The 72,089-nt window shown below is 35.7% G+C and overlaps 4 protein-coding genes across 6 annotated transcripts in view; 2 read left to right on the plus strand and 2 right to left on the minus strand.

Annotated features, from left to right (window-relative positions):
- The first annotated feature begins 11,737 nt into the window (after positions 1 to 11,737).
- On the plus strand, positions 11,738 to 14,233 carry LOC130590746 (uncharacterized). The gene is made up of 2 exons (XM_057393285.1): positions 11,738 to 12,138; positions 12,868 to 14,233. Exon 2 carries the CDS (start codon positions 12,868 to 12,870, stop codon positions 13,975 to 13,977), a length of 1,110 nt encoding a protein of 369 aa, XP_057249268.1. The 5' UTR covers positions 11,738 to 12,138; the 3' UTR covers positions 13,978 to 14,233.
- Positions 14,234 to 14,344: 111 nt separating this feature from the next.
- On the plus strand, positions 14,345 to 15,824 carry LOC125495775 (uncharacterized). The gene is made up of 2 exons (XM_048640596.2): positions 14,345 to 14,671; positions 14,759 to 15,824. Exons 1-2 carry the CDS (start codon positions 14,345 to 14,347, stop codon positions 14,909 to 14,911), a joined length of 480 nt encoding a protein of 159 aa, XP_048496553.2. The 3' UTR covers positions 14,912 to 15,824.
- Positions 15,825 to 25,495: 9,671 nt separating this feature from the next.
- Positions 25,496 to 58,571, minus strand: LOC104889481 (ferredoxin-dependent glutamate synthase, chloroplastic). The gene is made up of 33 exons (XM_010674706.4): positions 58,095 to 58,571; positions 56,492 to 56,804; positions 53,691 to 54,133; positions 53,476 to 53,607; positions 52,248 to 52,346; positions 51,979 to 52,049; positions 48,584 to 48,680; positions 45,686 to 45,778; positions 45,311 to 45,456; positions 43,541 to 43,700; positions 42,712 to 42,822; positions 42,348 to 42,563; positions 41,510 to 41,667; positions 39,278 to 39,407; positions 38,060 to 38,118; positions 37,793 to 37,898; positions 36,800 to 36,896; positions 34,301 to 34,416; positions 32,942 to 33,139; positions 32,722 to 32,832; positions 32,283 to 32,522; positions 32,105 to 32,203; positions 31,117 to 31,212; positions 30,842 to 31,039; positions 30,673 to 30,747; positions 30,380 to 30,508; positions 30,171 to 30,269; positions 29,574 to 29,716; positions 29,367 to 29,460; positions 27,441 to 27,679; positions 27,283 to 27,361; positions 26,897 to 26,980; positions 25,496 to 26,145 (listed from the first exon to the last, which is right to left on the minus strand). Exons 1-33 carry the CDS (start codon positions 58,347 to 58,349, stop codon positions 25,984 to 25,986), a joined length of 4,848 nt encoding a protein of 1,615 aa, XP_010673008.2. The 5' UTR covers positions 58,350 to 58,571; the 3' UTR covers positions 25,496 to 25,983.
- Positions 58,572 to 64,048: 5,477 nt separating this feature from the next.
- Positions 64,049 to 72,089, minus strand: part of LOC104889482 (DNA polymerase I A, chloroplastic/mitochondrial) — an 18,771-nt gene continuing 10,730 nt past the window's right edge. For all 3 annotated transcript variants that reach the window (XM_010674709.4, XM_010674708.4, XM_048639951.2), the window contains exons 7-14: positions 70,483 to 70,909; positions 68,796 to 68,891; positions 68,191 to 68,283; positions 67,897 to 68,091; positions 67,364 to 67,456; positions 66,977 to 67,189; positions 66,749 to 66,838; positions 64,049 to 64,825 (exon numbers count right to left, since the gene is read on the minus strand). In XM_010674709.4, coding sequence (XP_010673011.2) covers positions 64,664 to 64,825; positions 66,749 to 66,838; positions 66,977 to 67,189; positions 67,364 to 67,456; positions 67,897 to 68,091; positions 68,191 to 68,283; positions 68,796 to 68,891; positions 70,483 to 70,909 — 1,369 coding nt within the window. In that variant the 3' untranslated portion in view covers positions 64,049 to 64,663. The remainder of the gene's footprint in view (positions 64,826 to 66,748; positions 66,839 to 66,976; positions 67,190 to 67,363; positions 67,457 to 67,896; positions 68,092 to 68,190; positions 68,284 to 68,795; positions 68,892 to 70,482; positions 70,910 to 72,089) is intronic.

Raw genomic sequence — 72,089 nt, forward strand, 5'->3', positions numbered from 1 at the left:
ATCAGAAAATTTCAGGTGACACTACAAAAATGGGGCCATTTTAGCAACAGTCAAAATCCGTTGCTATTTGCAGAAAATTCGTTGCTAACTAGATTTAGCAACAAATTAGAAACAAAAAATCATAGTTTCTAAAAGGCTTGTTTCCATATGAGTTTAGCTACTAAATTCAAAATAATTTCGTTGCTATCTTGCATCAATGCTAATATGGTAGCTATATTCGTTGATATGTTGTGGGCATCTGTTGCCAACTCTAACAACAAATGATCGAGGTTTGCTGAAAGTGGCAACGAATTATAAATTTGGTTTCTAAAATTAAGAACAGATTATTTACAATGGTTGCTATAATAGCAACAACGTATTAGTATGGCTATTGGAAATAGCAACAAATTATTCACAATAGTTGCTAACAATAGCAACAAAATATCCACAATAGTTGCTTACAATAAGCAACATGTTTACTGAAAATGGCAACAAAATATTTATTTTGTTTCTAATATTGGTAACAAATTATATACTTCGGTTGCAAAAAGTGGCAACAAATTATGATTTTAGTTCCTACGTCCGCTACTAAAATTTGCAACAAATACCTTTTTTGTTGCCATATTTAGCAACGAATTTTGAAATTGTTTCTTTTTAAATTTAATCTGCCTTTTTTTGGTCAATTTTCGATTCTCAAACAAAAATCTAAAACTAAAAGTAAAACTTCTAGTACAACAATCATAACAAATAATGAAAACTTTAATCAAAAGTCGATTCATAGCCTAAAAATAGAGTTTACAAAATAACCAAACATCAAAACAATGTAATTTCTAATAATTATAGTTAAAAGATGAAAATGGAGATGATCCAAGGCTCAACGAAAAACTGCATTTTGAGTTAGGAAAAGAACTTGATCTTCTATAGTCTTCATAGCACTTGTTGTTTCATTAAGCTTTTTTGTTGTTTCTTCGAGCTTTGCCTTTGTCTCTTCAAGCTCCTTTGTTTGCTCTAAATTTTTGGAAGTGAGTTCTTCAACATGATTTTGCAAGTTAGTCACTAGCTCATTTCGCTCCTTTCGTGAACTTGGCTCATTATGTGGTTTCACATAGTAGTTGTCAACGGCACTCCCAAGACCATATACCCTTCCATTTTTCCATCCACCTAAAGCTTCCAAAAGTAACTCTTCATCTGTTTTAGGATTCTCATCCTCTAAGTTAGCAGATTTCTTTTTCTGAAACTCATCCTGTCAAAGGGTGAAGATATATAAATAAGGCTTAACGCTCTTATGTTCTAAAAACAATCAGAACTACATTATCTTACTAAAGTAGGTACTCACCCAAACTTTTTGTGATGTCTCGTCCACAAACTCTTTATTCTTATTAACATGACATTTTCTATATAACTCAGCTGCAGTAGGCACACGCTTCAATTCTTTCTCCTAATCAAGTCCATAAATCATATAAAAATGTATTAGTATTTTTATCACGATATACAAAAATCTGCAAAAGTGTCTCCAAATTCTGCAATTTTTTATACTTATCTTCAAATATAGAAGTAGTATTTTTCTTCCATATAAATTGAACTTATTCTTCTACTAGATAACAAATAAATAAAGGAATATCCAATGTGTAATATCCCTCCCCAAAAAAAATATAGGAAAAAGATGTGCATATATAGATTATTGAGGATAAACATGCCCATATTCATGTAGTGACTATATTCGTGTTGGATAGTGCTCTAGTTTGCCAAACTTATTTAGTGCAAGTGGAAACTCTAAGTCAAGAATAATTGTAGCTATTGAAATAGCAATTCAAGTTTCATATTTCTAGTAAGTTAACTCTTATGGAACTATGAGCTTTTTTGCAGTTCCACTACAACCCCCTTGGAACAAACATATGGTGAAGCCAAAGGTAAAGTAGAGTGGTCATTGGTTCAAAAAATTCAATGCGGTGGATCCCAACATTGTGCAACTAACAAGTCTAATTACTACAACATATGATGATACTTAATGCAATAGAGAAGATAAAACAAGTAAATAAAAAGTAGGAAAAATTGTTAGAAACTACCTATTAAAGACACTTTTTTAAAAAAAACTACCTTATATCATGTTTATTTTACAAAACCACCTTATAAGTGGAAAAACTTTAAAAAGCACTACCAAATTCAGGATTTACTAACTATGGTTAACTACTCTATCCAATTATCCCTCTAATATAAGATTATGAAAATACCCCCTAAATTCAGTACGTTACAATATGATATCATCACTTTCTTGATCACTTGATGCTCTATCTCTCAAATATACATGTGGCAAGTACAAGCACACCTTCTCTCCCTCAAAAGTCAATCCCAAAAACAAACCAGCAGTAAAAGTGTCTAGTAGAGTAAGCTTTGCACCATCATCAAACCATATTCTTCATCATCATCAACGACATCAATTCATGACCAAAAACCCAATTTGTATCTGCTTTTGTTACTCATAAAATTAATTGGTGAAGCAAAAGGTTGGGAGAAGAAATTACGCAAACGATTTAAGGGGTATTCAATAGTTAAACGCTGTTGTGAGGGAAATTAACAAAGAGGGGTTGGGGTAAATTAAGGGGGTATTTTAGTAATATTATATTAGAGTGATAATTGGAGGAAATAGTTAACCATGATTAGTAAATTCTGAATTTGGTAGTGCTTTTTAAAGTTTTTTCACTTATAAGGTAGTTTTGTAAAATAAACATGATATAAGGTAGTTTTTTTTAAAAAAAGTGTCTTTAATAGGTAGTTTCTAACAATTTTTCCTAAAAAGTATATCGTTTTCCCTCCTTAAACAATGGTAGCAAACTTAATTATCTCGTTATGTTAATAGTCTATTAAAAAAATATATTTCAATTATGATAATGGTATATTAAACAAATATTATGATAATGGTATGGAGAATACTATTAATTGAATATCACAAGAAAACATCAGATTTAAGTTAGTCTAAAAATAAAATAATGTGTTCGGAAGCCATGAAATAATAATTGTACTTATCGATCTTTTTGTTGGAAGGAGAGAAATTGATTTTTACTTGTTTTTATTTTCTTATTTGTATTTAAACACAAACTAAATAAACGAAAAGTAACGGAAGTTACTTTTCGAGTCCTTAATAATAACTTTTGAAAGTTCACCTCCTTCACGATAATGTATGGCAAAGTTGAGGGCCTTATTATATACTTAACTCAAGAATCTATAAACAATTGAGCTAAGCTACTTAATTTACTTAAAACAACAATTTTCTAAACACAATAAATTCAAGGGAGTAAAGTGATAGAAGACAAACCAGTTCAATCCTAATTTGCTCAGTTGATTTGGATCCTTGACAGTGAATAGGAATTTTTGTCCAGGCTTCTTTCTATTGAGAGAGTATTGGGTAGACTTCTTTTTGAAGACATCAGTTGCTCTAATAGCTGCAATTCGTTTCTTAATGCTTGGATGACACCATTTTGCACGATAGCCTTTTACTTTAAACATCTTACACACTACTCCTGTTAGTCGCCTAGAACACTTCTGTTGCCATTCTTTCTTTACCATCTTCGCCATTGAAGGATTCTAGGAGAACTTAGTCTTTGATTGAGCATGAAAAGACAAATTATTAGTGAAAGTTTAAGAGGAAGAACAAAAAACTTATGGCGTGAAATTATAATTATAGAAAAAATTATTAAGTATCAAAATAAAAGTCACCTTGAAGGCTTTCCACCATACTCCCTTTGCATGTTTGGGAACATTGGACCAATTGTTCCATGGTCCCACAAAATAAGTCATATATGAAGTTTGAACAACTGCATCAACAACTTCACGAGAGTGGAACCTGTTTCAGAAACACTTAGAACCGACAAATAAAATAGATATAATAAATAAGATCATTTACAAGTACTCACCATAGTCCCTCGGTTTGTGCAAAATTTGAGTAGCCTCGGGATTACCCGTTTCATCTGGGAATTCAGCTTCCTCTTCATTTTCACTAGTGTCTACGTCTAGATCGGCATCCCTCCCCTCCTCATGATGATTAGATTATGCTCAATGGATTGTTCTCATTCTGAGAGCTATTATGGACTTCCAAGGCAAAATCGGGGTTTTCATCTTGAGATGATTGTGAGATTGGCTGAGAAGGATTAGCGGTTCGAGGCCTAATGATAATTCTCCCATTGAGTCCACCTCGGCTTCTAACCATTCTCTCAATCAGCCTGCACATCAAAAAATCATAAAAGGAAAGGTAAAAAAGGCACTATAACAACAATAAGTTTCTAACTAAAGATGTAGAAGGCTATATAACATAGGCTTTGGATTTAAACAGTTAACTAATAGTCAAACTTGAAATAAAGAATCACACAATATTTATTTAAATAGTTCCTAATAAAAATAACATGACAAATCTAAAATAAACTATTTTCATCTTCTTCTTTATCCTCGTCATCTTCCTCTGACTCGTCATCATCCTCTAACTCATCATCATCATCTTCTTCCTCCTCTTCTTGGTCCTCTTCCTCCTCTTCTGGGTCCTCTTCCTCCTCTTCTTGTTCATCTTCCACTTCCTCATATTCATGAGAGGAAAGCACTTGAGCTTCTTCCTCACTCACTAGAACTTCTTGATCATTTCCTTGAAACTCGGATAGCAATGGAGGATTTTCATTTTCATGTACTTGGAATGCCGTAGGCTCAGGTGCATCAATAGTTCCCCTTGACTTGATGTTAAAAACACACCACCATTGATTTCCTTCATTACTACTACTTGGACAAGGAGCATAATAAACTTGCTCAGCTTGATGTGCTAATACAAATGGGTCATACTTTGGATATCTCCTTAAATGATTTACCTCAACAAGATTGTACTTTTCATGTATCCTAGTACCATGTCCAATATCAAACCAATCACACTTAAACAACACTGTTGTATAACGCTTTCTTGCTCCAACATAAGTCAATTCTATCACTTCTTGCAGAATGCCATAAAAATCTTTTCCTTGGGAATTTTTCACACAAATACCATATTTCATAGTTGACTTATTCTTTCCATACTCAAACGTATGAAAGTGAAATCCATTAATGTGATATTGCTTGAATTTTCGAACTCTTGTCAGCGGTCCAAATGATAATGAACGAATAATATCATTATTGATGCCCTTTCCCAATACCTATAATAATAAGAGCAATATATCACTATGGACATTGACTCGCATGATAAAAATAGTATAATATATATTCATATAATCACATCTACTAATTAACTTACATATTCTTTGAACCAATTAGGATATTCATCTTCAGATTTGATCCAAACTTCTTCTAGACTTTGATAACCATGTTCTCTCATCATTTGTTCTTCAAATAAACTGTTAATTATTTTAGTATCTTAATCTATCTAAGACTTTACTTATATCATGAAATAAAAGAAATTTACCTTTCATATTGTTGTAGAATTTCGCAATTGATTAAAACATAACGGTGAGCAACTTTGTAATCTTTTTCATCAAGGTAACAAAGTTGGCCTTGTGATGAACTATGCCCAATAGTAGAAGAAAATATCTCAGGTAAATCAGAGTTAAGGTCTAGTTCATTATTAGCACATGTTGTCAATCCTAACTCTTTCACCTTGGAATCAACATCTTCTCAAAATAAAGGCAGCAAAAATTTGTTATCTCCTCAAGTAGGTACGCATTGCAAATTGAGCCTTCCACTTGAGCTTTATTGCCCACCTTCTTTTTTAAATGATAGAGAAACCTAATTAAGGGTCAAATGATTATTATGAATGACGTACTTTAATTTTTTAAAAAAGTTAAAAAATAATTCAATAATATTACCTCTCAAAAGGGTACATCCACCTATACTGAACCGGTCCACCAACTTTTGCCTCATAAGGTAAATGAACAGGGAGATGCTCCATAGAATTGAAAAGACCAGGTGGAAATATCCTCTCTAACTTGCAAATAATTTCAGGAATATTCTCCTCTAAGCGCACCACATGATTAACTTTCAAGGTGGTCGAACAAAGATCTCTAAAGAATTGGCTCAATTCAGTGATAACATTCCACACATTAAGAGGCAACAAGTCTTTAAAGACAAATGGAAGCAATCGTTGCATAAAAACATGACAATCATGACTTTTCATACCGAATAACTTACACTCCTTCATATCGACGCATCTACCTAAATTTGAAGCATATCCATCAGGAAACTTTAGTTTCTTCACCCATTCACAAATAAGTTTCCTTTTCTGCTTAGGCAACATAAAAGGAGCATTCGGCTTTAGGATCTTCTTCCCCCCTTTACTATCAAGGACAACTCGAGTCTCCAATTTTCTTCGTTTACAATACACTTTTATGTCTTTTCTTGCCTTCAAATCGTCTTTAGTTTTCCCCTTAACATCCATTATAGTGTGAAAAACATTATCAAACACATTTTTCTCAATGTTCAATAAGTGATGTAACTATAATGAAAAAGTGATATAACTCCAAAAAAAGAATATTAGAGATAGAAAAAAACTCAAAAAATATAAAAATTTATGGGCTCAAAATTTTTTAGGGGGAGTATAACTCTAATGAACAAGTGTTGTAACTCTAATCCAATCATGTGGTTGAGATTCATTCTCATTTCTCATGTAAGAAGCATTCTCATGTGATCTTGCCCCTATATATATATATATCTTAAAAAGTGTTACCTTAATGTATTACTTAAGGTTAATTATGTAGTAGTGAATTAAAATTTTAAAAGTAAATACAACTCTTTTTTGCCTCAATTTGCTTTGTCAACCTTATTAAAACCAAGTTCTCTTCACCTTTAGAAACTATTATTTTAATCATTATAGTGATAACCAGTTTGCAATCACTAAAATTATTTTGAGAGAAAATAGATTTCATGTAACTAATAAGGAATACGCAAGTTGAAATATACCTAAAACAAATTTCATCTCTCGCTAACTTATAATGAATTCGAAAGATATATGATTTCAAATTTTACCAATAATATCGTTTCCAATTCCATGTTCGGAATATATGGATTTCATTAGTTAAGATCGCTTGATTTGTAAGAAAGAGTCATGTCCTCTGAACCTTGAACTATAATAGTATCTTACAAAGATTTTTATTATAATTTATGTAGGTCATGTCATTTTCCACTTGAAAAATAAATACACGTGAAATTAGGATAAGTAGTTGTACTTTTAGAGAAGTTTCTAATATAAAATCATAATGGTGCATTAATTCTATGATCACTTGAACTTCACTTAGTGAAATTATTTGAATTTAATTAAAATTAAGGACCTGTCATTTTAGCTTAGCCTTATTGAATGAACTTATTATCTTAGTACATCGTTATTTATCTGAACTCAGTTAACCATAATTAGAACTTATATGAAATTATTAAATTTTATTGACATTAAATTTCTTACGTACTATGATGACTTATTAGAACTAATTTACTTGAACTTATTAAAAATTATTTAAACTAATATGAACTTGTCGTATTTTAAAAAGAAAATTTAATTTAAACAAAACAAAGCCTTATTAATTAAAATTTATAATAAATTATTAATCTTGTATGTATACTTGGTGAACACTTTTCTTTGGAGAACTCATGTGAACTTAATTGTACTTATTTAAATAAGTGAAAATAAGTTGAAAAGAATAGGAACAATGGCAACAAACTATAATTTGTTTTTGTTTCTAAAAAGCAACTAATAGAAAATTTGATGTTATCTAGAAACATATAGTAAAGTGACTTGTTTCCAGTGTAAACAAATAAAATATGAATTGCTATATGTTGCTAAATACAAATCCAACAATTTTATTTAATTTTTCAAACTTTCGATAATACAATATATTCATATTGTTCAGCAACAAATTAAAATAACTTGTTTACAAAAGCAACAAACAAAAAATTGAATGCCAATTTCGCAACAACTAAAAAGACTACTTGTTGCAAAAAGAAACACGTTACTAATTAGTTGTCAGAGTTGTTGCTAAAAATGATTGGAGGATCTATTAATTTATAATTCTTAAAAATAATAAAAGAGTTGTTCCTATTCTAACAACAAATAATCAAAATTACTTGTTTCTAATGGCAACAAATTAAATATTTGTTGCCAATATTTGTTTCCAAAAAGGAACAAATCAAAAATATGATGCCTTCTAGCAACAAGTAGTAAATTGACTTGTTTTCAGTGTCAACAATACAAATATTCGTTGCAATAAAATGGTAACAGATTGAAAATTTGATGCCATCTAACAACAAATAGTGATACAATTGGTCTCCAATAGAAACAAATCAAAACTTTGTTTCTATCATTTGTTGAAAAAGACAATACGTTGGTGACAAGCAACAAAATTTTTTTTATTCATTGCTAGAAATCAACAAATGAAAAATATGTTGCCAACCTACGTTTCTAAAATGCCCCCATTTTTGTAGTGTGAACTAAACATAGCCTTAGTCAACCATAAGTTTAGGATTTAGTGGCTTTACTTCAGCATTGTTTGTTTTGTTTCTAGCGTATATATATGGTTGCAGTATTTCGTGAAGTGGTATCCAAAAATATTATTTAGTTTATTTATCTTACTTGCTTCATGTTTCTCTATTATTCTTATTTTTCTCCTTCACTATTAGTTTCAACAATTGACACATGTTCTTATTATATTCCTGTATATGTGTAGGATGTGCAGCAGGGTTCTCAAAATATCAGGGTTCAATTGATTAATTACCCGCTTAAAGTAAAAATAAATAAATTATAAGTGTCTTTTCCAATTCATTGAGTGTAATGTTGGATGAAGATTTAAAGGGGTTAATTTTTATCTTGTGTTTTGTTTTATCTTTTCCTATTTTTAAAAAAAATTCATTAATGACTCTTTCGTCTCTTCTTATGCATCAAAAGTTTTCGATCTTTATAATTTAATTTAGCACAAGCTTCATAGATTATACGAGACACCCTACGTGCAATACTTTATTTTGGTAGTTAAATTGCACTAAATTAACCATTTTTCAAAAATAATGTCTAAATAAAACTATTGTCATATGCATGTGGTATTTTATTGGAATTGTTTGATTTGTGCTTTCATGATGTCCCTTCGTTTCTTTTTGGGAACATTTGTTTAATTTTCACCTTGACTTAAAAACAAGTAAAAAAAAAAAAGAAAATATAAAAAATTAAGTGTTGCCAAGTGACTACATCCACCGGGACCACCACATGCATGAGGCTCATCGACAGACCACTATATTATAAGGACCTAACCTCATGTCATCCTCTTACATTAAGAAAAAGGAACTATTTGTCTTCAATGAGACTTGAACCCACACTACTACATTAGGTATATAATGTTCTTTCCGATGAATCAACTTCTTGATGATGCTCACATAGTAACAGAGAAACTGATACTTCCTCCATTCTGATGAGAGTTTTAGATGTTTTTCCTAAGAAGGTGTTTAGAAGAGATACAAATTGGTGTATAATCTGCCATAAAAGTCTTTGTGTTTTGTTTGTTTTTGATGTTTGATGTTTTTTATAGTTTGGGTAGCTCTCGATTAGGGGTGAAAATTTTTCAGATAAAAATCGAAATTCAATCCAATCCAAATCGAACCAGTAATTTCGGAATGGACTCAAACTATATTTGTATGGATTCGCATTGAATTTTTGGGAAAATCGAATTGAATTTTCGAATCAGATTAAATTGAGGGTGCTTGGATCCGAAATCCAAAATAACTGAATAGCTAATAGATCCTATATTGTTCATTTATGATTAGGCCTAACTGAATTTTTAAAAGCCCAAATGATCGACAACACTTTCTTTTTCCTAAATATTAAAACCCTAATATGCTACTACTTGTAGGGGTGTGCACAAACCGGTCCGGTTCGGAATTTGGACCGGACCGGATCAGAGATTCCTGTCCGGTCCCCGCTCCGCCGAATATCAGGATAACGGTCCACCGATCCGGTCAGTCCAAACTCGGAAAATTCCGGTCCAGACTAGTTGGACCGGAATTTCTATTATTTTAGTAAAAAAAAAAAGTTTATATGTTAAAAAAAATTAAAAGGTAGAAAGTTAGAAACTTAAAACCCAGGATTATTGTTATTAAAATTATTAATATTTAGTGTATGTAATTTATAAATATATTAAATTAAATAAAAAAGATTTTTTTTTGGAAAAAACATTCCGGTCCAAGAGGTCCAGGAGCGGGCCGTACCGGAAAAATTCCGGTCCCGGTCCAGGTCCAAGAAAATCCGGATTCCAGTCCACCGGTCTAGCCGGTTACGGTCCGAGCCAGTCCGATATCCAGGACCGATGCACAACCATAACTACTTGTTGTGCAGTTGAACATGTTGTTTTTCTGTTGTTGAACTTGTTGAACCTTCGGTTGTCACAAATTATGTTTTTTAGGGGTGATGAATTATGAATTTGTAATGAATTGTTAGTTGTTATTAATGAATTTTTACGGTATTATTGGCTCTTCCCTCTCTACAAATCATTCTATCCCAATATGGGATCCTCCGGAGCAGAATTGTATCAAGTGGAACATTGACGCACCAGTTTTGTCTCGTGAATCTTATTCCGCTATTGGTGGAGTATTGAGAAATCACTCAGACAATTTCATGTGCCTCTTCTCCTCACCAATTATGTTCATGGAAATAAATTGTGCTGAGATTCTCGCAATCTATCTTGCAATCAAGATCTCCGTCCATATCTTGTGACTTCTCAAAATATGAAAAAGTGATCTTTAAATCTGACTCATCTAATGTAGTAATGTGGAGCAACAGTGACATCGAAGGGACATGCATGGAACATGTACTTTCACTTAAACTTCATAAGGAGTGTGCGCAAAAAGAACCCAAGCATATTAATTGTCCATAAAACTAGAAGCACAAATTTTGTTGCGGATTCGTTGGCAAAGCAAGGACTCCATCATCAATTTGAGTTCATAGCATGGATATAAGCTTCGGTATACAGAAAGCCCTTTGTACTGCTACCCAGAATTTATATGCTTCTATCTAGTGAATCTGTGAAAATTTGGAGTGAGTCAGCCCATTAGAAGTGTTTTTTTTTAGTATGTATGTGCCCTTTGCAATCATGTAATGACTGAACTTCTATATTGTTACGTTTTTTTGAAGGGTGTTGGATCACCTCCTCAATTCAAGGTGTGCCAAACACTATAAAAGTTTCCTTCTTATGGAGGAATACCTTGCTTGAGTTGAGGTTTTCCTACCCCTTATATGATTAATGAAAAGGACTGATTAACTATAAAAAAAAAGGTATGTGGAAGGTTTGGGTGCGTCGGTTGGAGCGGTGATTAGGGGGATAGATGGCAAGACGTTGTTGACCACAACATGGAAGGTGAAGAACTGCTAAGAGCCGTTACTTGATGAGGCAAAGGCTATGTTGTTCGGCATTCAATTGATTATGGAGTTGAATTTTCGGAACGTGGTTGTGGAAAGTGATTGTCTTCACCTTGTTAACACAATTTCTTCAAAAGTAGCTTCCATCTTATTCTAGATGACGTTGTTCATGCTAGTAGCATGTTGGATAATGTGTCTTGGAGTTATGTTCGTAGCAATGGCAATGGCATCGCTCACGAGCTAGCCCATTGTTCGCCTTGTGTTCTAGGTAGAAAAGTTTAGGTAGTTAATTTCCTTTTTATATTAATTGTCTCTTTATTGGCTTTCGTTCTTTGAATGACATTTTGTTACCTTCTTTGGGCTTTACTTAAAAAAAAACACATGAGTTAATTAAAAATGAACAAATGCGTAAGAGAGAGAATAACAATACTCATTTGCTAAACACCGCCCTAAATTTTCATATTTACGCCCTGTATAAAAAAAAATGTATGTATTTGAGTATTTTTATACTCCCACTCTCCCACTCTCCCACTCTCATCACCTTCTCACTCTCTTGACCCTCCCTCACTTCTCACTCTCTCTCCACTCTCTTACTCCATCTCTCTCATCAACACCAAGAAGAAAACATCCGGGCAGTATCTCCGGCGAGTTTTTCCGGCGAGAAGAGAAATCTGGCGAGGACTATTGCGGGGCGGCGAGCAGATTTCCGGCTAGGCGAGCAAATTTCCGGCTAGGCGAGCAGACTTCCGGCGAGGTTGCGGCGGCGACAAGATCCTCCGGCAACAAAACTTCGAATTTCCGGCGACATAAAGGTTAGTTAATTTGAAATTTTAATTTTTTAAAAAAAATCGTATTTGTAGAATTTGATATATCGCATGTGTTTGAAACCCTTTAAAATTGAAAGTATGGTAGTTTAGAGGATTAAAATTTCTTGGTGTTTGATTAAAATCTTCCTGTATTTGATAATTTCTTGGTAGTTTAGAATATTTAGAGGCTTGAAATCATCGAAAATGTATGAAATCTAGTAAAATTGAGGCTGGCGCCTTGAATAGGCGCCTGAACCACTGGACAGGCGCCTAATTAAGGCGCTTGCACCTTTGGTGGGGCGCCTAATTTAGGCGTCTAACCAATGGAGGAAGCGCCTTTGTTGGGCGCCTGATCAGTGGTACAGGCGCCTTATTTAGGCGCCCCACCATTGGTGCAGGCGCCTTAATTAGGCGCCCCACCATTGGTACAGGCGCCTAATTTAGGCGCCCCACCAATGGCGCAGGCGCCTAATTTAGGCGCCTGTACCACTGGTTGGGAGTTTAATTTAGGGGCCCGAATTGCTATTAATTTTAATTTTTTTTAAAGAAAATAATTACAAAATTATATTAATTATGGTGTATTAAAATTGGAAAATGTATTATTGCGAAAAATGAATTAAATAATAGAAAATATAGTTAATGAAGCGTAGAAATATATTTATATGAGAACAATTTTAATTATTGAATGTAATTGATTATTCATATTTTAATTAAATTTTATACGTTTAATCAAAGATGAGTGGGCGAGACAAAGGCAAAGCAAAGTGTTTGCCTACAGATTCGGGTCATCGTCATCCTCATGATAGAGGGGTGACAATCTCATCGAGGAAGGCTAGAGAGTTGCTTTTCAGGAGCACTCAGTCTTCATCAGGTGCAGAAACGGAGGAAGTACCAGAGATTCTTCCTTTGTCTGTTGCATTGCCTACTACTATTATGGACATTGAGTCGTGGAGACCTCACTCACCATGGAGAGGCAACCCAATGGCGGGGGACGATCAGGAGGCGGGTGCTTATTACGATAGTCAGCCGGAGCATCCATCAACGGACGCAGAGGAAGGTCGTCTGTCTCGGGGATGCAAACCACGTACCTCTCGTGGTCGTTTTGCACGTTCTTCAAATGGAGCATCGTGCAATGCTCCGGGATCCGGGAGTAGTAGGCCGAGCAAGAGGAAGGGGGCGGAGGAGGACACTTCATGGCTAGTACGTGACGCTAGGCCAGGTGGGCCGTTGGACGGTAGTGTCATACCTAGTTTTGGAGGCCACATAGCGGCACACGTTTGGGCTGGGGAGGATGAGAGGACTATGTTGAAGTGTCATAACCGGGAGAGGACGTGCAGTAAGCTTCAGGCGTGGTACGCTAGCATGACACCCGAGGTTCAGGGGATGGTAGATGCTACTGGATTGAGGCACTTGCCTGAGATCATGTTTGAGCATTTGGATCAGCCGTTGATCTGTGCGTTTGTCGAGAGGTGGCAGCCCGATACGAACTCTTTCCACCTCCCTTTTGGAGAGATTAGTATCTTGCTACACGATGTCAGTTCTATCCTCCATATCCCATCAGATGGATGGATTACAGGTGACTTTGGTTCATGGGATGACGTGAAGAGTTCATGTGCAGAGCTATTTGGGATGGAGAGAAGCGCCTTTTTGAAGGCGCATTGGTCCGGTGGTGGTGTATTCATTGATTCTTTGATAGAGAGATGTTCTGCTCCGGATCGGAGTCCGACCCACCAGTTTCGAGGATATATGCTGACCCTCCTTGGTGCCACTCTATTCGTTGATAAGAGTGGTAACCGAGTCCGTCCTTGGCCACTGTCGTTTTTGTCTTGTAGCCCCAGGATGTGAGCCGGTATTCTTGGGGTGCGGCTACACTAGCCTATTTATACAGGCAGCTTGGCATAGCTAGTCGTGCTGATTCAGCCCAGATTTGTGGTTGCCTCACGCTATTGCAGGCATGGATTTACGAGTATTTTCCCATGTTTCGGCCTAACCGCACTAGGAGGATGAGACCTATAGGATCTGCTTCGGCACTGAGTTGGGAGGTTCGGCATGAGAACAGGGGGATTGACCGACTACTGAGTATTCGACAGGCATTGGATCAGACGAACGACGTGCAGCCTGATTGGTTACCTTATGGTATATGTCCGGTATCTGCTTATCCTCGTAGCACGTACTACGGGTGGCTGCGATACTTGGATATCGTTGAGCCGTTATGCCAGATCGTACTTTACGCCAGCTTGGATTCATTCAGGAGGTTCCCCATCATATTTTGGAGCCGGAGTCTTGCTATAGGCCTTCTGCTGGGGATAGGTACAGGGTAGACTTCTCATTTATAGCACAGCGACAGACATGGGATTTATTTCCACGTGCTTCACAGCTTATGTTGGGTGGTCTGCATAAGGCCCCACTTCCTTCGATGGCGACAGATGCTTACATGCAGTGGTATGATGCGTACTCCCATCGTTTCATCATTAACCCGACTGAGTTGCCAGATGGTGGAGCCGGATCAAATTATGTTGAGGGTTTGGTTCCAGATCAGGTATCTTTTAATGTATTACTTATTAAAATTAAGTGTTAATAAAATTATATTTTGAATACTAACTTTGTTATATACTACTATATGCAGGTATTAGCTTCGATGTTCGGTATGATGGACCCGTTTATTGAACGGGACACCAGTGATCTGCCCGATGATTTTCGAGCATTATTTGATGGACTGTTTGGGTGGTATGAGGCATGGAACCTTACCCGTGGTGTGGATCGACGTCGGAGAACGTAGTCATATTTTGTATTTTTATTTGAACTAATTATCGATTTAATGAGATTTGTATTTTTATTTGAACTTATTGTTTTTCGGCTATAGTGTAACGATTTTATATGAGTGTTTATTGTTTTTCTGCGAGTTAATTGAAAACATATTTGAGTATTTTTTGTTATAATTAACTGTCCTTTCATTTAATAGTACTAGCTTTATATGCACGCTATGCGTGCGAAATCACATAAAATATATAACTATACCTAGTTCTAAGTACAGTTTTTAAAGCTTAATAACTTTATTCTAATCAATTGAACTATTAACAATCATTAGTAACCTTATTGGATTTTATATCAATATGATTACCATGTATGAATATTTTTTTATATTTCTATCTAATACTAACTATAAATTTTAAGTGATTATTTTTTTATATGTATTTTAACAATGATTAGTAATCTTATTGTATGAGGTTGACGTCTTTTATTCTAAATCTATTTTGACCTCTAGTGTATATATATTTTTTTATATATTGTTTCTATCCATTTGAATGTAATTTCATGACTTTATGATATTTCATGTAACTACTTAGTGCTTCATTTGCATCTTATATCAATATAATTATCTATTATTTGTACAATTTTTATATACTAACATGACTTTTAAAATAATATTGTTTAATTATAACTGTGTATAATTTGTTTATGATTAAAATCTATTTACTTCTACGCAAAATAATCTCAAACATGATTTTTTAAAATTAAAGGTCATGAATAATGAAGAATAATGCAGCTAATGATAAACATGTTATACCAAAAAAGCATGTATATCATGATATATCAAAGAAATTCAAAGTGTAAATGACAAAATGCTTAGTTCTAGCTATATCAACAGATAACTTTAATTAATTAAAAATGCAATCCTTTTCATTTAGAATGTGTATAATATATCAATGTCAATTTAAATCGCCTGCACAACTATTGGAGCGCCTAATTAAGGCGCTTGCACCACTAGAGGAGCGCCTAATTAAGGCGCTTGCACCATTGGTTAGGCGCCTAATTTAGGCGCCTAACCAATGGAGCAAGCGCCTTATTTGGGCGCCTGGTATATGGTAGAGGCGCCTAATTTAGGCGCCTAACCATTGGAGCAAGCGCCTTATTTGGGCGCCTGGTATATGGTAGAGGCGCCTAATTTAGGCGCCTATCCAATGGAGCAAGCGCCTGATTTGGGCGCCTGGTAAATGGTAGAGGCGCCTAAGTTAGGCACCCCTCTAATGGTGCAGGCGCCTTGATTAGTCGATCCACCAGTGGAACAGGCGCTTAAATTAGGTATGTACAATGTTAATTTTAATGAACTGTCCTTTCATTTAATAGTAGGTATGTACAATGTTAATTACAATAATATGAGGCTCTTCAACTCCCTCGTCCTCTGGGTGTAACTGCCGACGAATAAGGGCTGCTATACCCCTCCTAATCGCAGGATCACACTCAGAAAGTTCATCAAGTAATCCCTGAAGATATTCAACATCCTGATCACATTGAGTAGCGTAATCCGATGCATTTACACCATCTCCGATCACCAAACTCTTGAAGAAAAGATGAATATCATCAAGATACAATCCCCCGTTTTCGTTAATAGCAAGTTGTATGGCACATGCACATGGGATACCAAAAGAAGACACAACCACAATAATCAAACACTTCCCTACCCATGGTTAGGCGTTTAGTGTTTTCCATTTTCAGCATATTGAGACAGTAATGAGAGACATGACCAACCAAATGACGAAAAGGATCTATCATATGTTGTCTTCCAATTCTGCACCTAGATTTCTCTAAGCTATCCCTGATCTTGATCATCTGGCTATCTATGAACAAATTAACACGTGCGAAGAGCGTATCCAAGGCACAAGTGGAAGTTTGCAGCCACGCTTTCAGAGCTGCATGTGCACTCTCCACCCTACATGTGGTTGTGTTCCCAAAATGAAGCACGTTGTTGGTCCATGCTTTAGCAAACTTGGTCTTATGTGGATTCAACCACGTTGTCTCAACATAATTAATAACGGAGGGCTTCCATGCCCAAGCAGACTTCAAATTTCCCAATGCAACCTCATAATTATGTTCTGTGTTTGCATTTACTACACTCCACCAATGACCAACACGAAATCGCTCTCCAAATTCCGCCCCCCCACATAATCTACTAACTCGTGCCTCCACATCTTTGTTAATATGCCATGTACAAAGAAGATGAGTAGCAGCTGGAAAAACTTCCCTAATAGGTCTAATCAAACCCAATTCTCGATCTGTAAATATGACACTCGGGCTCACATCATCGCCAATTAGAATACGCAGACACTGCAACACCCACTGGTAACTGTATGCACTCTCATCCCTCACTATGGCATAGGCGATAAGGAAGTTCATATTTGTCGGTGCCACCCCTATCATCTCAATGCAAGGCATACCATAGCGATTCGTTTTATATGTTGAATCGATGCCAACTACCCATGGATAGGTACGAAATGCGTTCGTACCACCAGGATGAGACATGAATGCATGAGTGATCACTCCATCATCATCCGTAATGACCAATACACATAGTTTTTCGAACGAGCAAGGTACAGAAAATTTTCAGCTGAAGTCCGTTCTTCACGCCCTTCCATCTTGTAAAAATACCTCTCGTTGTATATATGCTTTATCGTTTGGTGAAGATGGGGGAATGCCTCATTTACAGCAGCTTGAATGTTTCTGGGTGCGGTCTCGGCATCAGTCATCTGTCGAACCATCCGCCTAGCATCATCATTGAGCCCACTAGTCCGTCTGTGACCCTCCGCATATACTATGAATGCGTGGTTGTGGAAACCATAATCACTATTCGGAATAGACACATGCCATTTGTCCCCCAAAACCAACCTAATCATAAAATTACATCCACAAAACTTTGTCGATGTATTAGGTCGCACCATAATATTCGGATCTACCTTATTTCCCGAGTATCTCGCCCCCCTAAAACATTTCAAATAGCAACGCAGTGGACCAGTCGGATTCTGCTTATACGTATCAATAACCAATTCGAACCCTATGGAAATTGCAATTTCATTAAGATGGTTAACCGCATCATTAACCGTTGAGAATGCATCAGTTATCTGAAATCTACCGTGATAATTAACCCCGTCCCCATCATTGCTCGAATATGGAACCTATTAAATACCATAGAAGTAATAGAAACTATTTAATAAATTATATATCTAAATCACATAGTTAAATTACATATCTAAATACAAGTCAGCAGTGGTGATTAGGCGCCTGAACCAGATGTAGGCGTCCAATCAAGCCGCTGGACCATGAGAGGCGTCCAATAAAGGCGTCTGCACCAATGGTGAGGCGTCTAATCAAGGCGCCTGTACCAAAGGTGAGTCGTCTAATCAAGGCGCCTGCACCAAAAGTTAGGCGTCTAAACGAGGCGTCTGACCAATGGTGCAGGCGCCTCGATTAGACGCCTCACCATTGGTGCAGGCGCCTAGAGTAGACGCTTGACCTTTGGTGCAGGCGCCTTGATTAGACGCCTAACCAATGATGCAGGCGCCTAATTAGGACGCCTGTAAGCAATTCATAGCCAAAAAAAATACTGCTTCATATTTCATGTTTTTTATAATTTAGGATGAACTTATAACCTAGTATAATATGCAAAATATTATAATTTAAATAATTTATGTCTACTATATTATAACTACTCTAACATGTTAAAAATAAAAATATAACTATTATAATATTATTTAATTCTACATATATCACTTTATGTAAATTCTACATCTAATATGTTAAAAATTATATATAACTATTATTATAGGTATAAATCTAAATGTAATTGAACATTTATTATGTTAAAAATTTAAATATAACTACTCTAATATATGCTAAAAATCTACATATAAGACATCTACATGTGATACATGTGAAAATATAAGTATAAGTATTATAATATGCTAAAAATCTACATATATTCATGTAAATTCTACATTTAAGCTCAAAAACATAGTAAATTTTTACAAATATTCTACCATGTAAAGATATTATTGTTTTACATATTCTAAACGGATATTTTAAGCATATGTAAATTCTACATCATGCTTTGACTTAACTCTAAAACAAGTTAGGCGCCTAAAATTGTCAACCCATATGGACTGGTGAAGCGCCTAATTTAGGCGTCTAACCATAAGGTCAGGCGTCTAAATTTGGCGCCTCACAATAAGGTTGGGCGTCTAAATTAGGCGCCTCACCATACAGTTGGACGCCTAACTTAGGCGCCTTGCCACATGGTTGGACGCCTAAGTTAGACGCCTGACCATATGGTGGGACGCTTAAATAAGGCGCCTGACCATATGGTAAGACGCCTAAATTAGGCGCCTGACCACATGGTCAGACGCCTAAATTAGGCGCCTGACCAGTTTCGTGGTCTAAAAAACTCACATTGTTTGCCATGACGCCGGAGGAAATTCTTCTTGATTGGTCAACGCTGCTCAATGTTGGTCAACGCCGGTCAATGTTGGTCAACGCCGCCAAACACCTTGGTCAATGCCGGAAATTTCTTGAAAAAGAAAGCCAATAAACAAAGTTTGGAAAGTGAAAGTGAAATGTGTGGAAAACATGGAAATGTGGGGTTTAAATAAAGAAAGGGAAAGAGGAAAGGAGAAAGGGAAAGAGGAAAGGATGTCATGTATTAAAAAAAAATACCATGTATTTTTGTACTAAAATACAGGGCGTAAATAGGAAAAATCAGGGCGGTGTTTAGCAAAGCCCTAACAATATGGAGATATAATACAACTATACAACTATACACAAGTGTAGTAAGTTGCATGACATTAGTTAAATAAGGCACATTGTGGCTCACATAGTCACATGTCCACCATACCTTTTGTTTTGTGCAGAAAAACAATTGGTGTGTGGCGTGGCTTTGGTTTGGTTTCAGTGCGCTCTTATCTGCCATGATAGGTATACCGAAATTTGGCGAGTGAAGATTGGAATAGTGATTACCATGAATTTAAATTTCACCAGTACATTGCATCTATTAGACTATTACAATTTTTGGCTGCCTTAAAACAGGAATTTCTTCTATCGGTGGCTCTTGCCTTCTTTTATGACAGTTGATAATTGACATACAGACATACTTATTAGTTACTTACTACCTAAGTAGGCACAGAAAATTAAAGCTTACCCCTTGTTCTGCTGGCCCCTTTTCTTTTGTTCCCCCCTTTTCTATCTCTTCCGGGATATGCACTAGTTGGTACATAAAAAAGAAAGAAGCTATATGAGTTCTAAAGGAATCCTTAGCTTGTTCGATTTTACGTCTGTACATGAACTATAATACGACCATCATTTTAAACATTATCATATTTGTCGGGGGAGTTTGTGACTGTTTGTTATAGTTTTGGATTAGACCATTTGACTTCTAATAAAAATAGGATTTTTTAACTACTCCCTCCGTCCCAAAATATAGTTACCATTTCCATTTAAGGTGTCCCAAAATATAGTTCCCATTTCCATATTTAGCTCCATATTTTTCCGTAATTTGTCTAGAAAAACCGTATCCCATCATTTATTTGCTTCTTGAATTTTGTTTTTTCCTTTATTTATTCAACCAAAATGTTACAATTAATGCTCTTTCACCAATTATTCTTCACTCTCTCTCTTAAAATTATCTTTTCCCATACAACATTTATTTAAATAAACAAAAAATCTTTACTATCCCTCTTATACTCTACTTACATAAATTACCGTGAAAAAAAAAATGGGAACTATATTTTGGGACGGAGGGAGTACAATAATACAAACTTTTTTCCATTTTCTCACAATAATACAAACTTTTGTTTATTTTTAAATAATATAAACTTTTGCCCGAAATTCCTCCAGTAAGATAATGTGAACTTTAATCTGTAAAACAGGTAAAAGAAAATTTTAAAAAACCCAAAATCTTTTTCTCTCTCCTTCCCTCCCCCTAAGAACTGAAATCGCACCACAAAATCACTGGACTCTCCCCCTCCTCCTCCCCCACCCCAACCACCGGCAACACCACATCTCTCCTCCTCCACCCCAGAATACCACTCCTCCCCTCCCCTACCCACGAAACAACCACGTCCCTCTCCCCCACCCTCGAAAACCACCTCCTTCCACCTGTTCACCCCCGAAAACCACCCCCTCCACTCCTTCACCTAGAAAAACCACCAAACCCAGCCACCTCACCCCCGAAAACCACCAAACCCAGCCACCTCACCCCCGAAAACCACCCCCTCCACTCCGTCACCTCCGAAATACACAAAACGCAACCATAACCACCATGATCCCCACCCACCAAATCCTATCAACACCACACTCACCACCATGAACCCCAATTCACCCAAAAAATAAAATCCTCAAACCACCCCCAATAAACCGCTAAAGCAAAACATCACCACCATTATTTCTGGGTGAGGATGATTTCAGGGTAGGGCGGTGGATTTTAGGCAGGGGGCTAATTTCTTGTGGGTGAAGGGTTGTTACGAGGGTGGGCGGTGGGTAATGGGTAGGGGATCTGATTTTGGGTAAGTGGAGGGTTATTTTGGGTGGTGTGGCTGTTTATAGGTGGGTAAGGGGTTCTTTCAGGGTTGGAGGGGAGCTGATTCGACTGGGTGAGGTGCGATTTTGGTGTTGGTGGTGATCAAAGGGTAGGTGGTAGTGGGAGAGAGGCGACAGCTGTCTGGGGGAAGGAAGCAGCTCTGTTAGGAGAAAAGGGCAGTGGAGGGGTGGGAGTGTGTGTAGGGGGTAGGGTCAAGGGTGGGCAAGGAAGAAAGACAATGGAGGGGGAGTAGGAGAGAAGAATGAAATGAAAAAAAAATAGAGGAAGAAGAACTAGAGCAAACAAGGAAGTGTCACGTAAGCAATTTACCTACACCAACAAGTGACTAACTGGTCATGTCCTACTGGAGGATTTTTGGGAAAAGTTTGTATTATTTAAAAATAATTAAAAGTTTGTATTATTGCGAGAGAACGGGCAAAAGTTTGTATTATTCTAGTTAAAAACTCTATAAAAAATATAATGTAGGTCCGTTTTATAATAATAATAATAATAATAATAATAATAATAATAATAATAATAATAATAATAATAATAATAATAATAATAATAATATATTGTAAAATGGGAATAATTAAAGAGGTTCATAAGTTAAAGGGGGTCATAAGAGGAGAAAGTATTCTCCCATAAGAGGTACATAATCTTTTGATATCAATTTTTGTCATAAAAATTACAAAAATGTCATGATATTGAATAATTTGTCTAATATTTGATATCAGCACTCGTCATAAGATCATCAACAATTATTATGGGCTTAATCTCTCTATTTCTCTTTCCTTTGAAATGAGGAACCCGAAATTGTTGGGCCCTTCTCGTTAATGTGGAACCTCATAGCAAAAGGATGGTTCTCATTTCAACTTTCAATTGGATATCAACATGTGCCTAGTTCCTCCTCCCCATATCACACAGGATTCGACCACTTATCCAAGCATTTCGGCTTTCATTTATTTTTTCCAAAAATTCTGATGCGTGTAGCAAGGGGGGCACTACCCACCCGTTATTTGCCATTGTGTCAACAGATATTGCAGTAGAGATAGGGAACCGATGTAGGCATGAAATTGTGAAATGGAAAGGATAGATGGAAAAACTAGTGGAAATAATGTGAAAAAATGAGATGAGGGGAGAGAAAATATGAGGAACCCATGATTTGTCTAAATGTGCATTATTTAAATATCAATTTTGTCTAATTTTTAGTTATTAATAATTAGATATATTAAGGTTCAAATTAGTGTCTCAGCAAATGTGCCCTAAAAAAATGGATATAATAATAAAAACCAGAGTAAATGTATGTTAAGTCCACATTTTACACTTAATTTGGCGCATTTTGAGGAAGATTTTGATGTGATTTGTGTTAGTGTTAGTGGAATTGTGCTCAAATAATAGATATTGAGGAGAGTTGTAAAGTACGTGAAGAGTTATGGATTTGTGGCCCTATTGGAGGTTTGGTAGCAACATTGGTTCATATAGTGTCAGGTCCGAATTGGAAGTATATATGGGCCTTGCACAAGGTCCAACAAGGTTGAGAGCTGTGCTTGAGGAGTTGAAAGAAGGAATGAATTAGATCTTCGGAGCTAGCACGACTCGCGGTTTAGGCGGCAGTTCGCGGACAAATGTCGAGAGCTTACCGCATATCGCGGCAAATGGCGCGACGCACGGTACTGGGCGCGGTTGGTGGTGGACGCGAGTTGTGGATCTCTTATGTTAGAATTTTCTCGGTTTTTATTTTAGTTAGTTGTTCGGAAAATATAAATAATTGGGAATGTTTTCTTAGAGAATTATTACGTTATTATCGGTTTTTATCCCTAATTCAGTCTTTTCAGGCAATTTTGGAGATCGAAGATCGAGTTTTTGATCAAGAATTTGGTATCATCTACCATTCAGGCACTATTAATCAAGTTTTACTCTTTTCTATCTCTTTTATCTATTTGATCATGTTTTCAATTATGTTTATTGTTCTTATTGTCATGATTAGCGATTAGTATCTCATCTAGGATTGAGTTGAGCTCTAATATGGATTAATCATGTAAATTGTTTCTCTAATTTCCACTTTGTTGAATTATATGCTTAGGGTTTGATAAGATTATTCTTATTGTCAATTTTGCATCTAGAGTTAGGTTTAATTTCATATTATCAACGAAAGTTGGAATTGAGATTATAATTATTTGTTTGATGTTAAATTGTTATTTTATTAATTGAGTTCATCAACGAAAGTTGGGTCTTGATTTAGATAGTCTTTGTCATTGATTCGAATTCTCCAATGAAAATAGGTTTGACATTGGATCTTAATGCTTCTAATTATGTGTATAAGCCATGTAAATACGAGACATACATGCCAGTCAGGCTTTTTACTATCACGAAAGTGAGATTTAAGTATTGATGAATGACTAAAGATCTAATTTTGGTTCGCAAGTGTGCTTTATTGCTGAGTCATAAGGGAATATCAATCTCGAGTAAGTTATAATTGAATAATTGGGATGTGAGTTATGTTCTGATCAATTCATATTAGTGGTAATGCTTAATATTAGTGTTTTAATTATCATATTCATCGAGTTTGTCATATCTTGTTATTAGTTTAGCTATTAGTTACATAGATTTCTTTTGATATTTAAATTGTTTAGTTGTTTCATAGGCTAGAATCAATATATTAGTGTTTAGTCTTGCACCTCGCTGAGTTTGACCTGTATGTGCACACCATTCACTTGCCGTATCAAAATAAAACTCTTACAGTATAACTTAAATTGTGACTCTTTTAAGGTAAAAAAAAATCATTGAATTGTCAAGCTTATCGACACAAAGCCAGATACGACAATGCGAATCAATTAAATGACATAGAAGAGTATAAAGTTCACATCCCTTGCTCAGCCACCAAAGAATATGAACTTAAGAGGCATGGATAGGTTCCACCCTATAACAGGAGTCAAATAAAATCCAAGTACAAACTTGGTGGCAAGTCATGTTAAGCCGACTGCCATTACTTCAAAATCCAAGTAGAAACTTGGTGGCAAGTTTGGCTAAGTCGACTGGCCTTCTTTCAAGATCCAAGTGCAAACTTGGTGGTGAGTCCGCCGAAGTCGACTACTCGACCCTTTTCTCAAAATCCAAGTGCAGATTTGGTGGCATGTCCGGCCAAGTCGACTGCCCTTATCTTAAAAGCCAAGTACTTAGTACCGGCTTTGGATATTCTCACCGATACTTGATGTTCATCTGTTGATCAACATTGAAGCATATCGTCTGGTATAACATAGCATTGCTCCAGCTTCCAGACAAATTATATGGTTGTTGCCGTTCTATTATATTATTGCCTACACAAAGACAGGTGAATCACCATTCTTAGCAGACTCATTATTATTATTATTATTATTATTATTATTATTATTATTATTATTATTATTATTATACACAACATCTGAGTTCAAGCAAACCTCTCTCAGCAAGAAGGTAGACATTTGCGTGCGTGACATAGTTTTCTCTTATATTATTATCATTATATGGTCCGTAATCATCTACTTGCAAAAACATGATACATCTAGCCGTATTTTAGCTTGACCGGATTTCTTAGCCGAGCACTCAGTTCGACAACCAACAATTTATGTATTGGGAAGGATGCCAAGTCTCATCGAGTACTTGGTCTCATTGGCAACAGGTTTTTCTAGTATCACTCATTTCCCACCCACCCTACCCGCGGTTCATGGATGGGGCGGATATGGGTGGAATTCTTAACGGGTGATAGATGGTGTGGATGAAGATCTAGGTCACTGATGATGGAGCGGGTTGAGATTCACTCGTCCCATCTCCGACCCATTATTAGCCTTACCTCTAATGGCATGAATAACTCGAGCTCCAATCCGGAGGCATTCGTAAATATAACACCAAATATCTGTTGGTTTGGTGGCTTAGAATTAGTATATAAGCTTGAGGTCACGAAATCGAATCTTATACTATGCATTATCTCGTCTGTTAAAAAAATTAGCTTCAAAGTTCAAAACCTGTGTTATCCATAAATTACATGCATCACAAACCACCACTTAGATTTATTTAAGTTATTCAGAATCTGGACAAGTTGATCCATAAATTACAGGCAGCCCTATTCTGGATGTCTGAGATAACCAAAAAGCTGATTCAATGATCACCTGAACATTTAGGATCTCAGATGAGATCTCAAGAAAAATAACCACCACCACCCCCAAAAAAAAAAGGATTGGTAAGTAAGAATTTACAGTTGCCTTATATACGATTCTCGTCACAGAAGACATTCGTGAATGGATCAGCTCCCAAGTTGAGGAAATGAAGACCTTCGTCTTGGGCCAACGATATCCAGCTGAGGTGCAGTGTTTGACCTTAATATGCTCCAAAATCAATCCCTATACATTCAACAAAAGGGGCCTGCAGCTCCCCCTCCCCCCTCTTTTTTCCATTTACTGTTTGCAAATTGCGACTAAGAATCTCGACAGCTTTAGGTGAAGACATGGGTGAGATCTTTAAGCAGTTCTCTATGCAGACTGTAAAGTAGCCTCCTCGGTGGATTTCTGCTCAAACATCGCAGATGCCTCAGGGGTGTCTTCTTCACTAGGTGGAACCAACTGCCAAAAGAGTGGCAGATACTTGTCCCAGTCTTTCAGAATAGTAGCACCTTTGGAACTTCCAGTTTTTTCCTTCACAATAGAAGTTAGGCATGGCAGGTTAATAATACGTTGATACAAAGTGAAGCAAATGTATGCTATATTTGTTGGTTTGTTTGGCAGAATAAGAACAGATAAGTTGGCAATTCTTTCACACACAGGAGTTCAATACAACATGGATCTGCAGGGATAAGCTACAGAATTTATAAAAACTGGACTCCATACAGAAATTGACTATAAGCCTTTGTGAAGGAAACTATCACAAAACACTTGCATGATGGAACTGATAAAGTTTTAGAAAAACTAAGCTTCCGGCAGCTAGATTGTGATAAACAAACATAATAAGTTAATGTACCATTTCAAATATACAATAATTATTCCTCGTTTAGAAAAAAAACAGAAAAAAAAGGAGCTGGCATTCATAAGCGTCAATACAATGGATGAATTTGGCTTTATGCAAATATTTGAGTTCTACTAATAGATTTCGGATAACTTCCCATCAATGAATTTCTTAGGCGTACAATAGCGACCTGGTTGAACTTCACAAGATGATCTATACTAACATGAGCAAAAGCATAAACACACTATCTTTCGTCCATTCAAGGAGAGAATGGCGAATTTGGATAGTCCATCTTCTGACCTGGGCCTCAATAATTTTATTAAACTTGAACAGAATTATGAACATTAAATATTAGACGAGAAAGTGTGGAAGACTAATAAAAGTTCTGACAAATATTAGGCATGTTGATGATTGATGCTTGCACAATTTATACAGAATACTTACAACATGTGCTTCAATTAGGCTCTTCAGTTGCATCTGTCCAACTGGAGCTGTCACTCTCTGGATTTTCACAATCTCCTTATTCACCTAATTTAGCATTCCATACAGAAATTAGAAAACAACCTTCAGAAATATTGAATTCAACAGAAAATAGGGAAGGACAAGAGAGTCAAAACAGAATATTAGTCTAAGCTGAAGACATGCCATCATCTGGTTACTTTTCAGTTTCAACCTTCAATAACAGAAGGTTATATAAAAAGAATGGGCTTGTAAAGCCAAAATCTGGATCCTGTCTATCTACATACAACATTTAGAAACCCTTTCGCAATTCGATATCATTTTCTCTTATAATCAGAAGATGGAAAGTATATCCAGAGACAAAATCCGACCTTTGGAATGAAGGAATCATCTTCATCAAGTATGTAAGCCAGACCTCCAGTCATGCCGGCAGCAACATTTCTACCAACTCTGTGAAAGAGAAAGGAAAAGATAAGAATATTTTCTTCATTATCCGCACTAGAAAATAGTATTAGTCAATGCGACTTACTTTCCAAGTATGACAACGCAACCACCAGTCATATATTCACAACAATGATCGCCAGTACCCTCAACAACTGCCTCAGCAAGTGAATTCCGTACAGCAAAACGTTCCCCAGCTTTACCTCTTATGAAAATTTGACCTCCTGTAGCTCCATATAGACAGGTATTCCCAACAATTGTAGCCTCTTCTGGGCAAAAACCGGGATTTTCAGCAGGGGTGACTATCACCTCGCCTCCAGCCATACCCTACAAATACTCAATTAGAAGCAGTGCAAACATAATATTAAAAATAAAAACAGATGGACAGAAAGATGGGTCAAAACTATGGAACTTTCCATTTAATAAATAATTCATTTAGCAAGAAAGAACAATTGCAGTCATAGACTCATAGCACTCCACCTCTAAATCTCTAATAACCAATTTCAAGAAGATCCACAAAAGGCAACTTATTGAGGAGAGAGACAAGTTTATGTTGAGTTCATAAATTGCAAAGTTGTTCATCGTCAAAACTAAAAACCAGAACTCACAAGAATCTAAAGTCGAAATCAACATAGGGACCTACCTATTACGTAGACGCAACCTTTCTTTAAAAAACCCACCTAAAATTTGTATTTAGAAAAAAGTACCTAATATCAACTTTCGGTACCACTACCAATGGAAACCATCCAAATTTCCACTGTTGAGTCCACTTACCTTGCCTTCTCCAGCTATTTTCCCTCCCATTATTTTGATTTTACTCCCTCTGTCCCAAATTATTTGCTACATTTGCTTTATCACAAAGACCAAGGAGGGAGTGGGGACCACTGCCATAACAAGAATTAACAAAAAAGCAAATAGGTAAATTGTGGGACCCATGTACTATGTATGGAAATATTTACAAAAACCGAGGGAGTGATGGCAAATTTGTAAATAAAGTGTGGGACCTATGTACTATATATGGAAATATTTGCAAATGTAGCAAATAAATTGGGACACACCTAAATGGCAAAATGTAGCAAATAAATGTGGACGGAGGGAGTACCATAATAAACCCTCCATTACATTAATCGTGTTCAAAATCTTGGCTCTTACTCATCAATTTCGTCATTGGACTTCCAAAATTTGGGGATAATTAACCAACTTTAAGATTAAGGTTTTCGAATTGGGGCATTCATACAAAACTAGTCGATTTTCGCCATAATTCTCATTCGTAGGATTTCAAATAGCTACTAAATTACATTAGGGCTTTTATTTCAATCACTGATTTTCAACTTTACCTTTGAATAAGGTTTTTAATTTGAGGGACAAACGTTAGTGGATGGAATAAATGGATTTTTTTTCCATTCTTAATTGTACCAAAAGAGAGATCTGATGATAGGCAGTTGTTTTAGTTAAAAAAAAATCAGCTGTTTGTTCAAAAATGTTGCTTATATTAGGTAGTTTCCCATAAATTTTCCTGTAATTAATTTCAGAAGAAACACTTTCAGAAGTTCATAATATTTCAGGCTCATACGTGATTTTCAGATTACTTTTGGGCCTCCTAGCGTGCCGATTCCAGCAGATCCTATACTTCAGCTAATGACTAAGAGTTTATTCAATTAGGAAAAGGAAAGGAACGAAAGTTTGTAATCTCAAATCTGTCAAATTAGCAGAATTTTATGTTTATATCACCTAAACATCAGAATGCCTATCTGCGGATTGTACTTCAGAGAATTTACTTCCCAACTTCTAGGAAACCCCATTTGTTGTTTACAAGAAACTATGGTATATTTGCATAAATCATCAAATAGTGGTCAGATATTGATTCTATTATGTAGATGTTTCTACGGATAAGAAGACATTATGTAGATGTTTCTACTGAAGTTGATGGGCAATGGAAATAACTTGTTGCAGATTCTCCTATATCTAAGGCTAAGTTCAAGAGCAACAGATGGATTGAACAACAATGTCATACCTTTCCGACATAGTCATTAGCTTCTCCAACAAGACGAATATTCATTCCAGGTGTCAGAAAGACTGCAAAAGATTGACCTGCACTCCCGGTAAAACTGCAAAGACATGAAGAAGGTTTATTGTTATCTCTGTCCAAAATATTCAAATGAGTAATGAGTTGAGAATTGAAAGGCAACTCTTCATGATTCATATCAAAGAGACATCTCACGTTATATTTAGCTGCCCAGCAAAACCAGTGTCACCATATTTCTTGGCAATAACACCTGCTATACGGCCACAAACAGCACGGTCCACATTAAATATCTGAACAGTTTTGTTAACAATCTTTTCATTCTCGATAGCATCTATTATCTGCAACAATACCAGAGAAACAAGTTAAATTTTCGATCAAGAAAGCATACCATAAGAACCTTCCGGATATAGATGTATCAGTTATCAGAACCTATAAAGAACAGCTTCGCATATCACAGCTTTAAGGATAATAGATACTTTAAACAACTTGCAGATCTCACTTAACAGTTAGCCTTACCTGGTGGGTTAGCTAAAATATTCATGACATAGAATTAGACGTTGCACTTTTAGTTCATAAAGAGTACAACGACAGTTATCGCCAGTGATAAGTTACCATTCCATGTAGATAAAAAGATATGAAAATTACAGCAGCGACAACATAAACACATTGCATAAGAGACCGGAAAATGGACAAATTAAACAAAACCAAAAACATACTAGAAAGCCTTCATTACCAAAATGAATTTAATTTTCATTATTGAGCTCTGGGCCAAGTTATTCAGCTAAAATTTACCATAGGATCTGAAAGTATTTGATCATCTAGCACAGGTCCATTGGTATGAACTTCCTGCTTCCGGATGGCAGTGCTGCTCATTTTTGGTAGACCAGCACTCTGCAAATAGACAGATGAGATCTCACACCAGTAAGAAGAAAAGAACTTCTTAATCAAAGGGATGAAAAATCATCATACGAGTACACAAAACGAATGAGAACCAAACATACAGAAAGTAAATAACTCAGATCAAGATGTTGAGTTTTCATCAATGAGATGTCCCTTGGTCTTAAAAGATCTGTTCTCCCAATTATATCATCCAACTTCTCAAAGCCCAACTGCGCCAAGATCCCTCTGACCTGGCAACCATACAAAAGTCGTTGCATAAAAACTATGTCCATAATCTTTCAAAAGCTGAACCAAATGTCCACCTATTATGTAACAGCCAAACCACACCAAGTCCCACTAAAATTTGACTACTATCAGTCATCAGAAGCCTCATCATATGGTAAAAGGTGCTTACCTCCTCTGCGACGTATAGAAAGTAGTTAACCAGATCACCAGGCACACCAGGAAACCGGGCACGTAACTCTTCCCGCTAAAATTATTACATGTGAAAGAAAGCGTAAGAAAGACAACAGCTGGGGAGGATTAAAGTGGTTAAAAGGTTCCAGCAAAAATCCACTGTATACCTGACTGGCAACACCAACAGGACAGTTGTTCGTGTGACAGATGCGGGCCATAACACAACCAGTAGCTATCATTGCTAAAGAGCCAAAACCATATTCATCAGCACCTATTGCCGCAGCCATCATAACATCGACCCCACTTTTTAATCCTCCATCAACTCTGAGAATGACCCTTTCTCTGAGTCCATTTTCAATAAGGGTCTGCAGAATACAAAGTGAAATGTCAGGAGTGATATTTTGATGTATCACAAAAGCATATTTTATGCTCTACCACAAACCTGGTGGGTTTCTGTAAGTCCAAGTTCCCAAGGACCACCAGCATGCTTAATAGAACTTATTGGGCTGGCTCCAGTTCCACCATCATGTCCTGATATCTGTAAATCAAGATGTGAATTGACTATAGTCCTAAATAGAAACACAGATGGATATGTTGTCCCAAGAAAAGACAGAAAATACATGATTACTAGAAAACACAATTTTTTCATTTATTATGTCAAACTATTCTGATCTTTCCATATAGTGAGGCACAATCTCATCTGGAGCCAGGAAGATCGCCACTTTTCTCAGATCACATGACCAATTTAGCATTTCATTGCATCTCCAATATCAGACAAAATTAAGAATATATTTTACATGATGGAATGAAACTACAACAAGTGGCGTCCACTCTCGAGAAGAACACTTGCAGTAAAAATCCATTGCTCCGGATTCACATTGTCCTATGAGGCTATGACAAAATGAGAACTTCCCCAAGGTAAAAAATTTGATTATGAGAAAAATAGCTGTATATCTAGAGAACATGTCTCACATTAAAAGATAATCACTCTCAGTTTAATATCCCATTGGACGGGAATGGTTCTGACGTGAAATATGGAAGGTGACAATATCATATGACACACTATGCACAAACTATGTTCATAGAATCTGGCCACTGTATGTGACCATTCACCAGCTGTATCAGTTCAACAAATATGCACTTTAAAAGTGTTTTATGCACTTACTCACCGTATAAACATGACCTATCCAGGAAAAGCAGTCTATATACTATTGTAAAAGCTTTTAAGTTTACTCAGATATCTGTGTAATGGGTGAAATGCATCAAAACAATCGAAAATTCCATTCTCGAAAAAGCCAATCTAGAACAGGCAGCAAAGAAGAAACTGAAAGGAGGAGATGCTCTAGGTAGAATGGGAAATCAAAGGGTCAACAGCAACCTTCTGAAGTAGAGGAGCACAATTATCATAAATAAAGGTTCGCCTCGAGTACCTGAATAATGTCAGCATTAGCCTTTGCTACACCTGAGGCAACTGTGCCAATGCCAGCTTCTCCTACTAGTTTCACTGATACCTTGGCCTTGGGATTGATCTGTTTAATGCTCATAATGAGTGAAAGCTGCATTTACTTGTAAATTATTCTCTAAAACATTGACTTATAGGATTTTCACCTGATGAAGGTCATAAATTAACTGCGCAAGATCTTCAATGGAATAAATGTCATGATGTGGTGGTGGAGAAATAAGAGGAACCCCAGGTTTTGAGTTCCTAAGTCGAGCAATATATGCACTAACTTTCTTTCCAGGTAATTGGCCCCCTTCACCAGGCTTAGCACCCTGTGCAATTTTTATTTCCAATTGGTCGGCATTAACCAAAAACGTAGGAGTGACACCAAAACGTCCAGATGCAACCTGAAGAAAACAAAAGGCTCCCATTATTCAAGAATAGATTATCACTTTCCCATTGGAATATTGGATATAAAGCAAGAATTTTAATGAGATACTATGAATGGCATAAAATAATGACACCCCACAGGTGGTAGTCTGAAGCCATAAAAAAGATTGATTTAGTTACAACAACTGAAAGAACTAGTTAAGAATATCAAGTCACCTGCTTGATGGCACTGGTTGCAGTGTCTCCATTTTGAAGACCTTTTAGATGAGGCAGGGTAGGAGAGTATCCATCAACCACATCAGTCAGGGGACGCCATCTGATTGGGTCCTAAGAAAAAGGCATACCATCAATTAGTAGGATCCGTATACAGTAGGATGTTGGTACATGAACTGGAAGGAAACCAATGAAAAAAAAATTCACAAAAGTGGGTGAATACCTCGCCACCTTCTCCTGAGTTGGATTTTCCCCCTATCCTATTCATCGCAATGGCAATTGCTTCATGAGTCTCCCTAGAGATAGCTCCAAGGGACATCCCACCGGTACAAAAGCGTTCAACAATAGATGCAGCAGGTTCAACTCTACCAACAGAAATTGGCGCTCGGTCACTTTTGAATTCCAGCAGATCACGAAGCACCTAAAACAAGTTCATTACATGTTATCTTTGCACTATTTCACTCTCTAGCAATATTGCAAAAGATCGAAAGAACACGAGATAAAGGAATAATAGCATATTCCTGGGGGCTGGATGGTTTTCGTGAAATATAAAAGCAAGAAACAAAAGCAAGGATACTGAGAAACTATAATGTAATGTGAGCATCATTTCTCTACTATGTTTGTGCAATGAACTGGCCTAAGCCCTAATTAGAGGCATAGTATAGGGCTATAGGCATTACATAATTAGTTGGTAGGATTAGCTTGATGGGGGGGGGGGGGCAAGATAGTTACTTGGAAGAGGGAGAGGGAAAGAGAATCTGATTCTCTATATATACAGGAGATGAGAGAGAGAGGATTGGGGTATAGTTATCTTGGGAGAGATTCAAGCCTCTCGAATGCTTGCAGACTATCTTTAGCTTATGTAATGATAGTTCGAAAATACGGTTTCGGTCACAGATGCGGTAACGGTCACAGTGATGCGGGAACGGGGATGATGCGGTTGTCGTACCACTGAATATCGGCTTAAACCATGAAATATCCCTAAAACCCGCCTAAAATGTGGTTTTTTTACACCTTTACGATGCGGGTAATATCGGTTCGATAGATTTGAAAACCTTTACAACACGGGCAATACGATACGATGCGGCCTTGTTTTGACACCATGTGTAATTTTAATTTAGTCTGTATAAATCTACTTTCAGTCCTTGAATCATCATCTCACCTAATTTAGCTATGGCAGTTCATTACAGTTTGGTCACACTAGGAAGAGCAACATCCCCATAGGCCCTAACTTAACAAGCTCAATAGGATAGGTCATGAGATCTTGAGGATTGAGATATAGTTGGCTACCACAAGTTCAATCTCAAATTAACTTAAGACATTCCAACTCTTTAAGTATAACCCTAATTCACCAGACTTGATAATGTAAGTGATACAGATGCAAATGCAATAAATCCTAAGCCCCCTTCAACAACTCAAAAAATCCCCATTGGAACTACGAGAGAGTCTTCTTCGGGTCACGTCAACTTTAACAGGTCTTGTGACACCCCCTTGGTATCTTCCTAAACTGACTTTCCAACAAAATTTAAGTACTTGCATGACAGACAGCTCCTAAATCTCAAAAAAAATATGTAAAACTTACGCTGACAGGTCTGTTAGCCAAGTGCTGTTGATAAACTGCATAGGCACTTTCACTTTTGTTGCGGACAGCTTTATGCAGCAGCTTCGACATCTCTGGGTTATTTACATGATATTCGCCTACCAAAAGGACAAGGAAATGAGGGTCAGAAATAACACGAAATTCTCTTCAGTTTCCAAATAAAAAAATATGGAGAAAAAAAATTAAGCCAGAATACGGTTAAACAAAAACGGGAACTCCTTCACAGTGACGACAGTCCACAGCCATAGACTGAGCAGTTTTAGAAAGGAGTCAAATGTACGTTTTTGTGAGATTATTAGATTCTGAAGTGTGCTATATGCAGTATCAAGCAAAATCTAGCAAGAAGATAAAAATATAAAATTATAGAACCAGGAAGTCGAATAAAGAGCCCAAGATATCTGTTTAATCATTGAAATTGAGTTCGTTACCGCAACGTGGGTAGAAGATCCTTCTCTTTCTCTGTGAAGATAGGCTGTGCTTTGCATGTCAAGTGCAAAATTGGATCGAAAAATTGCATATGATATGAAAGGTTTATGGTCTATCTAAGACTCTCTTTGATATAAAAGGTTTATACAGTCAGAATGCATGAGCCAACACCTGTGACCTGACTCATTCAATTTGAGCAAGTGGACATTGCAGAAAAGTCTAAGTTCGAATATTAATCAAGTTGCATTCTGACTGTATAAGTGTATAAATGTATACATAATGCGAAATTAACTAGAACACAGATATTTTTATGACTTCTCGAAATCCCAATAGCCCCATAATGTGAGTTAAGAAAAGAAGCAAATGAGTATGGATTTACAAACAAATTCCTGCTGGTAACAAGTAAAGTGGTCAATTAGACTCGTTTGAAGTCTTCAAGAACGGGATTCTCCTTTTTACCAAATGATAGTGTGCTTCGTTTAGGAAGAGGAAGGGAAGGAGTGGGATTGTTCCTTTCACATCTCACCAATACTGCAACGAGCTCGTTTTTGTGAAAGGCGACAGGAATTGAATCCCTGCAATTCCTCCCCCCCCCCCCAAAAAAAATTATATATCCAAATAAGGAACAATGATTCCTTTACTTAGCCTCCCATTCCTAATTTCTCCAGCCCATTCAAACGCACTATAAAAGGTATGAATTCATTAATGCATCAAACATACACACTTGAGAGCCTAAATGCATTACATATGGATTATGTCTTTTAGAGAAAAGCCTTAAAGGATGATCTTCCTCCCAAAAAGAAATAAAGGTGAGGCATAAATTAGTAAAAAAAATTAACAAGCCAGTGGAGTCACAGTCAAAGCCATGCTTTCTTCTGAACAATATATAATTCTGTGACACAAAACCCAGCTACCTAGGTAAGAGACCATTACTGCTCACAAAAATCTAACGACATAAGCATGATGGGCAAGTTCTTGGAAAATAAAACTGGTTAGTGGAGGAATTCGTTATGCAAAAGAACATTCAGCTGTACATTTAGGCAAAATGACAATTTGAACTACCCTTGATTTCTCATATGACAGGTATCTTTCATATTTGACCAAATATTCTCTCTCATTCTGTAATGCCCTTTACTTTGCAGTAGCTTGCATTTACGTAATAGCAAGGAAGGCCTCTTCACTTCACAAACAATTAAAACCTACATGTTTCTTCATTGACTTAGAAGGATCTATGGCATTATCCCTATACAGTTGAAAGGCTATAAAGTTATTTCATAATATATAGTTGCAAGGAGCACGACTGCATGAGGTTTTTGTAAATGATCCACATTAACAGTTGAGAAATGTAACAGAGATGAGGAAAGTAATCCTACTAATGGTTTGAAGAACTGGAGGAGGTGCAAGTCGTGCTATCTTGCCTTATAATCCGTCATAAATTCATAATGTTTCCCCACCACCACCATTTGTCCCAACCTCCGCTGACATCAATTATGAATATATCTTCCTATGGAGATCCAAATATATGGCTAAGCAGACACTAATCTATATGGTTAATTTCTTAGCCGTTGTCAAAAGATACCAAAAGAATAGCCACCCTCATGGCAGCAATTTCGCACCTAACTATGCACCTATTCCGATCTAAAACTATAGGACAAACACCTACTATGAGATCTTAAAGCACCATATAAAGTTCTCATTCTCTTAACTTTCAATTACTACACTAGAAACCCACAAGACTCCCCATAATCATAAATACCAATAGAAGCTTGAAGCTCCAACTACACTCCCCATTTCATATCATCAATTTGGTGTTGAAACTTCAAACCTGCAGAAAATAGAAGCTGGGAGACTTATTAGCATTCCACCCAAGACCCCATGGCAGAGACCATTAAAAGCTTCAGTTTTAACTAACTGCTAGGCACTTTTGAACGAGATGATGGTCAATGCCACTTCTTGCTCAACACAGCTATAGAGAATCATTAATTTATAGACATTGCATTTGGTCATGTCAAGCTTTCCAACATGCATAGCAAAACAATAGTATGCAAGCTATACCTCCAGGCCTGAACTGTATGAATCCAAAATTCTCCAGTCTTTTGGCTGTATCCTCAGAAAATGCCTTCACCCAAAATGACAATGTCTCTCTTGCAAGCTACAGAAATAAACACATTACAAAAGTCAAAATAAACTGTGGAAAATGATCACCAAGGCAAAGAGATTATTACTGATTGTTCCTGAATTAGAGAGGGCATATAAAAGAAAATGGCGACGGTTATATCAAGCTATCATTGTGATCAATCAAAAGATTATAATTTGTGTATCAACAATGGTTTCAAGATAACTAGTGATTAGTGAACCATGAGCATTTTATGAGAAAAAAGCTTCAGATGTTGGGTTGCACATAATCATACATGAAAGAACAGCGGGTTAATTAAGTTGATCCTTTTCAATGGATAGAGAATCATTAAAAGATACAAGTATGCATATGCTTTTTGGAAATGATTCAAATAGGATCAAGCTGGTGGATGATTAATCATTGGGGAATGCAACACATGCCCGATTCTTACTTAGACAGACATTCAAGATGAGGCTGCATCACTGCACTGAAATTCCACCAGAAGGCTGCTTAGGGCAATATAATTAGTTGAAAAGAATTGGCAGAGATTTCTTCAAATGCATTATGGGTTCTAATCACCAATGATGGGTATATATTGATGCATCAGTAATAATGAAGTAAATGGGTGACTAACAATATTTGAAATTCTGTTTCGCAAGCTCCTACTAAAAATTGTTGCACTTTGCAGATACTCCTTCCACAATGACTTTTGAGTGAAATGAATAACAGAGATCTAAAACTACTGAAAAACAGGGTGTCCTTCCACACTTGGTCATTATATATCTATGGTACAACAAATCTCTAGAAAGAGGAACAACAAACTCAATACACAAAGAAGCATTCATAAGGTGCAAATGTCATAGTACAAGATGTGAGCACGCTATGCCAAATAAAGACGTGTATGGAGAGCTATAATTTCTGGCTAAGCTTACCTCATCAAGAGTCAATCCACCAATTTTAGAGACACTCCCTCGAAAAGCTGTATCAACGATATCTTCACCCAATCCATATATCTCAAATATTTGAGCCCCACAGTAACTACAGTATGAAATGAAATACTATCAACTTAAATCACCATAGCAAAAACTAAAAGGATATGAAATGCAGCACATAAAGAAAGGGGAACAGACTACAAGAAAGCAATGAAATTGAGGGAAAATGCAGAGCACTCAAGTAATTTAGAGTTAAGAAACACATACCTAGAAAGCAGTGAGATACCCATTTTTGAAAGAATTTTAAGCAGACCAGATTTAACGGCCTGCAAGCAATATCATATCATAATCAAAATCAATGAAGTAATCGATCATTATTTTTCTCTTTTCTTTATTTGGGGTAGTAGGGGGTGGAGGGAAAGGTTTTTCAGCGCAGCTTTTGCCTCTTGGTCAGGCACGCATAGTAAAAAAAGTGAACCTAGCCAATGTTTTTCTCTACCCAGGTTATCGAGGTGTCAAAAAGCGTTGTAAGTTTGTAACCATACAAGCACAGAAAGATATCAGTTTTCCATTTTGCATTACTTACATGCCAAAAAGCCATGAAGTTGCAAGCATTCTCTTAAGTTCAACTCAGTGCAGTTTAGGTGATTCTTAACAAACATGCATCTCTCAGGCCTCTCTAAGCGCTTGGGCAGTAGCATCGGCACACCTGAAGTGTGCCTTTACAATCACTGGCCCATATGGAACCTCATTGCAAATAAACCTTTCTTAAAAGAGTTAAAAACAATAAAGTATAGACCCTTTCGCTGGCAGGATCAGTGGAGGCCCAATTCTATCTAGCCTTCAGTAGAATTGTGGTTTCCGCAAGACCACACAACATGTATAAAAAGCAAAATAGAAAAATATTTTCTAACCAATAAGGAAAATCATAATGCCGTAATATTAGAAGGGGAAATTTAATTTCAATAATAGTATACTTACATTCCAAGGCCATTGCCATGATAGTAGTTTGTTCCTCTTCTTTTTTTGGATAAGTATCAAAAATATTTTTTGAAAATCTCAATAGCCCTTGAATGATTAATATGGAGAAACTATATACTTCCTCTGTTCTATAATAGTTGTAACATTTTGACTTTCCTGCTTGCAGTACACTACTTTGATCATTAAAATATTTCTCATTATCTATTTGTGAAAATTATAAAAATTTAAATCTTCTATATATATATATCGAGATATATCCAACAACATCTTACATGCTCTATATTATATATCAATCATAAATTCCCGGCCAAAGTACATGACTAATGCGAAAGTCAACACGAAACTATTAAAAAACAGACGAAGTATACTACAACAGATACATGTCTACAACTAATGAAAAATTGCTAAAAAAACTTGCAATAACATAAACAAAAAACACCATGGGTAGCTTGGTCATCTTGTTAGGGATGGATCACAAGAGAATGTTAAACGAAATGCACAAACCTTGCAGAAATTCTTTTGTGCTTGCTCAATCGTAACTGTGGGCATTTTTCCAGTTCGCATCAAATTCACAGTTTTAGTGCTTAGCCGCCATTGTCTACATGTCTCCAATGCTAAGTACGGGCAAATGGCGCTGTAAATTAATCCATATTTCATACATTAAAATTGATGTATTCCAAACAGCTAAGAAATAACAGCGAAATTAACAACTGAAACAACAAAGCAGATTGATTCCTACATAGCTAAGAAATAACAGCTAAGAAGATCAAGACATAAAGCTGGAAGTTTCACATGTATTGTTAACTGTAAGAAGATTCTTACATAGTTCTTGCAATCTCCAAAGGATAAGAAGACTTTTACTCTATTACAGGAACGTATGCTGAAGAAAATTGGTTCAATAAGATTATAATGGTGCAACGAAAAACTTAGTGAAGAACCAGCTACTATATTCTTTTATTGTGGTACCCTACTTCTGCTTCTTCTAGGCACTTTTGTAATATCCCATTTTTATGTTGTCCAACGAAAGGAGCTCCTGGGAAGTGATGAGTGATGACTATGTAAGTGACTTGGCCCTCCTACCAAACAAACAAGGCCTTCCTCATCTTGTCAGTAGCCCCAAGCGGTCCTTCCTAAGGGTCCACTGGAGGACTAATCACCATAGTGAATTGTGCTATGGGGATGTTGGCTCTGTTGTGCCACTTATACCCTAAGAAAAACTAATAATTACAACTTCCTAACTCCCAGACCCATCTCTGCTTTTTTATTTTAAAAAATTAACTAACATATAGGTAAAAAAATTACTCTACCTTCACAACTTCACTCCCTACATATAGGCACAGAATTTACTCTACCTTCACAAATTCACTCCCAACTCCATATGCAGTAGGAAACCATAAAGCAGTTATCGGCAAGCTTTACAATCAGCATTGGCATAACATATTAACAAAAGAGACACAAATTAATAAGGAGGCCTAAAGGCCTGGCTGATTGTTCAAGGTCTTTTCGTTCTATATAAAAACACCTTTGTAAAACGCCATATTCACAATCCTTCCCTACTTCTATATGTATATGGAAGACTACGTTTTTGCCTGATTGCTGCTTGGAGAATTCTATGTTTGTATCATCTGCCTCTAGGAGGCCCATAAGGCTCTATAGACCTTTCGCGCACTTCATGTCTTGCTAGTGAGGAGACGAAAAAATTGTTTTTTTTTGCCATATCACCCAGCTCTATTTCTGTGTCGGAGGTCATCTAGTTTGGTTTAAGTTGAGAGAGATTTTAATTCCCCTCTTACTGTTAAGGGTAATATACAGATACAATATGAAGTTCAAAAGGCGAAAGGGTTCATAAAATGGGTGGCATGATTGCTTTTTTCCATTATGTGGGTGCTTTTGTTTGAGAGAAATGATAGGAAATTCTGCAATCAGGAGTCATGTAAGCAAGGGTTATTCCTCTTCAGAATACATCCACATCGCATTTCCTAGCATTTCCCTTTCTGAAGCATTACACAATTGTTTCTCTTTCTTTCCTTTCTGGAGCCTCTTCTTATTTTGCACTGAAATTAAATTTTTTTCCTTATACACAAATCTATCGACATTCCGATTCATGAAGACAGCTCAAAACTAGAAAATTCCAACAAGAGCTGTATCCATAATTTTCAGAAGTATCAAGTATTAGAGAACATCTGACAGTAAAGATCATTATGTCACTACATTGTAATATCGCACAGTCTATTTCCCCTTATTCAGCATCAGATTAATAATTTGTGTTCTCCAAGTCTTTTGAGGTTATCAATGGATATCTTGCAGATTTTCTTCACAATTATTCTTTATTCATAAGTTTGAAACACAGGTTTAAGAATGTAGTTAATATATATACACATACACGCACGCACGCACGCACACACATACGAAGTATATGATTATCATGTTCCTTTAAATAGAAAATAAAAGAGGTTATAAAGTACAAACCTTACACATAACTAAACTTGTGTGTAATACTTACACATGAATTCAATGGTATCTACATGCTTGCTTAATCGCTTTCATAACAGATTTTAATAGGTGATCTGGAAGGAAGAAGAATAACAATCTGTAGAGGATGTTGGAATAGCAATACATGAAACGACACGTTGAAAATTCAATATGGCCTCTACATAATGGAACATCCTTTAATGCCATGCTCAAGTCACGTAAAAGAAAGCTTAAACAAATTTCAAATAGAAAAAAAAATCTGACCTTGCCCCGTATCCGATTAAACAAGCAAACTGATGAGTACTGAAACACTGAGCAGTTTCAGCCACAATCGAAGCATAAGTTCTTAAGCCATTTTGAATTAGATGGTGGTGAACAGCACCAACAGCAAGGAGTATCGGGATGGCAGGTCGAGTTGCTTCCTGGAGATGAGAAGACAAAAGTTAAAATGAAAAAGAAAATCATACACATATGAAGATACTGAAGCCCACACAGCCATATATCGATGAATACACACCCACACCCACACCCACATAGGGGAAGAATCCAGTTACTTAAAATGAGAAGGATGAAAAGGATTCAGGTTACATCTTTTTTGAACTGACTGGCCATCTGTTTTGAATAACGTGTGCATCTTCTTTTTTAAGAACTCAAGGTACATATTCTTCCAAAGAAAATTTAGCTAATTTAAGTTTAAAATTCATAGTATAATTTCTATTAAAAAGTTGCATAATCAGTTTGAAAACATGAATATGAATCTCCCTCTCTGCCTCCCGCCCTTTCTGTCTCTCTCTCTCTCTCTCTCTCTCTCTCTCTCTCTGAATATGTGTGTGTGTGTGCATATGCTTGTATGTATTTCTGAATAGGCATCTACGTATGTGTATTTGTCAAAGGAGTGAAAATGCATACGAGACACTGTCTCTCTCCCTTCCTCTCTCACTCCCCCACTTGTCTACATATAAGTATATGTGTAGGCGCACAATCGTGTGCGTGTGTATGTGGGAGCGCGCGCCTCTGTGTGTATGTTTGTATGCAGCTAAGTACGTATATTCATGAAAAGAATGGATAGTCACACAATAGAGTCGTGAACGGCACCGCATACCAAGTCATCGGAACGATCAGATAGAACAAGAAGTTGGGAACCATTTCTAACAGCTTCATCAGCAGCTTCACATAGCCGATCAAGTCTTTTCTGTAAAGAGCCTTCTACTCCTTTTCTTATGTCATAAAAGGTCGGCAGCACTTGAGCCTTTAGTAAAGGGTCATTCATCAAAGCTTCCAACTCTCCTTCATTTAGTACAGGACTAGGCAATATAACCTAATCACAGTGAAATACATCAAATGTCAAAAATTCAAATCAAATAAAACCTAAAACAGACATCATTGATCCAGATTCATGATGCCTCATGCACTGTAATAGATCATAAAATTTAGAGTAACTGTGAGGGGTAATGTCACTGACTAACCTGTGAGGCATTTTCAGGTCCAGCCTCCAATATATTCCCACGCTTGCCAATATTAACTTCAAGAGACATGACTAATCCTTCCCTCAGAGGATCAATAGCCGGGTTTGTAACCTGTGAAATTGAAAGGTGAGCCACAAGACAAGATCCATATTTCAGGAAAAGCAACATAAGAAAAGTGCAAAAATAAGACTTAATCGTTTCTCGTATACTAAATTTCTTCTGTAAAGATTCATCTTTCAAGTAAACATGAAATATCCTACACAAACATTTGCCAGTGGAATATTGTTCCAATTTGATTGGCCTTACAATATCAGATACTCTCTATTCCTCAATGATTTCAGCGTTATATATTACTTACATCATCGGAGTCCGGAGAGGAGAACACGAGTTTTTAGGAGCCTATGCGACAATGAGAAAGACGGAGAAAAGTACACATGTGATGAGGAGAGATAGAAAGATACTCCTCGACGGAGAGAAAGAAAAAAAAAGTAATATTGGAGCCTTGGAGGTGGTTTGGAACTTCCCGTAAAGGAAAATGTTGCAAGTATTGCAGAAAAGGGAAGCATTATTCATATTTTTTTCGGATGTCCCAAAACGAACTACACTCTTCTAATTTTAGTAAAACTACTTTTATCTCCCCATCACATCAACCCTCCTTTTGTCTCCATCCAAAATTCCAAACGCTTTCACTGTCTATTGTCTATAACTAGCTATTATCAAAACTTTTATTCACATTTAACAATTATCCTTCATGTTTGTGCCATATCAAGGGACTGGGAGTATAATTCAATGAATACTTAATTTTGTTTGGAACGTTCAGAAATCAAACCTGGGCAAATCGCTGCTTGAAATAATCATAAAGCATATGTGGCTTCTGAGACATTACTGCTAGAGGAATATCATCTCCCATGCAAAATGTAGGCTCCTTCCCTTGGGAAGCCATACTTTCAATTACCATTTGGACATCCTCACTTGAGTAACCAAATGCCCTGTCAAGAAGAACTATTAAAATCATACAAGAAAAATATAATTCAAAATTGAATAAATCTTGCGATCATGGGCACGACTGTCCACGGGTGGCTGGGCCTTCCTAGATAGAGTGAACATACATAAAATACTAATACACCTCTAATTTTCTCTCATAAACCAAACAATAATACCAGAACTAACATATGTACCAGCCTCGCACAAATTCAAACTTTCCATGCTTGCGTACTAATTACTTACTACAGCATAGCTTATTTTAATTTTAATCAAGAATATTTTTTGGTAAATTTTAGATGCTCTTATATTTGCCACAAAATAGCAGAAAGGCTGTCCAGAAGACTCTCAAGCTTTTCAGCAAATTCTAGTGGAATTTTACTATTAATTACATATGCATTCATAAAAGGACTGCGAAAAGTTAAAGCCCGTGGATATGGAAACTAACAAAGGGGAACGACTACATCATGTACCACTCTAAAGTCTAAACCTCTTCTATTTTAATATAATGTGCGACCATTATCTGGCTACTGATAGTACAAAAACCGCACACCAAGTATACAGCCAAGTTCAAAGTAAAAACATAATTTTTTCTACCTTTCTCGAGATTCGACTGCCGCCCCATCCCCCTTTCTCTCTTTTTCTCTCTAAACCCTAGCCTCCTCTATCCCTTCTTCATCAGCTAGGGGCTGCCATAGATGTTATCATCCATGGTAAGCCCCTCTCCCCCTTTTATTTTCAGTTTTTAGTTTTGTTGAATAAATTAGTATCTCTTTATGGGATTTTTTTAGTCTCTGTTGTGGAGATCTCCTTCTCCTCTATGGGATTTCAGAGTATGGTTTTTTTGTTTTTAGGTATGAGAAATTGTTCTCATTGGTTGAAGTTCGAGACTCAACATGAAGGTATTAGAATCTCTGATGCGGTAAACATGGCTTGATCAAGAATGTTCTTTGCAAACTATGTCAGAATGATAGACTTCCTCATCAATAGCTATTTGATTCAGCAAATACAAGGGGGCTGCACTGTATTGCTCGATCTGGTTCATTGTAGTTTTTTTGAAGACGGATTTGATTTAACCTTGTTTGGTTGTATCTTGTTTTTCTTTAATATCTATTGTAGATGCCGTTTGGCTTTCAATTAATGAAATTTCTCCTTGAAAAAAAAAAGTAAAAACATAATTTTCACTTAACAAAAGCATAAAACACAAAGTTCGATAATAAACCAAACGATACGGACTATGTAACAGAATTATGTTACTCATATTCTTCCCTAACAGATTCCCCGGCCACTACAACCAAGCGAGCATATCTTCGAAGGAGATGTCCAAGTTCAAAATACAAAAATTATTCTATAATAAAACATGCTGACAAAAGTTTCTTATTGTATAAATTAATCACGAAACAGTAGGATCATGTACCAGCATACGCATTTACATACTGCCAGAAAATGGCACGTTCTACTGCCTAAAAGTAGATTGTAGTATGATTCTAATAGAGGGAATACACACACCAGAAAAAAATTGAGATAATCTAGAGACACATCTACCAATGATGTTCTATGTCTACCACACCAAAGGCAACCAAAAACAAAAAACCCAAAAAAATTGCAGGAATCTTACTGTTGGTTTCTTAAGATTGTGTCATTTTCCAAAGCTGCTCCTGAAAGGAAATTTACCGGCTTCAATGAGCGCAGGTTTTCCTTTACCCACTTCCCATAAGGATTTGATGAAGCTACCCGTTTCTTGACCTCAGTATTCTCATAAACCTGCAATGTCAATCCATAAGCAATAATTGGCTGATAAGTATGGACAGATGCTGCCAAGCTGCATATAGAATTCCTACTTTGATAAACATCAAGCACCTCAGAGAGATGTTAACACAAATCACAATTTAATAACAAATTACGACAATATTAAACATAAACAGATCTTCATAGTACAGGAAAGATACTGATTTCATTCTCAAACAATACCATAGATGCAAAATGGACAAACCTGACCACTGAGGAGATCCACTGATATCATCATCCCTGGCCCTAAACGGCCTTTCATTGTAACTTTTGATTCATCCATTGGCAAAACACCCACCTATATGAGGATAAGACCTGGAAGAATTAATTTCTCTGTTGAATATACACAAGATAATAGCTTAAGATGCTGGTGACAACAATACTTGGAAGACCATGGATTATGACTTGCAAGCATTGCCCTATTCCATAAGAAATGCTCTCAAGTAACACACACAGCTCCTAAACAAACATAGTTTTTGTCAATGATCAATGTGTATTATCGGTATTTGTTCTCAGGCAACAAATAATATGTTGCATAAGATTAACTAATTGACAAACTTGACAGCAAGGACAGGAAAACCATCAGAGGAAGTCCCGAAGGATCCCCAATAGCGTGAACCAGAGATGCTTCCAAAGACCATCAGACCCCATAAATCTGCTCCAATGATAACCTGCTCGTTCTCTTCCTTCTCTTTGACCATAGCACCAAACTAATTTTATACCCAATCCCCATTGCCAAAGAATGTCACCTAGTAATTTATATGCTCTTCAGCCCTTCCATATGCGACATCAGTCGGAAGTTGCCATATTTGAGAAATGAAATATTGAATTTTAAGTTCAAAACAAATATTGCAAGGATCAAAGTTTCTAGAATTTTGTGCGAGTTTTTAGGAAGTAGCCTGATGTCCCAACTCCCAAGAGCCCACCTATGGCTGCACACAGACGGTTGGTTGTTCTTATACAAAGTGTAGGTGATTAGGCATATAATGCCAATTGGTTCTTCATCCAAAACATTTTATTAGGATAATCTAGAAAATAACAATAATCCAACTTACACCAAAAAAGGGAAACAAGGAATCATGAGTTCTCTTTTGAAGATGGGAGATCAAAACAAATCACTTAAAAGGTCTAATGGGACATTATACCATGAAATAGGAAATGAAGAGGCAGAAAAAATTCCTGAGTTAGAGTTCATATGATACATCCTTAAATGACCACCATCAAGGATGCAACAGTCGATACCAATTACAGTTAACATCAGAAATTTCCCCAGCAGCATGGACACAATCAGAGCTGTACCTTTTATTTTTATAAAAAAAGAAAAATGTACATCTACTCTCTACTCACGTGAAAACTGAAGAGGCAAAAGCGCTCCTCTCTCTCTAAACTTCGCCTTCCTCTCTCTTTCTCTTTCTCAAACACCATGGTGCACACTCAGCCTCCCAGCCCATCTGCCACCATTGCAGAGTGTCGCGTGTCGACCGCCCAAGCGCCACAGCTGACCACCCTTGGTGTCCGTCTAGCCAGTCGTCACGGCCTCACCAGTACACAGATGACACTTGGCAGTAATTCTCTACTTCTCTTTTACATTTTCTTTTTTTGTTTCAAATTTTCATACTTCATACTTTATATAAATTAGATTCTTAAAATTATTCAAATGTTTACATGTAAGTTCTTGATAGTAATTATTAGTTAGGGACTTCTTGAAATTGAAACCAAATATAGTTTTCAGGGGTTCAGCAATTTAGGCTAGATTAAATTGTTCATATTTTCCAATGGGTATGTGTTAATGTGTATGACTCTCCTCAAGGAAGATATCATTGGATTGATTTCAAAATATGAAGGCTCATAGGATGCAAGGTAATTTTAGTTTTAAGTTTTAACCTTATGTATTGTTTTTTCTTAATTGGGTTGTATGACTGCATATTTTAGATACTTCGGTTGTAAGACTTGTGTATTGAACAATTTTTGGGAACTTCTTTCCCGTACTTTTGTGTTTGTTGTACGTCTTTACCCCCGATTTTTGAAATCATGGGTCCGCCGCTGGACACAGGAACTCATCTGTAAGTACACATGAATACTCCATCCTCTTATGTTAAAAGTAAATAGACACACTTCTTATTACCTCCGGTCTTTATTAGTTTACCCGTACTTTTTGGGATGTCCCTTATTAGTTTACCCATTTCTTTTGTTTCTATTTTTGGAATGGGACCACTAACTTTCTATCACACATACATTCAACTTTAACATAAAATAATAGTTTCTCTTTCCTTCTATGTCCCACAACATTGTTTCTCCTAAAACTTTGTGCAAAAGAAACGGGTAAACTAATAAAAACCGGAGGGAGTATTATCTAACTTGAAAGCCCCGTCACATTTATCTCCTTTCTTTGGCGTGTGCATGTTTTTTTCTATTTGCAGTTTACGTTTTCCTTTTGTATTATGAGGTCAAGATGCCCGTGGCGGAGGAAATGACAGATGTAAGCAGAAAATGGGTTTGCAAGAGCATATAGAGATGGATGGAAGATAAGGATCTTGGGAAGACAACTGTCAATTTGACCCTATGTACTGGCGCTGTTGTTGTAGTATTTGGTGGTGTACATAGAAGGTGAGGAATTGACATATTAAAATGCCAAGCCTCGCCAACCCAAGTATTTAAATTGGATTCTTTCAAGGATCATGCATCTTATATTTTTTGAAGTCTATCACTTCAATTAGAGCATGAATTAGACACTTAGACTTCCTTGAAGTTCTAGATATAATCATTCTCATGTACTAGTCAATCGATGTTTTTGGTATAAGTGGCTTGTAAGTATCTTGAGAGCATGAAGATTGTTTGTACACCTCCTTTTGCGTAGGATAGACACCCCCTTGGTCTGTTTTTGATACAATTATATCTTACCTATAAAGAAAGAAGAAATACTAAGCATCACAAAGAACATGGTCGGCAACTAATTAACACTGACCATTATAAGACAACACAAATGTACAAAAGCAGCTCAGCTTTGTCTATTTTGTTTTAATGAATAAACCACAAGTTCTCTTAAGTCTAGCTCTTGAAGGCCAGGAGAGCAAGAACGAAGCAGTGAGATTGTCAAGCATACCTCAGATGCAACATAGACGACATTGTCCACTGTGCGCCAGTATCTAGCAGGACGAAGGCCATTCCGATCAAGACAAGCACCAACAGTTTTTCCATCACTAACACAGCACAAAGAAAGAGACAGGTTAATAAATAAAAAAATGTCCTAATAGGAATTTTGTTCAAACAGAATGACTTAAGTCGATTGAAACTCGACAAATCATAATACTGGGAATCTAACTCATGCTTCTTACTTTCTTGACTTATAAACAGCGATTGAAAAATACGGCAAAACTATTAAAAAAAAAAAAAAACTATATACATAAACTTCAAGTTTATACTTTATATCAATAAGACAAAATTGAAGTGACAAAAATGAATTTTTGTATTAATAAATGTATGGGAACAATCTTTATGTAGAACTTGACAAAATAAACAAAGTCCTCTTCTTATATTCCACAACTTCAGTGACAATTGTGCAATGCCAACCTTATTGAGAGGGTGATATTTCGTAGATGAGTTCAAAGATTTTGCTCGAGTTCACTGAGGGCTGAGTTACTCACACGGCTTGAATATCAATTGATCTTATTCGAGTGTCTCTAAGTAGGCGACACAAATTCGATGTGCTTGTAGACTAATTCCACAGAAAAACTTGGGAGAATGTTATAGTTATGATTTTCCGAATCCCTCTACAGCTCTACTCAAAGAAGAGAGGTTTAACTATAGGATAGGGAAGCGACTAGGTAGTTCAGAGCTTGGCCCATTTTATGACTTGATATTCTCTTTGCAAGCTCACTAAACCAGCGTTATTTAGACTAGTAATGGAAGCTAGCCCAGGTATTTTACAACGCAGATGATCTTTATTTCCTTTGGATGTTCTACTTAGGTGACTAAATTAACTAAATTGGGTTAATAATATTAATTTTTTAGCTCGAGTTAATAAACAAGTTTAATGTAGTACACCATTAAAAAAAAAAATTACTTTCATGGGAGTCAAATATTTGAATATATTTCATAGGGTTAGGGTTTCTTACGGTATATATATTTCCGTTTATGTCTACTTTTTTTCCATTTTATCATAAATAAGTAGGAGAATATATATATATATATATATATATATATATATATATATATATATGGGCAAGATCACATGAGAATGCTCCTTACATGAGAAATGAGAATGAATCTCAACCACACGATTGGATTAGAGTTACAACACTTGTTCATTAGAGTTATACCCACCTAAAAAATTTAGAGCCAAAAAAAAAAATCAAATTTTGAATTTTTTTTTTTCTAATATTCTTTTTTTTTTGGAGTTATATCACTCTTTCATTAGAGTTACATCACTTATTCATAAGAGTTATAGCACGTCAATATCATTCTCATTTCTCATGTAAGTATGCATTCTCATATGAACTCACTTCTATATATATATATATATATATATATATAGTTGATGATTTATTAAAAGTTCTTAACTTTGATGTTTATCCCCAAGAATTAGTTTCCAAAGGTTTATTTTCTTTCGTCTATGTTCCGTTAATAATATTTTGTCCTCACATAAGCGTCTTTTTGTCATTTTTTTAGATTTTTTTCTTTTCGTCAATTCACACAAGTTTCTCATCAAAAAGGTTCAACATATAATTTCAAATGAATTCAAAAGGATTTAGTTCATGTCACAAATTTTTCATTCCCAACAATTATAAAAGCCTACACTTTGAAGAAAAACGCCAAATCATTGAACACAATTCACTACAAGCTAATTATGGATTTGGAGCTCTGCCAAATTATGATCCTGTTTAATAGTTTTGGTAGTAAAATACTACCTCTTCTTTTTTTTATCTACATAATTTGACTTCCACTCTTGTTAATGCATAACTTCAACCATATATCGTTAATTCTTAAGAAGTAAAAATGATAAGAAGTTTATATTTTGATAATATATGTTGAGATGTATCTAACAAGACCCAACAGCCAACATGACTTTGTTTTTTCTAAGTACATATTACGAACTATGACTATGTCAATAGAGCAAAAGTACAAAATGTGGAGGATAAAAGAGAATGGAGGAAGTGTGCATTACATAATCTACATTAATGTTTTGCAAATCACATTTATCGTAGATGCCATATGACTATCATTACAAATAATATATTTCCTACCAAAACAATATCATTATAAGTATGACTTGAACCTGATTATTTTTGTCACCTCACAATTGATAGACTAATTAAAAATAGTAATAGGATAATCGCATCATCAACAATTGACAATTGTAATATAGTAAAATTGTTTTCCAGACCTTTTGTAGTTTCAAGTGATAACTTAGTTCGAGTCTGACTTTGTTTTCAAGTAATAACTTAGTTCGAGTCTGACTTAAAGTCCAACTCCATCCAACAAAAACAAAATCTTGTTGAGGCTATATTAGTGTTATATGTTTTAGCCTCACCAAATCTAAATACGAGAAATAAAATCTGAATCTGAAACTAGCTGGGCCGGACATGGAGTTCTGCAAATCCGACCTGGCCGTCCCATTGTTATTTTGTACATCACCCTTCATTTAAATACCCTTGTCAAAGAACACTCTGATGATCTAAAGAAGCTATGGAATCCTTACCTAATACTTCAAGCATCATTAACCAGATATATGGGAAGCAAATGTTTTCAAGATGGAATGTAGAGAAATTTTGTAACCTGAATAGCATAATATTGCAGAAATTCTTTTTGCTGCATGCATATGTTTTATAAAAAAAAATTCCCCCACCAATGTCCAATTATAGGACCCTCTCCCCATGTCCATAGTTCGGAACCTTGATGTGTCTGACGCTTGGATATATACCCACAACATATGATGATTCCCCCCATGTCAAAGTGTCATAACTTTGAGTGCCTATCTCTACCACATGTAACTCTTCTTTTGTATCTAAACAAAGCAAGGAAGACGTATGCCAAGTTTTAAGTTCTAGCTGTTACTGGACCCATGGCATTGAAAGGTGAAATCAACCATAGCAAAAGGAAAACCAAAGAACAGTAAGAACAACAAAAGTAGCAAATCTGCAGAAGAATGAAATCTCTACAAACATTAATCGAGACATGATATTAGACTCAATATATGCCCTGCCTGCTCCTGTTTAGGTCATTGTTTTATAAAGCACTGTCCTCGAACAATACAACAAAGACTGTACCTTAAGTTTAGGAATATCTGCAATTAACAGAAATAAAACAAAGAAATTATAACTAATTTATTATGTTCTCTTCAAATTAAAGTGAAGTGTATTTTCATGAGCTATAAAGCCAAGCACATAAAGAGCACGCATGAGAGAGATTTAGACTTCAGAGTACAAAAATCCTAAACAGTCTGTCACAGAAACTCTTTCAAGAAACACTGGAAATTTAATCGATAATGCTTCAGTTTACCTGAATAGAAGCAAAGCAGGTCCATCCCAAGCTTCCATCTGCCCCTTGTAGTAATCATAGAAGTCCGCAACCTAATAGAAAATAGAATAGAAAAACCTCTATTAGCCAAAAGCCACACTGCATATAACTTGTTAGATTCTTTTAATGCATCTCCTAATATATCGGGAAAAATATCAAAGAAACCCCATAAGCCCACGAGTGCATGTTCTAGCGCCAATTCATAAGCAAATCACGAATATCGTCAAACAATAAACTTTTGCAAGAATCACCTCAGGGTATTTGATCATCAAGGTTGGATGGTTCTTATATGCCTCTGGGACAAGAACCATTAATGCTTCTTCTGGGGCACGACCACTTCTGATTAATAACTGCAGAGGAAAATGAGACCAGAGAAATCAAACAAAAGCATACCATGGTCAGAGTAAAAAAAAAAAAAAAAAAAAAAAAAAAAAAAGCCAGAGCAATGCAAAAGACATTTGAGCAATTTGCAGTAACGACTTCCCTATTAGTTAGATCCCTGATGCAACATATAAACAATCAGATCCTCATGCAACTAGAGCATGAGTGTGAAATATAAAAGAATAGACTGAAGAGCAAACAAATGGATCAGAGTAACAAGAAGCATATGCTAGTCGTAGAATACAGGCAATTTCAAAGTTATACCTCTTAGAAAAAAGGAAACAACAGACAATGGGTAATAGAGGAAAAGAACATTTGAGTCTACTCTCCTACCCGCATTTCCCCTTCCTAACCCTCAGACCTCCAACCACAACTCCAAACTCCTCCGCAAACAAGCCATCAATACAATATCATGTGCCCAGCAAGCAAACAGGTTCAGAGAAAGGACCCCTAGATGGTTCTTTAAGAGGTTTCCTGTAAAACACTTCGCCAAGACACATTTTCCTTCAGAGTGGAATGTATTCTTGAGATGTAGATTGTCACAAGGGATCTGCCTTAATGCCTTTATTAAGAAACGCAGAAGTCAAACCTAAATAATTCTGACAGCTTAAGTGCTTCTATAACATAATTTTACAGGCAGAGCATTATATGTGAAGTTCCTGCATTCAATTTCTTGCTCATAAAGGACCATCACTTGGCCCTTAAAGTCAAGGGATATGAAGTACTCCCTCCGGTTCCGAAAGATCCTCCTTGTTACTGTTACTACAGATACCAAGGAGGATCAATTTGTGTGAGGTCTGGGTGGGTAAAGTAGGAGAGAGAAAGGGGTTAAGGAAAATAAACAAATAAAAAGGGAGTAAAATAGGAGAGAGAAAGGGAGTAAAATTAAATTAATACTGTAATGGTGGACCATATGATAGGGACATGAGAGGGTAAAAAGGGGAAAAAAATTGCCAAATAAGGAATAAAGTAAAAGAGGGAGGATCTTCTGGAAACGCACTTAAACAGAAAGAGGGAGGATCTTTAGGCACCGGAGGGAGTATTACAGAATGTCTTTCAGCAACACAAATTATTAAAAGACTGAAAAGGCCATACTACCTCTGCTGCACTATCAAGATTAGCAGAATCAGACGCCTTGGGATTTCCATAAGGGCGAATTTCACTTTCACGGCCACGCCAAACAGGTGACTGCAATGATGCCTCTCGAGATCGCATCCAATTTAAGTTCCCCTGTCAATGGATAACTCTGTTAAATTTGGTGAATAAAGAAGCAAGATCAAGCCACAACTAAACTCGAGAAAATCAAAATGAACCTGTATGGTATTGATCTCCCCATTGTGACCGAGAAACCTCATTGGCTGGGCAAGTGGCCACCTAGGACTAGTGTTTGTGCTGTACCTACGATGGTAAATGGCAAATGGTGATGTGTAACGTTCATTTTGAAGATCATAGTAAAACATACCCAGAACTTCTGAACGAAGCATGCCCTTGTAAACAATAGTCTGATTGGACAAGGAGCAAAAATAAAGCTCAGTTGCCCAGGTTTCAGAACTGGCAGCTCTTTCTATTAGTTTCCGACAAATGTAGAGCTCTCTTTCAATATCATCAATGCTCTCTTCTTTAATGACTCTAACAAAAACCTGCTGTATGTTGGGCATGGTTTCTCTAGCGTTTCTACCAACAACAGCAACATTTGTGGGGACCGCCCTCCATCCAATCACCTCGATACCCTCTTGAGCAAAAATTTCTACAACAACTGGAGGAAAAAAAAAGGACCATAGAAAGTTCAATATTTCCCTTTCTTATGAAGGAGCATAGTTGACATGTAAATACAAGATAGAGCAGGTTTCATCGATGTTTGATCATGATAAAAGACTCAAAGGGTGCCTTTTACATGAACCTTTAGATCAACGAATCAAACAAACTCCCACATAATTGAGTTATCCGTTGCGTATAAATTTACAAACGACGATCAAAGCGGAGTATCTCTATTATTATGGCAACACATGGGGGACACCAAAAAATAGAAAAAGAAAACAAAATAGGGGGCAAAAAGGGGGGGGGGAAGAAAAAAGTACCACATTTACAGTTTTTTGAGAAAGCAAAATGCAAAGACAGTTTGCACACTTTGCGTGCATACAAGACTAGTATGAATAATGTCAAAGTAGCAAGAGTGTAAATAAAACTAAGATGAACAGAAAAATACATATAAAGATATCGATAGTCAAAACTCAAAGGAGTGCATTTATTATTTTTTGTTTTTGGTCATGTGGATGGAAGACGTGTGATTAATATTGATTTGATAAGGCTTACAACAAGATGGCAAAGGACATATTTTGGTGGCCTTGTCAAAAAGCATGATATCACCCGTATATATCGACATATACAAACTTGATGTATCAAAGCATTTTCTGATACTAGGTTATACTTGGGGATCTACACTAAACCACTTTCTCTTCACAACAATTATGGATAGGTTGACAAAGTTTACACAAGATGAATTCTCATGGTGTATGATGGTGTATGATGTTTGAGATAGTATTATTTTTAGACTTTTAATGAGAGAATCTATAGAAGGTGTTAATGACAATTGATAAGCTAGAATTGTAAAGGCAAGACTTAGGTTTGTTCTCCTCGACTTATTAAAAAAATTTATAGCAAAAAAATTATTAAGTTCACTAAAAATAAGTTTGGTTAAGCAAAAATAAGTTCAATTCAACTAAAATGAGTTCAGATTGAATAGGTTTAAGTTAAGCCAAAAAATAGCTCAGGTTCAGCAAAAAATAAGTGAAGTTACGCGAAAATAAGCTATATGATAACAAGTTCAGCAAAAATAAGTTCGGTTCAGCCAAAAGAGGAAATCTGTTAAGCAATAATAAGTTAAATTGAGAAAAAATTATGTTTTGTTTAGCAAAGATAATTTAAATAAAGCAAAAAAAAAGTTAACAAGAAGTCGAGAGCATAGCCTTAAGTATGTTCTCCTTAACTTATTAAAATAAGTTTCGGCAAAAATAAGTTCAATTAAGCAATAAATTCAGAAAATATAAATTCAGCAAATATAAGTTCAGCATATATAAATCCAGCGATTATAAGTTAAGCAATAAATATAAGGTTCGGAAAATCAAGTTGAGCTTGGCAAAAATAAGTTACTTTCAACAAAAATAAGTTAAGTTTAACACAAATGAGTTCAACAAAAATAATTTACAATTCAACAAAAATAATTTACAGTTCAACAAAAACAAGTTAAGTTCAAAAAAATAAGTCAAATTCAGCAAAAATAAGTTAAGTTGAGAGAGGATCAAGTTCACCAAATATAAGTTGAGGAGAAGACACCCTTAAGGCCTTAATAGCTTTAGCTTTAGTGAAAGTCAAATGGAAAAGATGGAGAGCCATCTTGGCAGTTGGCACAGAGGATGACTCGATCAAGATATTTGAAACTAGATTGAAGGGGACTGCCTAGCACTATTTTTTTTTTCTAACTATTTAGGAACTATCAACAATAACCAAGATGTTCCATAGAGCATAAAGTCGGTTGGTTCAAATGGAACACACAAAAGTGTAAGGGATAGTTGGTTACAGGGTATAGAAGATTGTACTTTACAAAGACATGTCCAGAAGATGAACGTGAAAGCCAACTAGGATGCATATATTCAGCCATTCAGGGTGGATGTTTGATAATAAACGAAGAAATATATTCGGAAAGAGGAGAAAAGGAATAAAACCTCTCAAGGATAAGATAAACAAAAATGAAAGCGAAAGTAGTTTGGCACCCTAAGCAGTCAATGAGAGATCGGCTCATCTTTTGAGCATTATAAATACTGATAAAATTATAATTTCAATACCCCATAATTTGTGCAAATATTGAATTAATTCGATTACATATACCATATAGCACTGACTGGCTTATGACCAGAAAAATGGACATGAGTATCAACTTCTAAGCATTAATTTTTCCCTAGAAAACAATTTTCCGCAAAGATTAAAAAAAAAAAAAAAAAAAAGTAATAGATAAATCTACCTATATTCATGCAGCTTCGAGCCCATTTTTGCCATTTCCCATCCCCATCACAAACAAAAAAAAAATAGGCTCTAAGAGAAAATTATATCCTTTTACCTTTTTTAGCCTCTTCTGCAAGGATATCGTCTTTAGGGAGAAAAACCATTCCAACACCAGTGTGCGACTGGTCAAAGGAGCTGATTCCTTGGTCTTTGGCCCAATCATTAAAAAGATCCCACGGAATTGCAGTCATTACTCCTGAACCATCACCCGAATCATTATCTGATCCACATCCTCCTCGATGCTCCATGCAACCAAGTGCAGTAAGAGCATCCCTGACTATTTGATGTGACCCCTTATTATCTAAATTGGCAATAAACCCAACACCACAAGCTCCTCTCTCTGCAAGTATATCTTCCAAATTTACAACCTGAAAAATATGAAAGTCGGAGTCTTAGAAGCAATAACACAAACCAATTAGTTACTCCATTTTCAGAACTATACTCCCTCAATCTTATTATATAAAATCGATTAAAATAAGATAAGGTGAAAGACTAGTAAATACAATCCAAAGTATTGCTCCTTCATTTTTTAACTACTCCGTTTTCTATGGTAAGAAGCTAAAACGAGTTCGATTAACAACCGCTCTGAAATTAACACAAATCAGCAGCTACATTTCAACAATTACCAACAATGTTCTAGTTACAAGTACTTCAATAGAGAGAAGATAACTCAAAAAGGAAGTCCAAAAACAAGTGCAAATACTACATCACACTCTGATACAGATTATCAATCTCAACTCATAGAAATAGAACAAACTATATTTCAAACACGTTAAAAATAATATATTCGTCCACTTCCTTCATTTCAAGATAGTTGCAATAATTTGACTTTTGCACTATACATATCATAACTTTGACTACTTATTTGACTAACAAATTATTAACAAATTTAAAGGTCAAAATTGTGTTTAAAAAAGCGTAAAAGTCAAAATGTTGCAAGTTTTTTTACAATCAAAAGAAATACTCCATTACTATATCCTACTTAAAATCAACCAATCCAAACACAAATACACACAAATGTAATTCTAGAAAAATACATAAATGTAATCTAATGTGTTCCATTAAAACTTATTTTGACTAATTTCATAAAATAAGTTCAGATAAGTTTCAATCAAATACCATAAAGTATTTCCTTAACAAGTTTCCATAAGTTATAAATAACTCAGAACGAAAAATTTTGACTTATTTAAAGGTCAAGGTTGTAATTTAAGCAAGCCTAAAATGTTGCAAGTTTCTTTAAATCAGCAGAAATACTCCATTATGATATCCTACTTAAAATCAACCAATCTAAAACACAAATAAACACGAATGTAATCGAATGTGTTCTATTCAAACTTAATTTGACTATTCTCATAAAATAAGTTCAGATAAGTTTAATAAGTTAACAAGTTTCCATAAGTTCAAATAACTCAGAAATCACTTGAACACAACACACACTAAAAGAACTCAGAAAAACGATCAAATATTCAAAATCACAAGCAAATTCGCATACAATAAACATAGAACAATCGAAGTTGATAATACTGAACTACTTGCGATTAACATATGAACAAAAGGAAAAATGAAAACAAGTTATATTTTGTATTTCATACAATATACTACTATATACTACACATATATATTCCGAAAAGAGAGAAAATACAGTATAATATTAATACCTGCTGGTCCAATGGATGAGAAGAGGTGGATTCTGGAGGAGAAGCAGAATGATTGCGATGAGAACATTCAACATCAATGACAGCTTTGATCGCCGATGAAACAGCGGAAAGCGCAGGGAAGTTTCTAGAAGTAGCGATTCTCCGACGACGAGAACGTTTCTTAGAAAGACCGACGAAATCAGCGAAGACGAGACGTTCGTTGGAAGAGAACACCGAAGAAGAGTAGAGAAGTTTCGGCGCTGATTGTAGCGCCATTGATGAATCAATTGAAGCTCAGAATCTGCAGAAGTTGATAAAAATGGAACAAGATGAAGATGAGAGAGTGTGTGTGTGGAGGAGAGAGAAAATGAGGAGGATAAATGGGGAGAGGTGAGCAATCAACAGAGCTTTTATTTTTTTCTGGGGGTTTATATTTTTCAGTTGAGATTTTTGGTGTCGTCGTTTTTTTTATTTGAAAAGAGCCAAAAAGTTAGCAAGTGGTAGTGGAAGTAGAAGTCGTCGTTGAGGGAGAAAGGGAGAAAGGGAGAAGAGAAGAGTGTGGAGTGTGGCTATTCTCTATAGTTATTCTACTTCTTTGGCCCTAATTTATTTGTCTTCTTTTTTGGGTTCTGTTATCTTTGTTGAGATAGAAAAGCTAATCTGCTTTTCTCGATTTTTTTTGGGGAGAACATCCGGGTTCTTAGTGTTATTAAATAAGTTTTAAATGTCGTATTGTTTATCAATTATAATCTTTTTTTTTTTTAAATACATAGCACATTTGGTTTACCAGAGTTTAAATCTGATAATATTCGGATCGACACGGTCCATACACCTAACATATGATGGATGAGTTTTCCAACAAGAGTTTCTATATACCGTGAGGCTCGAACATGAGACCTCCTTTAAGCGGGCATCGAGTTGCTTGTCAGTTGAGCTAATTCTTGGTGGTTGGTTATAATCTATAATTTGGTAGTATGAGTTGTTTAATATTTTACGACGGGATTGAAGCGCAAAATGAATTATTTATAAAATTAAAAAAATATTTTATTATATGAGACTAGAGATATAGATTTTTTTTTTTTTTTGGTAAGAAGAAGTGGCTCGGACTCTGCTCGGGTAGACACTTGAGAGTAAGGGGGAAAAGTAAGGAAAATTCCTACCCTCAAAGTGCCTCTAGTGAGGATCGAACCCCTGGAAAGGTGTTCTCCTTACCACTAGACCAAGTACTACTTGGTACTAGAGATATAGAAATTACCTTGTTATTGATGGTTTGAATACCTAATGAATATATAAAAGAATACAGAGAATGTCTCATGCAATATGCATTGTGAAGTATCACGTCCATTTAAAGTAGAATTAGAATAATATCAAAACCTTCAACTTGGTATAATCCAGTGAATATCTACCTATGAATATATCTAAGTGATAGTAAAATTTCAATTCATGTCATTGACATAAAATCTAGGTGGTCCTTTTGATGAGTCAGTGCTTCTTCTTTTTCTTTTTCTTTTCTATGATTATTTATATTATAGGGTAAAAAATGAGATAGTAGAATATTAGTATAGAAAAAAATCTGATTATATTATATATAGTATACATGTACGTGTTAACAAATGATAAATTACTAACAATGAGACACAAATAGTAAAATTGCTAACTCAATTAGCAATTTTATACTTTTATCGTTCATGTAAGATATTAGGGTGTCACATGCTTATTCACTAATAGATAAGTTTATCATTCTCCATGTGTTGCATTGGTTTAATCGTTCAAAGAGTTCTACATGAGAAAGAGAATGAAGGGAGGGATATTAAACCTATTACAATTTCATATTCATTAAATTTAAAACTAATAATCTATATATATTGATATGGAGCATATTAATTGATTTAAAGTAGAGTTGTACATGGATCGTCACTGCGGACATGAGCTCGCTGCTAGCCCAGCCGAGCACAAGAGGCTCGACAGTGGACCGTGGGCAGCTCATGGACACCAATTTTAAATTTTGGCGCTTGAGGTCTGCAAGAGCATGACGAGACCGCTTAGTTTAAACCAAAAATGATTGAAATATGAACTTTTATAAGGGAGTCTGATGACAGGGCTGAACCTGACCTGACATAGCACATAAAGTAGGTTGTGCATGGGCCCCTCTTTTGAAATTTTGGCACGACCCCGATCCGACATGATATTTTCTTGGCCTGTTCTAGGCTCTGCCTATCTAGCACAAACTTGGGGGTTGAAATTTTTCCTCCTCATAGAAATTTTAAGGTTACTTTCCTTATAACATACACTTAAAATCCATTCTCATTACCACATTTCATTAACGACTATCAAACAGGCCGTTAATATTAGAATTCTTATGCTAAAATTGTTTGAGGTGGAAAATTATCTTGTGCTTTCATCATCACATTCGTAGGTTATAGCCTTACATAATACCATAAGGGATGGAGGACCAGAAAAGAAAACAATGAAAAGAAAATGAGAAGAGATCAAGAAGAAGTTGTTGAGGTTTGTGTATGTCATGTCTGACGAGATGCCTCCGATGGGAGTTACTACGTTTGTCGTAAAATAGTAGTGCCTTAGTGGCAAACTGGCAATATGGCTGTCAAATATCCACTTTATTAGCGAGGATTTTTAATTGAGGATCAAGTACAACAATTTGCATGGTTGATGACGAAGTGTTGATGGTATCAAAGAGGAGTTGCGTTTTTTTTTATTGATACCTAATTTCAGTTAACTATTAGCGTTTTATCACTCCTCGTCACTTCTATATTATTGAATCAAATTATATCTTTTATATGGGTTTGACTAAAAGTTTTTCCATATAAATGCATAAGGTAATTCTAGTAAACATTTTTTTTAGACGAGACATGATTTATAGTAATTTCTTACTTCCTCGGAATAATAATATAGTATTTGTATTTTCTTTGTGTATTCTAAAATATCTTTTCTATTTCATTTTTTTAATTTCACATTTTTCCTTGATTTACCCTGAGAATATAGTGTCACCATCATTTGCTCGCTCCTTAAATTTCTTGTTTTTGCATGACAAAAGGAGGGCTCCAAAGTTTCAACCAATTAAGCCAATCTAGATTCACTAAAAAAATATTGATTTGAAATAGAAGATGAACAAGTACATAATTGATATATATTAGGATCATATTTGGTTAAAATCTATTAAAAAGATCGTCTAAACCAAAGAAAGAATTTTTTTTTTTGTCCTACTACAAGGAGTTTCCCATCGCATTCAGCAAGTGGACTAATCTCCTGCGAGAGTTTGCATAGGTACCTCAAAGAGCAATATCCCTTCCAGACCTAGTTGGAATTTTTCCGTACCCAAGACTCGAATTCGAGACCTTGATTAAGGAAGTAGAGATCCTTAACCACTCACGCCAACAGCCAACTCCAGTCGGTAACAGGAGAAAGAATATGATTATATGAGAACCAAACATCCTAGCACAAATGTAGGTTGCAGAAGAGCTTATCATGTTTTTGGACCGTTGTGCTTATGGTTTCATATTTATTCACCTTATTATTGGTCATATTGGTAGTTGCATGAGTTTGGTTATTTTAGAGGGCCTTTTCCAAGAGTCTAAAGGTCAAGTACTCAAGGCCAATATTTATGCGGGGCCTAGTGCCCTTTTCCATTATCTTCGTACTTCTTTTTCCTGCCAACAAAAATTGTGGGCATGTTTTCACTCCTTACCTTTGATAGAATGATAGCATATACTAGTATTATTACAACCACATGAACTTCATCCTATAGAATCACACCACAATGGGGAGAAAAAATACACCTAATTTTGACTCAAACGAATTAGTTCCTAATCTTCCCCGATTAAATGTAAGCCCTTTATTCTCAAAAAATTCAGTTGTCACTTGTCATTATCAATTCTTACTCATTTGTCATGGCTTTGTAACTTGTTTGTGGTTCTTAAGATTTTTGTAGCCTTTTTTTAGGATGATGAAATCATAGCAAACAAAAGGTACTTCTAAATTATAACAATTGTCATTCAGTTTTTTTAGCATTGAATGATGTAGTACATTACTATATATAAAGTTGATAAAAGATTCTTTTTGTTGTACCTAAAATGTATTAAGACAATAACTTATTCTTTGAGTTTTAGACATTATTCAATCTCAAATCATATCATTCTCACTTTATTATTAATTAAGTTTTTTTTTTGAGGGGTATTATTAATTAAGTTAATGGACATCTACTGAGTTGAAAATTACAAAATCCATATAATAACTTAAAATATTTAAATTTGTTGTCACAATCTCTAATACAGATGAAATTGTTTATATTGTATATCCTATTTATGTAATTGTATTCTATTTTTAATTTTGATAGATTGATAAATATCACAATCGCTAATTCGAGACAGTGAGGGTTTAAATCTTAAGAAGAGATCTATACTATTAAAACCATGTAGTAGATTAGTAGTGTCTACTTCGCAATCGAACGAAGCTACTTTGACAATCATTGTCATAGTGGACGTGGAAGTAAAACCTAAATATATTCATTTCTCAAGATAGTTCTCTAATATTCTTCTTTTTTTTATAAAAGTTTGTTCTCTATTGTTAATTCTATCTCTTGTTTATAAACTAATATTCTTCTCTAATATTAATAATAAATGTTAAAAAAAATTGCTTCGAGAGATGAAGATTGTAGATTGCAAAGGCATTTACGGCATTGAAAAATATATTCTCCCATGCTTGTCACAAAAGAAAGCATATCTCTTTTTTTTAAGTATATTCATCATACATCATGATATACCATGTCTAAGGTACACGCAAGACCCTTTTTTGCTCATGTGCTAATTTGGAGTTTTCCCTTTTGAGTAAATCTTGCTCATTTGAATGAAATTTCAAAGAAATAATGGCAAAAAAATAGCTTTTAATATACCATGTTACACACGTATGTATAATAAACTTGTACTTTTGATGAACTCAACATTTATAATTACGCTTGTGTTTCAAATTATAATAATTCAATATACAATGATAGAGGCATAAATGGTCTGATGCTCTCATTGTCCCACGATACATTTTTACAATTTGAATTTTTATTTGGTCAAGATCCATCAAATTGTATACTTCTCCGTTATTAGCATATTAGAATGATATATCTTATCAGATCTAGTTAGTTTTGTTTTAGAGCGTATTCATTAGAACATTTTATAACATTGTTACAACTTTAAAAGTATTAACCATTGTGGGTAACATATTTGGATTCACAGCCCTACGTGCTCTACGTTTGGAGGATTTGTAAATCTCTATTGCTTATGTAAAAACTTTTTAAAGCCCGTCTCACAGTATTTAAGCTGAGCAGTTGGTCTTTTAAGAAACCGTCTAATTTTAACTTAAAATTAGGCACGGTCCAAGCCCAATATTAAGAGGAGAAAATGTCACTTTTTTCAATATAGCGACTAGTTTAATCTATATAGGCACCAAGTTAATCTATTTCATGACCAATCTAATCTATTCAAGTAATGATAATCTTTAATCTATTCAATGACTAATCTAAACCGTTTAGTGACTAGTTTAATCTGTTCGGTAAAACTACCAAGTTATTTTTTTGAAATGCTTGGTTGTAGTTCGATAATCAAGAAAAAAAAGGAAGGAAAAGAGAATGGATGACTAGGATATTGTTGAGTTAAAGTGAAATGTAATGGGCTTGTAAGAGAAATTCAGTATTGAATTCGTCTAATTTTATGTTAAAATTAGACCGCCTATTCTGATAATTTGATCAATAAACAGATCCATATACGGTATACCAGCAAAGAGTCGAAGACTATACATACACACGTCTGCAGACAGTAAGAAATGAATTTGGTATATAACAATACTAGAGTTGTTACTTGTTAATGATACTGAAGTTCATGGTGATATAGTTTCATCTCCAAGAAAGTTCCGATCTTTTGTTTCCAAAAAATTTCATTTTCACCAAATACCGCAAGAAAAAGGAGAAGTAATGAATAAACTCCATCAAATAGAGAAAACAAGACTATTCAAGAACAACATTAACAAGAAATTTTTTTTACAAAAATATTTACATATCTTTAGCTAATACTGAATACTAAACAGTATGACAATGCCTACTAAACTAGCTCTTGGCCTCGCGCTTGAAGTATCATAGCTTTAGCTTCGATGAAACTTGATTGCCATTAATAATATACCCGACTGTCGCGTATTATGCAGTGGAAGCTCGAAACTAGGGAAAGGCCAAGCCTTACTATTTTTTTTACACACCAATGACATTACATACTAACTGCAAACGCAGTTCTTATATCTTATGACACAAGCCAATTTTACAATCTCTCCCCATTCTCTGCTTTTCCAGACTATACAACTTTCGATAACACCCAATTTCATGGCAGCGAAAAGCAACAAAACTGGAAGATCAACTGAGTGATTCTCCGACTGCCATGCCAACCACTTCATGAAATACCACAGGGCCAACTAACACAGAAAATGGCCCTCATTGCAGCATTGTATACAATGAACCGGCTGCCCGAGTGAATTAGGTTGGTATTTGGGTGTTTGGAACCATAAAACCAAGTGACAGATAAAAACAGATAGCTCGCTTATTTGGCAGCATACCAATTTTGAGCGCATTTTGCATCAACAGCAAGCTCGACTGTAAGAATGTTTCTCCCATCAAAAGGTTTGGACATGTATTCAACTACTAAAGCCTTTGCTTCTTCTGCTGATTCGGAAGGTCCCTCTAGTATCACTTCATCATGAACCTGTTTACAGAGGCATTACAAATCTTAGCAACTTTTGAAACTCAGCTCATTCATTGGCTAAGGCTCTGTTGGTTGGACGGAGAGCAATTTTAATGGAATATGGTTAACTATCAAATAACATTTTCAAGAGGAATGCAATTCTAATTATATTTTCCTACATTTGTTGCTCGCAGAAAAAGTTAAGAGGATAAATGAAAATGTTGGAAGAGGATCGATAAGATAAGAGAGGAGGGTAAGGAATAGGGAAGGAAATGTGGCGCCTTACTTTAGCAAGGTAAATATATATCCCATCCTTGAGAAAGCAATTCCCATTGTGGGAAATCTATTGTCCACCCTTTATAAACCATGCAAAGAAAAGTACCTAGGAAAACTCTCTAAGTAGCAATTTTCAGTTTATTAATACAATAATACTCCATCCATGCAACTAGAACATAGAACTTTTACATCAAATATAAACAACATTCAATTTCGATTCAAAAATCAAAACAAGTCATTCTAGCCATGCATCGAATGGAACTTCTTAGAATAGTTTATGTATATGATGATGAATTATAATTTGGCTCTCTCTTATTTGGTACATTTTGTTTGTTTACCTTCCCAAGAGTTACCCAGCCTGAAGGAAAGATGGAAGGCACACTGAAAGTCGCTTCCAAAATAAAATGAAATAGGATTAAGATACCATTAACAATATATTTGTAGCCGTTCATAACTGCAGTATGGTAATTCACTATATGTAATTTCGCAAAGTCCCACATTAATGCCGAAGTAATGAAACTTCACCTCTAAACACGTGATTTCTTTCATTAACTTCCATTAACACTCAATACTACCTCTTAAAGTGGCAATGGAAAGTTTAAAAACAGTGGAGTGGTGGACCAGTATGTTGTTGATGTTATGGTTTATCATTCTATACAAATATGTATAAAGCGGAAATTGTAAAAGGGTACGATCTTCTCTCAAAGCCCCTCAACACAAACCTTCTACTTATATATCTAAAACACATAAACCATAGAGTCAATGGTGAGATTCAACTATCTTGTTTGACAGGTTAAGTATTCAACCCACGTGAGAGATAACCCATTGTCAACTGGAGAATGCTGTGGTTGGATGCAGGACATCTATTAATATGATACTCTTTCTGTTCTTTTTTTATAGTAAAACTTTGCTTTTTGAACTGTTCTTTTTTAATAGTACACTCTTACTTTTTCCTATTTAGGTAATACTCCCTCCGTCCCAAAATATAGTTCCCCTGTCCCAAAATATAGTTCCCATTTCCATATTTAGTTCCACATTTTTTCGTAATTTGTCTAGAAAAACCGTGTCCCATCATTTATTTGCTTCTTAAATTTTGTTTTTTTGCTTTGTTTATTCAACCCAAGTGTTACAATTAATGCTCTTTCACCAATTATCCTCCATTCTCTCTCCTAAAATCATTTTTCCCATACAACATTTATTTAAATAAACAAAAAATATTTACTATCCCTCTTAGATTCTATTTACATAAATTACCGTGAAAAAAGGGAAATGAGAACTATATTTTGGGATGGAGGGAGTAATGTAATATGGTCCATAAATTTTTACATTCTTTCTCTTGCTTTGCCATTCTCTCACCTATTTTTGACATCCTCTAACCTACCTTTACATTCTCTCTCTTGATTTCCTATACTCTTTCCATTTGCCTCGGTTATCCGAAAAAGTGAAGTGTGACTATTAGTAGGATGGATTAATACTTCACACCAATAACATGCACCAAATAATATCAGAAAACAAAAATCTGACAGTAATGGGACAAGCAGTAATGGGACAAGCAAAATTGATGTCTTTGACAAACCAAATGGAGAGCACTGAAAATGCAATCAAATAGGGAAAAGAAGAAAGCAAAAAGAAGTCGGAGAAACAAAAATGTTGAGGAAGCAACTTAACCTGCAGAAGAAGCTTCCAACCTAGCTCTTTCAAACGATTGCTTCTGTCTATCTCCAGCATGGCACACATGGCAACATCAGCAGCACTTCCCTACAAAGGTCAGTTATACAAATTTCCCAAAAAATATTAATTGATTTCCACCATAAGGTTGATGGGCATGAGCAAATAGGAAAAAGGGGGGATATCTAGACAACCAAATATAACAGAGAGCGCAGGGGAGTTAAGAACCTGCACTGGTGTGTTGATAGCAGCACGTTCAATGTGACTCCTTTGTGGGGGAGAAGCATGAGCCATTGAAGGAAAGCGACGAGCTCTGCCTAATAAGGTGTGAACACAACCTATTTTTGCAGCTTCTTTTTTCCGTGCTTCTTGCCATCTCAGAACCTCCTGGCGTTCTTTATACCATAAATCAACAGTTTCCCTTGCTTCTCTAACAGAAACCTACAGCAGGTGATCACAGATTACCAAACAGAAAGAACATCAAAGTTTGGGCATCAACAATGCCTAATTGGAACCCACCTAACTAATTCAGATTCTCTTTCAATTTTAACAGCAACTTCAGATAAACTTAGTCAACTAGACAAGACAGACAAACAGAGAAGTTAAATAAGATACCTTCCAGTCCTTGGCAAGACCCATTGGAGTTTTCCCATACGCGATGGAAAAATTGAGCATTTTCGCTTTCCTCCTTTCTGAACCAAAAGCATCCTGAAATGACAGTTGTACAATAACATCAGAACAGAGATACGGAGATAACACTATCACAGATGTAACAAGGAAAATCAGACGGATGATATCACAGATGTAGCTCAATCAACAAAGTTACTGTATGAAGTAAAGGGAATCCTTCCTTGAATAAAAAAGCCAAATAAAAGGAACCACAAAACATAACGATAGAAGTTATCCCAACAGGTGTACCCCATAACAAAAGAGAGCGCAACAATTTTTCCATATAAGCAATCCAACATTAAAGATTTGCTTAGTAACATAAATTTCCAATAATATTTTTCTCAAACCATGTTTAAATGGTTCCAGTAAGGTCCACATCTACATGTCACGTACTTATCTATATGGTTCATTGACTATCCTGCACAAGTGAACCCCTATACTATAATATAGGGAAAAAAAAGCACCAAAAAAACCTGTACCTTGAGAAGAGGAACAGGAGGCTTTTCTTCACCAGGTTGAGGATGCCATTCAAGAATTACTTCTTTCTGTTGAACAGCTTCCCGAATATACGGATACATATTCATTGCAGTTCTTGAATGGAAATCTCCACCAGCTTCAAATGCTTCTTTCATACTCTTGCAGTCAGCAAGGTGCGCAAGAATCCTAAGTTCCAGCTATTATAGGGGCAGAAAATTAATTATATATCAAAAACTGAAACCCTTTTAAACAGCATATAAAATAATTGAATTATAAGGAAAAGAAAGTCGACCAACCTGTCCATAATCAGCAACAATAAGCGAGTTGCCAGGGGCAGCAACAAATGCTTGGCGGATCTTATATCGGTCCTTTTCTAAAGCAGGTTGATTCTGATGGATGGCAAGCACATTCATGAAGATTTCAGATTATGTATATTGAAAAGTGGCTTTCCTATCAAAGTACTACAACTGCTTAGCAAAGTTGCGAAATATAAAAGTAGCACAATCTAAAGTATATAGCCAGAACGTATATACAAAATAGTAAAGTAATGTTAATCCTCTTCAAACGGATAAATTTGAGAGTTTTTAGTAACTAATATTCGGCTTTGAAATATGGCCAAAATTTCTCAAAATCAAGGTACTACAATCTAAAAATATGGCCAAAATCAAGGTACTACAACTGCTTAGCAAAGTTGCGATATATAGAAGTAGCACAATCTAAAGTATATAGCGAGAATGTATACACAAAATAGTAAAGTAATGTTAATCCTCTTCAAATGGATAAGTTTGAGAGTTTTTAGTAACTAGTATTCGACTTTCCTCATCCCCCCCCCCCATAAAACCCACAAGGAAGAATCTAAAATAATGCTCCACACAGTTATTATCATAAGATTAATGAGTACCTGTAAATTCGGTCTCCTAGCAGACAAGCGGCCGGTTTCTGTATTTATGTTCAATGAGCAATGAATACGTCCATTCCTCCCAGAAACATGACTTCCCTGAGATATGAAGCATAAATATTCAGCCTTAATAATAGAAATCGACTTCAAAATGGCCAAAACCAAGTCATACTCCCTCCATCCCAATTATGATTTTCACACTTGGAATTAGCACATAAATTAAAATTGGATGTTAAAGTGTATGATAGAAAAAAATGGAAGTAGGTAGAGAGAGTACAATAAGTACAAGAAAACGCTGGGCGAGAGAGAGAGATAAATGGAGAAAGTAAGCGAAATTCTTTTCGGGACACCAAAAATCTGAAGTATGATGTTCATTTAAGGATGTAGGGAGTAAACGATGACTCCTGCTATGCCCAAACCTCCAGTTCTCTAACACAAGCAAGGCAGCACCCCAAGGGTGAAAAGGGCAGTGTACCCCAATCCTGCTAGATTTGCTATGAGATGCTTTTTTTTGTGGATGAGTTAGTTACGCTATGATGAATATAAAAGAAGGAATAGTGTAGAGAGACATTCATTCAAAAAAAAGTTTAAATTTGTATTGTGAGTGATACTAAGCCTTGAAAGCTTAAAGGCTCTGAAAGAATTTCCGCTGAGTTTATGCATGACTTTGATTGTTACACTTCTTTGATTAAATTATGTAAACCTACCTTTTCACAACTACCTCTTGCCGAATTCCGGTGACTTGTTTGGGTACCAAAACCACCATATAGGTCTAAAATACCAAAATGACTCAGTAATTAAAACACAATTTATAATGTCGGGGAGACAAAAAATCCTCTGAGATCTGGCAAGAGGTAGCAACAGTTAACTCAAGGTATTTGAAAAGGTAATAATTGACAGCTTTTTCGAAATAGGATAGAAGTCCTAAAATAACCAATTTCAAAGGTAGGAATTGACAAAATTTTCTTAAGTGTCATTATTCAGGTGTCTATGTCATTTTTACAAGTATCATTTAGGGGGTTCTGTGTCATATTTCATGTCTCGTTTTTCAAGTACTTACTACTTAGTCATTATTAAAGCCTGTATCATTTTATAAATGTCATTTTTCAAACATCGAATGTGGAAGTTTGGGGTCATTTTACAATTTTCCCGTGTCATTTTTGTGTCCTCCAGATCTTCAATGTCAAATTTTGAAAGTGTCATATTTCAAGTATTCTACAATCTACACGTTCCATTTTCCAAGTATTCCGAGTCAATTCTACAAGTGTCAATGACATTTTTCAATCAATGTGCACAATAAGGACGGTGCGCACCTAAGGAGAGGTAGTAGCTCAAGTTGGGTAACAAACAAGGAAGCCAAGACCATGAATCTATAGTAGAACATCAAGTACTTTAAACTCTCCATGCCCAGCTGAGCTTCAGCTAATAATGAAAGGAAATTACATCCAGCCTCATTTCGAAGCAATGATGCATGGTTTCTTAACTCTTGGACGTGTTTATATGCCATGTTTGAGTGAAGAGCTTCTGGGTTCTAGGAAGACGAAAATTTTTACACATAGCATATCATCATTCATTCATGCATATACATGTGTACAGGTAGGTCTGCACATGTACGCACATGCACGCACACGTCAAATACGAAGGCATGAAAAGTTTGGCAGGGGAGAAAGCGACTATTGAATGTGTATACCTGCAGAGGAAGAATGAAGTTGGATATTAATGAATCGATAGAGCAAATTTCACACAAAGAAGCAATAGCATGACAGGCCTCCATGCCTTCATGCCCTCCTCCAAAAGCAGCATAAGCCGTTCCATAAGCAGAAATATCGACATTTTTATTTTCCGAGATTTGTGGATCATCTTCCAATGGGGGCTCAGAAGCATCATTTGAAAAATCATATTCAACAGAGACCTTCCCGGCAATAGCTTTTAAGGCATCTCCACTAACGGAAGGCCAACCGCTTAGTGTATAAAAGTCAGTTTGTAGATTAGAACCAATTTTATGCAATGTAATGTCACGATACTTTTTCGGAGTTTTCTTTCCTTCTTCAATCACATTTTCAACATTTGGAACCCTAAACTTTTTCACTGTAGGGAGAAACTGATTATGATCCTTCCTGTAACAAAAGAACATAAGTAAGCCGGTGAGAAAGATGATCAAAGGCTCTGCCCAATAGTATCCTTTCAACAAATTTTAAGACTAAGCAAATATGAAAGAAACATACAAGATTATCTCAAAAAGACAGGTTTAAAAATCTTGAAAAGGACTTTCTCCTTGAATAACCTTATTTCTATCATATGTTAGTAGCGCCTAATGTCTAAAAGTCAGGTAACAAATGTCTGTTCACCTTTCTACTCCTCACAACTCAATGCAATGAAGAGGCATGCTTTCTCAATCAAGTTGGTAAGATTGAATCCATCTGCCTTCACTTTTTTTTGTTCAATCTCACGATAGTCGCCCTTCATATACTTTGCAAGTATATTCGATAATCTTAAGAATATTCTAGGAAAATTGGTCAAAAAAAACCTTTTAAAATGTCCATTTTGCGAAAAACAACCTTATAAAAGTTTTTTTGTTACTTTACAAACTCTAACTTCAACTTCTTTGCGAGATGAAACCTCGTATCTCTTTTCCGGCGTTGACTGCTATTTTCCGGCATTGACCCACAAATAGAACATCATTTAGCAATTTGAAGACTAGATATAAATTATAATTTTTGGGTCAGGGATTTTATAAACATGGATTTTTTTTTATATAGAATTGAGGGATTTGTTGGATTAATGAATCTAGAAGGGAATAAGAGTGCAAATAGGGGAGAAAAAGAGGAAAAAGGTGGGTCAATGCTGGACAGTGACGGTCAACGCCGAATAAGAAGACCAAGGTTTCATTTGGCAAAAAAATGAAAAGGTTGTAACTCACAAGAAAAAATTTATTAGCCTGTTTTCGGAAAAGTGCATATTTACTAAGGTTTTTTCTGACATATTTTCCAATATTCTGATCACCAGCATTACTTCACCGATTAAAGAGCTATTACAATAAAATATATATCTGGCTCCCATGACTTGTTAACAAAGTTAGTCGAGAACTTAAATTATTTGCAAGCTTCCCAAGACCGTCTTTCCAGATCCACATTCAAAAGAGAAAAGGATGATTGCATGTTTGCAATTATTGCTAAAAGAAGAAAACACAAATGTGAGAATTGAAAGGAAAATGAATGATACTTCAATTCTTCAGGCAAAGCCTCAAAACACATGCAAAGAAATCAAGAGATATGGATATAGGTTTCCACCAGGATC

This window comes from Beta vulgaris, chromosome 3 (genome assembly GCF_026745355.1).
Source record: "Beta vulgaris subsp. vulgaris cultivar EL10 chromosome 3, EL10.2, whole genome shotgun sequence".
NCBI lineage: Eukaryota > Viridiplantae > Streptophyta > Magnoliopsida > Caryophyllales > Amaranthaceae > Beta > Beta vulgaris.

Bases quoted from the DNA above. Each gene is read 5' to 3' on its own strand.
- LOC125495775 (XM_048640596.2), top strand. From the start codon at position 14,345: ATGCCAGATCGTACTTTACGCCAGCTTGGATTCATTCAGGAGGTTCCC. The intron at 14,672-14,758 runs GTATCTTTTAAT...TACTATATGCAG, and splicing joins AGGGTTTGGTTCCAGATCAG to GTATTAGCTTCGATGTTCGG.
- LOC130590746 (XM_057393285.1), top strand. From the start codon at position 12,868: ATGAGTGGGCGAGACAAAGGCAAAGCAAAGTGTTTGCCTACAGATTCG.
- LOC104889481 (XM_010674706.4), bottom strand. From the start codon at position 58,349: ATGGCGCTACAATCAGCGCCGAAACTTCTCTACTCTTCTTCGGTGTTC. The intron at 42,823-43,540 runs GTTTGATTTCTG...TCAATTTCACAG, and splicing joins TCAAGCAGCGATTTGCCCAG to GTTACAAACCCGGCTATTGA. The intron at 37,899-38,059 runs GTATGTGTTTCT...TTCATACTGTAG, and splicing joins GGTATCTCACTGCTTTCTAG to TTACTGTGGGGCTCAAATAT.